Below are 72,089 nucleotides of genomic sequence, written 5' to 3' on the forward strand. Positions count from 1 at the left end.
CGAACATGATGTTCTTCAATATTTTCCATTACCAATAATTATGCATTACCTTGGGGTATCCATGCAGGACGTTTTATGCAAAATATGACACAAAATCCAAGGGAAAAAATTAGAGATCAAATACAACTAGCATGGAAAAATAACCTCACAAGAGTAATCAAATTTACAGAATGTCTAGCAATGTCTGGCAAAAGGAGTAGTGTCTCACAGGGAAGCGTAGCAACTAGGGCTATAGAACACGCTTCCGTTGAATTATTACCAAATAGCGATGACACGAGTCCACAGAGCTATTTGCTACCTTAATTTATTATGCATTCTGAAGTTCTGAGCATATATGAAAGCTATTATCAACAGTAAGGATTATATTTCAGTCCTAAAGTGGGAGGTATTTGATAGGGCTGTAATTACCTGAACTTGACAACAATAGAAGTCACTTAGGATAGATGACTTGCAAGCTATATACGATATATATATATATTATATAACAACTGAGACAATGGTGGATGGGTGGCTTGGTATGTGCTGCTTTGAGGTCTCGATTATAAAAGAGAATGGCATCAAGAATGTACTTTAACTTGAGTGACGAACTTCATCATCTTCTCCCATGCTTCTGCTACTGCTTAATAGTGCAGGACCTTGGCCAGACCGTTGGACGTTAGACGAAGTTATACCAACAGAAGAACTACCGGATGACAGTGTTCTATTTGATTGTAAATCCCTCTGTGACCCTAAAGCATGTTCTGGAAGGAGCTCTGTGGATGATGGTGAAAGAGGCAAGGTAACTAATGGAGGTCCACTCAAATAGGGTGCAACTGGTGTCTCAGCTAGAGATGAAGCTGATGGACTATATTTCATCATACCCACTGGGTGATCAAACTTACACGTGGGCCCAAATTTGCAGTATCCATTTTGCATATAGAAGGTGCAAGGTTGTGTACCCTGTTCAAATAAAAGATAACAAGTCATCCTTTAAATGTATTATATTAAAGAAAAACAAATTAAATAAAAAGCACATAATATATGGTGCATGTCCAAACAGAAGATAGTAAGCCATATAGAGTGCACGTTTGCAGCTTCATTTGAAAATTTGCATTATCTTCAATAATAGAGCTTCAGAAACCCTTTTTTTTTCTTCTTCTTCTTCTTCTTCTCATTTATAGGTCTCCGAGTGTATGGTTGGGACTTGGGTGTGGACTGGGGAAGGGGAAAGATGATAACATTTAGCTGACCAATTGTCTGTACACAAAAGCCTAGGGGTGCTTAAAACAAATGAACATAGAAGTTTTGGAGTAACTCATCATTTAAATGCTCAACATGCATACCAAACATACCAGGGTGATCACACAAGTGACATAACTATATGGCATAATGGCAACATTCAGCAAAACTTGTACAAATAACAGCGACATCTCAGCAACAAACTTTTACATGTTTTTTTCCGTAAACAAGAATCATGTGGGAAGTGAAAGTACATTGGAAGTGAGACTTTTTTAACATAGGTTGATCAATAGGATGAAAGAAAATTGGAGTGACAATTTCCTTCGCTACTTTTACTTCAATGACATACCGTATCTGAACTCCTTTCATGTGGGTAAGTAGGTGATCCATCACTCTTATATCAAATAAATTCTTGTAAGGGTATAAATAAAAATAAAAAATCTTAGATCATGCATTTCCTATATTGCCAACACGTCTTTGATACACATTCTGGTGAGTTAACTTCACAAGGAATATTGCTTCATAGAGGAACTCCCCCATTGAACATATTTTTCAAATGAACAAATTATACATAAGTTCTGCAAAAAATTTATTATTATTTGATCCAAGTTCAACAATTTCCTCAAAAGTCAGTGATAAAGGTCCAGAAATCCTCTAAAAATGCATGATATCCACATCAGAGCCACATTTCAAACATAATGTTGTTTGAATCTCGTTGATAATTACTGCAATCGCCAAGGATTTACAAGATCAAAGAAACATCAAGTGACCACTTATGACATAGATCAATTAGAGATATCACCTGATGCATGCGTCATGCTATAGTAGAGGTTTTTGACAACGAGACTAATTTGAGAATTTTGGAACGAGGTAGGCTAGCCCACATGTTTTCAGACACAAAAAAAAATACATTGGTTTCAGGACTAGCGTAAAGAGCAGAAATTCTATAAGTATAATAGCTATCTATGGTTTGTGCTTGTCTAAGAGGAAAGAATGTCCCTTCAGATATAGAGACACCGATAAAGCTTCTATTGCATGCAGGACTGATATGAATTTATTGACAATACCAATATACTTCATATGGAAAAAAAAAAAATCAAAAAAAAAAAAACTGTGTTGTCAAGCCCTTCAGTTGTCAAGCCCTTATAATAGAATATTATGTGGAAGACACGACTTCTAATGCCAAGCAGTTGTAAAAATGGCAAAATCACAATAAACTCAAGGAGGATGTAAATTATAAATGGACCTTTAAATGATCAAAAGGAGAGGGTTTGACATCCAGCTCAAACTGAGTTCATTAAAATTAAAATAAAATGATCCCAGTCCAGACACATTCTAGTAAGTCATATATATGTTGGGTACACAACAATTTTTATTGAATTTTTTGAAAGGAAAAGAGAAGGGGAAAAAAAAAAAAAAACAATATAGGCTGCATAGTAATTGCTGAGCAATAATTCTAACATTCACAAACTTGGAAAAAGGTTAATATAGCAACCAGAAAGTCTATATCCTTAATTTAAGATGCTCAGTATTTTGATATTTTAACCATCATATCATGCGGCAATAGCAAATAGTTGATTGTGAACTAAACATTATTGTCATGGATCAATATGAATATTTAGTCCTTAAATTTATCATGTGTTAAGCATCAAAATCAACAATGTACATAAAAATAATTATAAAAAATAAAAATAAAAAAGGACTAGACAGAAGCAGTATACTCCCTATAACAAAAATAATTAACAGATATAAAAGTAGCTCAAGATCAAGCTTACCGGACGTAGGGGCAGACCCAGAGGCCCAAGAAAACAGGCTGCAGCAGACGCACCCCGGTCTGGTGGATGATGATATCTACAAGAGGCACCAAATTTACAACTCCCGGTCTTCAAATAGTATTGACACTCAGCTTCACCTGGTCTCTCTGGAAACTTATGTTCTGTGACCGACTTCCCAGCAGAAGATGGAAGAGGAGCATAAGATCCAGCTAAACCAGGTGTAGAAGGTGATAGTGTGGTCACTCCATATACGGAACCTCCTCCAGCAGCAGGTTGACCACCAGGCGATAAAACGGGACTTACAGGCCCCTGCAGCAATTAACCCAATGGATCACCCAAGAGGCCAAGAGTTTATTAACTCCTGCCAGTAAATCATGCTACTAGACAGTATTAGAGACTTACCGAATAAGAACCCCAGCCTGGCATGGGAACAACTCCAGGAGAAAGAAGCACAGGACCATAAGACCCTGGAACATAAGAACCAGGTACAAGAGGAGGCCTAGCTACCCTATAGCTGGGGGATGACCCAGCTGCTGGTTCAAGTATAGGAACTGAAGGCGACTGCACCGTCGGATAAAATGGAGGTGCAGCTGCAGGCATTGACATGCCAGCTGGTTGAGGATGATGGAATTTACAAGTTATCCCAAATTTGCACTGCCCCGTTTTCAAATAATAGGAGCATTCTTTCTCACCCTATCGAGAAAAGAAACACATCATAACCGCTACTTTCAACATTGTAAAAGAAGACTTGAAGAAATAAACACATGAATACACTTTGAATGCAAGCAGAATGGATAAGTACAAACCGGTCTTAGTGGGTAACCATGGATATTTAGTGGCGCATTAGTCAATGATCCACCAGCATTTCGTGGATGATTAAACTTGCAAGTAGTACCAAATTTACAAGTTCCAGTCTTTAGATAATACTGCACGAGGGGAAATAATACTAATATATTATTTGCATAAAGCATTAAGAAATTCCATAACTGAAAACATTGAATATAGAGTAACATACTAACATCTCACCTGGCATATAGGTTCACCAGGACGTTCAGGGTACTCTCCTCCAACTAATCTTGCAGCCGCAACAGCCTGGACAATATTGAACCCAAATTACTAGAAGAAAGAATTAAACGTATGTGTGTCTCTTACACATGTTAATTTAACATCAAAGTTTTCTGGTCATATAATAAACTCAGAAAACAGATCAAAAAGCAAGCTGTGCATTGATCCCACACATTCATTATGCCTCCATGTATAGCAAGGTAAAGGGAGGTCAAATGTGCACAAAACCGCAAATGAAATGACGTCTTTCTTAGCAGTGGTGAATCCACAAATAAAAGGGTGTGTACATGTAAATTCACTTAAATTATTATAACAATTAAAGACTTCATTGAGGTTACATTGATTGCTAGTGGTCTCGTGATTAGTACATGCATTTGAATTTCAAGGTCACAAGTTCAAGTCTTGAGAAGCTCATTATTTCTATCTATTCTTTATCCACAAGTAACATTCAAACAACCCCATTTTCACCCCTCGTATCATTTTAGGTTTTTACTAATTAAATTACTATGCACCCCTTGATTCACCATTGTGTCTTAGCTACACCCTTGACTGGAAAGGAATTGTCTTCCTCAACACAAACAAAAAAAAAAAAAACCTCCAGCATTCAACACAATCTACGCGAAAAAATTCCAATAACAATCTCTTTTGATCCGAACATTTGGTAAACTACATTCTGTCTAAAACCCACAATAAATACATTCAAACATTCGAAAAAGCTCGAATTTCATTATATCACTACAAAAGCAGCCCACAATTCAACACCACATTACTCATTAAACCCCATTTCCCAAATCATAACACATAATGCAGCTCAAATTGAACACAAAATCCAACAAAATATACAATTAAAAACACAAAGGGGGCTCACCGCGGCACGATCACGAGGATGATTGTAACGACAACGGGTACCGAATCCACAGAACCCAGTACGCATGTAATAGACACAATCAGATACACCAGGCCGTTCCGGGTACGTCTCTCGACCCGAAAGACCCAATCTCCACATAGACTCTACATATCCATCAAAAATATACCACAAATCATTCAATTAACCAACAACATTACAAAACCCTAGAAATAAAATCATCCAAAAATTCAAAAAAACCCAAAAACAAAATCAAAATTAAAAATGAGGGGTTTTATTGTATTACCTTCGAATCCAGTTTCCCCCCATTCAGCTGGCGGATCCACCTCGGAACTCTGATTTCTTCCATACAACTCCATTTTTTCCCCTCTTTTTTTCTACTGAAAAATCGAGAATTCTGGGTCTATTTTTTTTTTGGGTTTTTACAAATAATTCTACACAAAAAGAAGAAAATAAAAAAACGTGATAATTTACAATTTTTTTCCCCAAAAATTGAAGAAGAATAGTGTAAAATTAGAGAGGAATTAAGAGAAATAATGGGGGTTTGGCTACTGTCAGAGTGATCATTCACAAAAAAAAAGAGGAGAGAGAAAGAGGAGATGCGGGAAATGGAAATGCTGTCCCTTTTTTTATTTTTTTCTTTTTTTTTTGGATTTTTTTTTTTTTTTTTTTTTTTTTTGATTTTTTAATTTTGGGTTTTCTGAGAAATTTGCAGCAGTTGTTTGTGTTTTCTCTTTCTCTCAGTTGGAGATCAGTAGTTGAGTAGTAGTAGTACGGACTAAAATTGGAGTGAGTGTGGTTTACTTACTCGTAGTGTGTAAGCTCTTTGGTCCCCCCTTTTTTAATTCCTTTTCTTTTTTTGCCTTTTCCCTTTATGACACTCGCTTTATGGCTTCAGTTTGGTAAGGGTAGAGGCCGTAGAGTCGTAGAGGTGTCAATTCGTATAATTATATCGGAATTGGTTGAGTTGGGTTAGATCGGGTTGAGTTTAGCTCGGAATTGAGTCATGTTTAATCATTTTGCCTATACAAGTCGAAATTGAGATCAGGTTACTTTAGGATCGGGTTGGGTCAGTTTCTAACACTTCTAGATATGAGTTGTTCGAATTCGATTTATTATAATTGAAGGTTTGTTTTCTCCTCCTAAAGTCCTAAGCTTATTAAATCTGGTCGGAGTTCATGAATACCATGATTCATGATATCAAATTAGATTTGGTTGAAGTCAACTGGACTTTATTAGATCTTATTGTAACTTTTAACTCGTCTAATGCTATAATAAGAACCAATGACATCTAATAGTTAAGATTTATGATTGACTAGTTTTGAGCCTGTTCGATACCCAGGTTATTTATCGAATTTTAAAATAATATTAGCTTTATATATTAGTTATATGATAGGTAACATGTTCAAAATCTCTCAATCCATTTGCATTGCCCTCATTTGGAATGAGAAAAAAGAAGTTGTTTAATAAATAAAACTCTAATGAAATTAATTTTTGAAAACAAATATGAAATTATATATTCTTTTTCTTATTTGTTTCCTATATTGGATATTAAAATCTAATGAGATTATTTTTGGAAATTATTGTCTATTGCCATGCCTTTAATGCCAGAAAAAATAGAAAGTGATCTCATAGGTAAAATTGATATGCATGTGTGCATGGTTGCACGATCGACTAAGTTGAAAGTGTAAACACTACAATCAATATCTAACTGCTGATTTTACCAAATATATTTGTACACAACCAATAGTCAAACAATTATTATAAATAGCTAATATTAACAGCCAGTCAAACCAACCAAGTTAAACAGCCAACAACCAAACAAGGAACAATTTTTTATCATAAAACTCATAAAATCGATTTAAGATGATATTATTATATACTCTATGATGTATTTATTTTTTATTCAAGCAAGTTTAGTACTTATGCAGTGCTTCTTACAACTATAAATATATTAATTTTCAGTGTAAAAATAAAAAAGTGCTCGTATATTAGTAATTTTAAATTAAATTTTTTTCCTAGACAACAAATATTAAAAATATAAAACGTATAGAGACATAGGATACCTTTACCAAATTTCGAAAATAATAAAAAAGAAATTGACATTACTTGTCATAATAATAAGTTCTTCCATCAAAAAATGAAAATTTTTAAAAGGGCAAAAAAAAATTAAATTCTGGTTTGACTAATGTTATTCATGTCTGAAAAGGACTCAAAAGTTGGCCACCACATAAGCTAGTGTAACTATTCTATATGATTAATTTAATCAAAATCATAGTATGATATTTTATCATAGTATATGATTCTCCTATTACTTGCAAAAAAAGCGTCAACAAACATAAATCAGTCAATCACACAGGCTCAATTAATTAATGTTCCCTTTTTATAAAAACAAATAATTAAATTAAAGGAAGAAACAAAAAAATGAATAAAATCGTTTAGATTGTTTGTTTGTTTGTTGGCAAAATAATAGAATAAGATACCCGCCAAAGCGTGGGAAGAGCGTGAAATTGTGGGAGTTGTTTTGGCATTTAATATAACGCGCACCTGAAAATCAAATTTTTAAAAATAATTATTGGAGATTCGTAGTACCGACGTTTGGGATGTGAATTTACGATTTTACCCCTGTTTTTTTGGGTAGGTGAGGAGTATCAGTGGGGGTAAAGTTGTAAAAATGGTACTTGTAGTACTCCGTATCTTTATGGTGAGAGCATTAAATGTCAGTCTATTGAGCTAGACATGCTATTTTATTTAATTTTTTTACGAGTATTATTTTATGCATGTCATATCATTGTTAAAAAGGACAATTAAGTGATTTGGGTACGAAATAATTCCGACAAAATAATTTACGGGTATTTTGAAGAATATTGTTCTAATATAATGTTTAGTGATTTAGGTTAAATTAAAAAGTTTTAAATCCAATACTAAAATAAAAAACTAATGAGAATGTCTAAGTGTGTAGTTTACATCATTACTCATTAGTTAGTTCCTTATGGCTTAATAATTTTTGGTTAGTCTTAGACTTGTTCAATCAAACTATAATTATCTTAATCAATATAATAAGAACTATATCCTATATCAACAATAGTGTAATATAGATTAGACAATGTATAGAATGGGTAAAATAATTGAAATCCTTCCATGAAGCCTTAAACTTTGATCATTATACTATAAAAGCTGGGAGTGATGTCACTATTCTAACAATAATAGGTTTAATGTAATCTTCTAACGTAATAGGTTTATTTAGAACATGACATACAATTTGCTTAATCATGAATTCATGACACACGATTTGAACCTGTGACTAAGGCCATGTTTAGTTCATCTCATATTAGAAAAAACAAGTTATGATATACTTTATCATTTTATGTACGTTTTTTTTTTTATATCAATATCTTTAATTTTACAGTGAAAAAAATTATAAACAACTACGAATCTAATAAGGCTACACTTAATATTTTTTTTTCCTTATAAATTAGCGTACACATAAGGTCAAAGTTGAGTAAAAGCAAACAATCATATCAGAAAAATAAAGTACATATTAGATCAAGTTAGAAAAATAAATTTATATTAGGTTTGATAAGCAAAAATAAGGTGAAACTAACAATCCATAAAACATACTGGTAGTATTCTCTCCATTTTCATTTAAATGTCATGTTGATTTTTGCGGTGTTCACATAATCTACTATGACTAATGTTATATAAGAAAAATACAATCATGTGGATATTTGTTGAAATCGTCTTAATGTATAATTTTCAAATATTGACTTTTTATAATGTATACTTATTGATATTCAAATTTATATGATCAAGGTTCTACATTGACATATGTGCTCCGCCTAGTCGAATTAAGGCACTTACCAAGTAAAAAAAAAAAAAAAAATGTAAGAAAAAACAGAGGAAGTATTTCTGTTGGCATATCTAACATGCTACATCATCCACTTAGTCATGACACATGTACGATCAATTATAGCAAAATTTATTCCTATTTTTTGTTAGGGAGAATGTAAGTCTAGGTCTTTTAGTCACATCTTTGCTCAAACCATTAAACCCAACTTAGGAGAAAAGTCCCTGCCGCCCTTCCACTTACAAACCTAACAAAAGTTCCATACTAAAATCAATTGTTAATAAAAGCGACTCCTAATTAACTTATAAAATGCTTCCTTTTCTTTTTTCAATGTGGAACTACTCACCAATAAGTACTTTGGTTTTTCAACAAATGCATAATTTTATCATCAAATTAACCAATCAACAGATGGTTACAACATGAAATACTCTTCTGCACTTGCATCACTCACCTCACAAGAAGTAACATTAAAAATGGGGGCAAGGCGAAAACACCAAATTTGCCATAAACATAACATACACGAGCCCAACCACCCATTCAAACACTCAAAATAAGAGCTCGCATATCCAAACCAAAAGCATAATTAACACATATTAAAACACCAGAAATAGAATTACAAAGGTTGCCCCTCTTTGGGTGGCAGCTTCTCTACTGTAATCTGTGAACCTAACCAAGATTTCGCCAAAGAGAAATATCAGAAAACTCTTCTTAAGCAACGCTCAGAAAGATACATAATTTACACCAGAAACTTGGCATGACTAAAACTCACCAAGCCTGTATGTCTTCATAGATAATAATTCTAATTTCCCTTCGAAAGAAGAGCTTGAAGAGAAGCAGGATCAGAGACAGGAGGCTTGCAGGAGAAGTTTTGGCATATGAGACCAACTACTTTATCTTCAGAGAAGCTACCTTTTGCCATATTTGCAATTTTCGCGTTGTTTGCTTCCCAAAATTTTATGTCCTCTGGATCGCTTGGATCAATGTGGATCACCTACAAGTGTTCCGCCATGGAAGAAAGCGTCACATTGTTGAAGAAAATGTAGGAAGGATATAAATGCATGGATTTGAAATTATAAATTAAGCACGTACTGTTTTGTTAAGATCATAAACTGCATGAGCAGCAGCCAACATGCTGTCAAACTCAGTTGAAGATTTATGTCCAACCAAAACCACCTGTTTTCTGGAAGGGACGGCAAGCATGTCAGCTGCACAACACATCAAAGGTACTGCCATTGGCATATCTTTCAATCTTGTTTGAAATGTTGCCTGAAACCATAAAAATTGCAATTTTTTTTTTTTAAAATAAAAAGCTTTAACAACCTCTACAAGACTCAAATAAAGGAAATCTTAGGTTTTTACCAGAAGCAGATCAGCATTCTTCCTGTAGCGATCGGATTGGCGGTCAGAAAAAATTGAGGCCAACCTGGTAAGGTTGATTGCTGCAACAGAATTGCCCGAAGGCTCGGCACCATCATGATCTTCTTTAACACGCAAAAGAACAGAAGGATCCTCCCCTGGGGTGTTGAAATAGCCTCCACCTTCCTTGTCCATGAATAACTCATCCTAAAATATTTCCAGCAATTAGTAAGCAAATACGAAAAATAAATGGGTTGGACATCAGATTCTACATTTAAGATTGAACTGAATAGTCACTTTCCTTCAGTTCCTTCTCTTCCTTCTTGTTACAGATATTAAGATATTTGACATAAGATATACTACTTTAGCTAGTTTGCCTGAAACAAACTTAGTTGAAGAAGCAATGACGCCCCAAAGAATTCAGATTATTTAGAGAGAAACTCGAGCATTAATTTATAGTTGAAGTCAGATTTCCTTAAATATGCGACTTTTTGTTGTGTAAAAATGGCAAGGCTCATGAGCAATTTGAAGTACTTGCCTGGGTAGCTTGCAACTCAGCAGCCCATTCCAGCCACCTGGTTTTCCCACCACACTCATAAAGATCTAGCAGTCCTGAAATAAGAAATGCATAGTCATCTAGAAAACCAGGGGCTTTAGCTGGCCCATTACGGAAGCTGTGTTGCAGTCTCTTAATTTCTTCATCATATAGATTCCTCCTTATGAAAGATGCTGCCTTTTCAGCCACTTCAATGTATTCACTGGGCTGAATAAGATCAATAAATTTTAAATATCTGTAAGGTAACTTCAGAAACTAAAAAATAAAAAATGCACTGAACAATTGATTACTAAACATACAACATTTCAGATAGATTCCAATCTCGAGAGTAATGTAACCATTTAATATCTGAACTAATCCCACTGGGACATACCCATGAGACTGCTCACTACTCCATTCTCATATAATTGAGAGACAAGTAGGCAATCATACTGAGAAGAGTAAGCTAAATTGAACACATGGAAGAGTAAACAACTCAAAACATCCTCTAGTAGCATGTCTCAACTTACACCTGCAAAGTATTTTTTTATTTGATTTATTTTGCTACGGTACATTTATTTTTATTGTACAAATTGACGTATAATGTCTGAAATTCTCACCTGATTAATCAAAACATCGTCTCTTTTAGCACTTTTTGAACTCTAGTGGATCTCTCAGTTGGATATGTAAAGATGAAATTCTGACTACTTGTTAGGAAAGAATAACAAAGTGATTACTTGGGATTTTTAGGTTCTTTAATTTCTTCTAGCAGCAGTGCATGTGATTCTGCAAATCTTCTAGATAGGCATTTTGGTAACGGTCTTTTTTAAATAACCCAAAAATCTGATATTCCTTCGGAGTCTGCAGCACCAATGGGTAGTATACACTGGAAGTATATATTAGGCACAACTTATTTAAATAAACTACTTCAACTGTTTCAAAAAAATTTCCGTTTCTAATTGGCACTTAAATTACCCGGGATTTACTCCTCCCATAAGCAAAATTTCCAAGGTTAATGTGCCAAATCATGAGTGATCTTATTACCATTACGCTCAACAAAAGACCAAACTACATTATCAAAGCTAAAACATAACTTTAAAAAATCATCAATATCATAAAGAAAGCACTAAGACTCTTCAGCTTCTTTTGTAGAGCTTGTATAAACATCAAGCAGTCACTTTCAACCACAATCCAACGCAAACCAGCATCCTTCGCCACTTTTAGGCCCAATGTATCGCCTTAACTTCCGTCACAATCGTCTCCAATTTCTCCAAACACTTAACCACCATGCAAACCAAGACCTCATCCTCATTGCTTTGGATCACAGCACCTACACCCAACAACCCTGTGACAATATTCACCTTGAAGCACCCAATCTCAGGCTGTGGCCTTATGAAAGCCACCATCACCCGCACCCCCTCCTGATACAGTCTTGCAGCTGCAACTCATGCCTCCCCATCAATTTTCATTGCATAGCTCACCAACTTTTCTGGCTCAACCACGACATTCTCAATCACATACATATTACGAGCACCCAAAATCGCCCAGCACATTGTTAGGAAGTTTTCCATATACTCTTCCTCCAGCTCCTTGACGCAATGCCCCAACCAAATGGAACATTTTTTAAAAAGGGAAAAAGGATGTAAATAGGACATCAATTATCAAACTCCCTCCTTTGTTCCCAGCTTAACCACCAAACAGACCATAAGCCCATAACCACCACCAAAACAAGAAAATTATTAGCATTACTAGCCCATTCCTACCACCCATCACCACAACTTTATTCCCATCACCAAGAGAGAGAGAGAGAGTGAGAGAGAGAGAGGTGGAAAGGCACTCCATCTTTTACTCAACAACTCCACCACATCCAAATTTCCAACTCTTCATCACCCAAGCCTATGATTTAGATTTAAGACCTCAAGTCAATTCTGAACACCAAGAGCTATGATATAGCCCATTGGCTGCTAGCCTGCTATTATGAAACAGAGGAAGTATGAAAGAAATGCACAACAAACCATCATTATAGTTAAGCTAGTGGAGAGCAATCAATTCAAATTCAAATGATTAGGGTATTCAGAGGTGTTATAAGAGAAAAGTGATGGGCCGTACCACATATTGGTTGTCAATGTGTTTGCCGGTCCAAATCTTGCTCTGCCCAAATTGAGCTAATCACACCTAGCCCGGCCTGATTTTGGGCAGCATTTTTTGGCCCAGCCCAAAAATGGCCTGAAAAGCCTGCACGGACCGTCCATTTTGGGCATGAAAGGTTTGGCCCGAAGCTAGGCCCGGCCCGACCCAAGAAATGGGCATATTTTTTACGCCTCGGCCCGGTCCGCCCATTGATCAGAGCAAGATAGAGTGATTTTTTGGGATCCCTGATCTATTAGGACGTTGCAATATGAAGATTTTATGCTCCCAAAATGGCTGATATAAGGATAAAAGATTCAAACTATCTGTTATTTACTCTTTCTAGTTAAATATTTTGCTTTCTACACCAATAAAGTTGATGTCAATGGACCTAACACCATATAGTTGTACTGGGGTATGTAACTATAGTGATGAAATAGATTCATATTATGATCAACTAAGTTCCCAAAAATGATACATCAAAGAAAGTTGAAAACTTCTCAACCCCCCTACTTTTATTGGAAGAAAAGAAAGAATAGAAATCCAAAATTTCTTGGTGGTAGTAAAGCCATAATATCAACATTTGTTCTTTATTTAGGGGTGAGTTAAATACAATTAGGTGACATCCAAAAAGCTGCAATTACAGAAATGAACTACTGAAAAAGTTCAGGACAGCTCAAATAATAATGGAGCAGCTCACAGTAGAGTGAGTAGGCGAACAAAACCGAACAAATAAAAGTGCAATCAATTAAAAAGATTTAAAGGCAAGTTTATAATCTATGGAAAGAGTTCTTACATCAGTACCAGCAACAGGGAAGTAATGTTTAAGTCCATCAGGTTCTCCCTTGAGAATTTTAGAAGCTCTTGCAAAGGATGAAATAACGAGTCCATTCCACGACACTATCACCTGCAAGATGTGCCATATTATTCATGCAGACAGGGCGGAAGAATACATGAAGCCACAACTTGTGTTAGGTATGAAACTAAACACACAAAGAAAACAAAACCAAGACACACCAGTTGTATCAGTAATTTATTTTTTTAATTTATTTTTGACACACTGACACAAAGTTATTTCATAATATTTTCATTTGAAGATTGTATCAATATCAATTTTAGCGTGTCAACCACAATACTGGGGTTACAAGAAAATAGAAAAATCAAAATCATACATGCAGAGTCACAAATATGTTGATATGCACTGAATAAAGGGGCAGTAATATTTCAACAAGTCACTAAGCTAGGAGGAGTCAGAGGCTTAGAGCCAAACGTAAATGGTCCTAAAACCTGGCTTCCAGTCAAAGGAATCCATCAGGCACCCTGACTAAAAACACAAAGCAGCAGATTTTGAAGAGCTTTTTTAAAGAAGGTTCAACAGCTTTCAACAGTCAGAGTTACACGAAAAAACAAAAGTACCTTGTCATCCAGATGTGGACGTGGTCTCTTAGATCTCACATCAAAAAGTTTTTTCCTGCACATCCCCAGAATATCAAGATACTGCTCAATAGACATGCCATGTTTCTTTGCCAGTGCTTCTGTGCTGCTCCTCTCAATAAGCACATTCTTGCCTCTGAATTCATTGTGAGGGTCACTTATTCTAGATAGATCACAGTTCCCAGTGGGCTTTATATAGTAATGTTCCTTGAATAGGGTAGCATGCTCTTTAAGGATGTCCTCTATCTGAATATATGTAACCAAAAAAATAGGTAAATCAAACTGAAAACAACCATATAAGTTGTATCAATAAACAAACTCTCAACATGAAATTATTAGAAAATTCAAAGGCTGAGAAATCATATACTTCCTCCGTTATTTAATACATGCAACACTTCCCTAAAATGGAAATGTCACAATACTTGCAACACACTATAAATGGAAAGTTATTTTAGGGAAAAACTATATATCCCTTATTTAAAGCACATGGCCCACTAAATTACACTCCTAGCAACCACTCATCTCATTTTAAAGTGTATTATATCATGTGAACCTCACATTTCTTAAATACCGTGAAAAGTGTGTGTTGCAACTATTAAAAAACGGAGGAAGTAATGAAGTATGCTTTGAAAGTGTAAAATGGACATCGTAAGAGACATAAGCATCTTTTAAGTGGGCAACAGTTTGAAGATGGAAAGGGAAACTGTTAAAACAGAACACCATCAAGGGTTATCGCATCAGTCCATCAATAACATGCCTTTTTTAACAATCCAACTTCACCTCCACCCGCACCCCCCCCCCCCCACCCCCAAATAAAAAAATTAAAAAAAAAAACACTTTTTGATACTTCAGCTACAGCACCTAAGAATGCCACCCATATCCCCAAACCTCACCTATTGTGAAGGCCCTTTAAAGTTTTGGGTACAGTTGATGTTGATATATGTCATGTATCCCTAAATATTATTGCCACACCAAAGCCACCTTGCAAATGTATACACCCCAGAAACTCCAAAAAGGTTATTTGCCAGCAAGTTATAACCTAATTTCATATATACTTAACTAAATGTGACAGGGAGCACATCAAAAGTTCACTTACTTCTGCACTAGACCAAACATAGAAAGCACCTTCTTTTTTCCTAGCTGCACCCTCTGTCTCAGCACTGTCAGCATCCTCTGCAGAGTAAATTTCTCCTTCTTCTCCAATCATGTCTCTCCTTAAGTAGTCGAGAACATCCCTTGCAATATCAGAGTACTGGGAGTCTCTTGTGATTGCAAATGTATCAAGATAAACATTAACTAGCTGCCCTTGGTCGTACAGCATTTTCTCAAAATGAGGAACTGCAAGTGAAAACCATTATCTTACTAATGAACAATATATTAATTGCACTAGGCATGGTCAAGTAAATATATACGAAAAGCAAATCCATAGAATGCATGCTATTTTCAGAACAATGCAATATCAATGAAAGAATTGTTGTCAATCACATTCTCTCACACTTGAGAACACACACACAGAGAAGCGCGCAAGAAGGAAAAATATTATTATAGATCTAACCATGCCAATACTCATCCACGCTATATCTGTGAAAGCCACCTCCAATATGGTCATGTATGCCTCCCCTAGCCATACATTGCAGGATAAAATTTACCATTTGAAAACCTTCATTTGCTTGACCAGGTTTTCCAGTATTTTTCATCTTTCTGGAATGATAAAGCATCAGTTGGATCTCTACAGGTCTTGGGAATTTTGGAGCAGAACCAAACCCACCATTTACTGAATCATAAGTTCCAGAAAGCTACAAAGCACAATAATTCACATGTCACTGGATAGATACTTTTTTTTTAAGTTGTTAAAATGCAGAATAATATTATATATCAAGAGAACTGACAAATAAAAAGTTTTGGGACAAAATTTGTTTTATTCTAAGCTGCAGCATCTTTTTCAAAAAGATTTAATAGTTAAGACTTAAGAGAAAGGTTAAAACACGACTCCAAATTCTTCATGTTTACATAATGTTTCCTAGCTCTTCATTAGTTTAGCCACAAACATGGAACGTGAAAATATATGGAAAAAGCAAGGCCTTAGATGCTCAGGGACTGCAATTAAAAACTTGTGACAACCAAATTTTTTTTTTCTTTATCAGCTTACGAGGACAAGAAAAAAGCGGAAAGACCCTTGTAGAGCAAACCAGATCATTAATATGAGGACAAGAGGTCCATGACACTGAGCTATATTGGGAAGTGTTGAACTCAAACCATCTATTATATAGGATAAACAACGAGAGGGGAATTTAGCCCTTTAAGAAATGTAAATATTTCCATATTATAATTTTTTGAGTATCCTGAGTACCCTGATAAATAAATAAAAACTTCCCCCTTTTGCTAGAAAGGCTTTCCTTTAGCCAAGGTATTCTACCTTCAAGAACAAGTAGTTCGCTACTATTTTGCTATGGACAGGTAGAGAATGGGCAGATCACCAATCAATCTTTAATCAGACAAACTATACCTGGAGATTATGGGATAGATATTGACCAGCACAAAAGCCCTTTTTATCAATTTACGCTTCCAATTTTAACGAAGGAGTTTCACAGTAATCCAATAAACAACAACAATTACTGATAATTGAAACTTTTAGAAATCATATACACAATAAGAGGACTAGATAATTGAATTACAGTTCCAAGCACAACTTGAGCATGTCCATGCCTTCAACCTATAGACATCTATAATCCTTATCTTTTCTAGTGGCTCTTCTTGAGTTTAGTCAAGTTTCATCCTCGAGTCAGATGGATGGCAAGGGCCCATATTTTACTATCATGAAGTCTTTACAGGTAGTTGGTACATTCATAGCTTTTCCCCCGATTTATTCTTTGAAGTTGATAGTAGATGATAAACCATCAACAATTTGATGCACAAAACCATCACTAAAACTTATACCAACTAAATGAACTAAAGCCTTACAAGTTTATCTCTTTAAAACTGAATACAGCCATTAGCAAAACTTTTGTTAAATCATACTTAAAAGTTAAAACTCTTTACCCAAAATAATCCTCCAATCCTTTTTCCTTGTCAAGAATCCATGCTTAAATAATGAGTGCATAAGACGACCCATGAGCTTTCCAATAAAAACATCTCAAAAGTTGTCCATAAGCCCAAAACGTTTTATGTATACCTGGGTGCACAAAGAGGTAGGTGCACCCAAGGGTGGGTTTTTGCTCAGTTAAAATTTTTGAAATGAGCAAGAATATATTAAATGGGCAAAAATACCCTTGGGTGCACCTTGCACCTGGGTGTATATAAAAATTACTCCAAGCTCCACCACTTTGATACCAGATTATAACCTTCATCCAAGCCCACGCTTATATACATTTAAGACCACTCCAAGCTCCAACACCTTAATACCAGCATAATAACCTTTATCCGATTCCAATAAAAAAAATAAAAATAAAAAAAATAAAAAAAAAGAAATGGGCCAGAAAAAGATCAACCATATAAGCCTGGAACACTTCCAGCAGGCAGCAGCATTCCACAACTTAGAGAGGCACAACGTCCTAGCATAGAATTTCAAATTGAGCAATGCTTGAGCTTCACTTCCATAAATTTAATATAAGAACAACTTATATTAAGGAACCAAGAGCCCAAAAAGATTGGAAAATGGTAAAATCAAGATAATTTTCCTTGCACGAGAATAAAAATATCTGAACAACTTTTCAATCATTCCAAACTATACAAACTTGATGTCTGATTTATCCAGTAGATGCTATCAAAATCATCACGACCCTACATACTCACGAATTTCTGTTTTTGGCTAATTGTTCCACTTTCACTTTTGCATGAGTTAAAATGAGTACAATATTCTACTATTATATAGAAACAAAATGTCATCATGTAACACATTTTTGGATTTGTATCAATGTGTAATTTCAAAATACCAACTTTAAATAATTTAAGTTATTGACAACTAAAGATATAAGAGAAAACAGAGAAAGGCCATTGCACATTAATATTTATTTCTCTCTTGCTTATTGCATAATGCCTAAGTGTAGCTCTTTTTTCCAGATATTATATGCTCTCCTTGTCTTCATAGAAGTTGTTCTAAAATATAGCCCAAGAATTAATCAATCAGGAGTTCTATGCTAGGAGGCATTGCCTCTTGAAGTTAGGTTGTAGCTGTGCTTAAAAGGCTAGATAAAAAATAGGCACCTTCTCCTTATATATCTTTCATTATTGGCTTTTTCACTTATATTTAAGTCATTATAATGGTGGCAGAGCTTGAAGTGGTATTAGGCTTCTTCTAATGGAATTTTATGAACCAAATTTCAGGGTATAAAACTTAATTATCTTCTTTACATCCTAAATTAAGGACATGCTTTAGGTGAGAAAAGGATTTACGATAATCAGAATGAAATAGTCACAAAATAGATGTCTAATTTGGTTTAGCATCATAGTGGATAAACTTTCTACTTGTTTTATGAATTCTGAATACTGCCAGCAACACATGTGCACAAGCTAAATAAATTACATACCTGCTCTGCACACAGATCCAAGGCTTCTTGTGGTAGATTATCTGGCAACTTATCCAAAGTAGCTTTGGTAGATAATGCTTCTGATAACTGTTCAATAGCAAAAGATCCACTTTTCACAAGCACATCCCTTTTACTGTCCCAAGCTTCTTTAACTTTTCTGACAGAAGTGAACAACTTGTAAATAATTAGATGAGGAATAACAGAGGTCAACATTTTGGATAAGAGATCTTCTAAGATATACGAAGTACGACATTTCAGAAATCATGTTTATACACTGGCTGCCAGTGTTCCAAAGTTTACCTAAGCACAGTTTTAAACCCAGGTCTCCCATACTTGTCATCTGGTGGGAAATATGTTCCACCCATCAGTGGCTTAAGATCAGGTGAAAGGAATACGGTCAAAGGCCACCCTCCACCACCATATAAAGCTTGAACATATGTCATATATACCTGAAAACAGGATACAATCATTAAGAGCCACATCACAACTCCATACCAATGACACCAGAATAAGTATATGAGATGTTTTAAATAGCTAAAGACAGCCAGTAATTATATCGTATAACTTAACCCTCAGACAGTCTTACATACACCTTGAGAAAGTTATTCATATACCTTGTCAACATCCGGTCGTTCCTCCCTGTCAACCTGTTATGAAGACACTATATCATTAAACAGAAATAGTTGAAGGATGTCAATGCCACCAGAAAAATTAAATAACATTCTACACAAACAAAAGACTCAAATCAACAATTGTACTGACCTTAATACTAACAAACCAATCATTCAGCAGCTTTGCAACTTCTTCACTCTCAAAGGATTCAACTTCCATCACATGACACCTAAGCAGAAAAAGAAACAAATCACCATCGCATGCATAGTAACAGACTCTGCACCTTTTGCACTAAATTAAAAGGTAAACTGGCCGAAGACTCACCAGTGACAGGTGCTGTAACCAACTTCAGTCAACAGAAATGTCATGCCAATGATGAAACATTATCAGAAGAAACATAATATTTCATAATCCAGGTATGAAAGAAAAAAAATATATGAATTAATGATATACATTAGTTGCCATTTGAATTAGTGGATTTACTTGATAAGAATATGGGCACATCCCTTCTTCTAGCTTCCTGAAATGCTTCGTCACCCCAGGGATACCAGTTAACCTATAATCCCTTGTTATAGGTTAAGCAGGAAGAATGGTAGATGTTATAGGTTAAGCAGGAAAAATGATAAATACTTAAACAAGCTTCAAAGAATAATGCGACTATCCCTGCCAGGCTGCTACTTTGGACACAAACTACAACTATAGAGATTTATATGGCACAATGAAAGCTCTCTAACCCATAAATTTTGCACCCAAAACAGGTTAATGGAAAAAGAATCCCAAACCATATGCAATGCTGATTAAAGCAAACGGAAGAATAACAGGTATTTTCGGAACGTAGTTGATTCCGTTCATGCAATCTAAGAAGGTTTCATATCTATCTTAGGGTACATACAGAATGTGCAAGTCTAACCTAGAGGGCTAGGTGATCATCACATAGAGACTTAGTCATTAAGATTTCAATATATGACTTAGCCATATGACTCATATCTATCTTAGCCCGGAGCACAGCTTGCCTGTACCCATCATACCTCAGATTCTAATAATTAAAATCATTCTATGCTGTGTTTCAAAAAAAAAATCATTCTCTGCTGATTTAAAATTTTCTTTTTCGGAAGATTAGAACTTTATCACGCATTCTAGGCTATCTAGCCTTAACGCTTTAGAGTACTAGTCATCAACTATAAGAGGGACATACTTCCAAATATGTCAAACACAAAACTAGATTCATATCACTCTCTTACTGACAGAAAACGTCGAATATCCTAGCTTGTATTATTTTCCCTGGTTTTCTCTTTCCTACTATACTAACTCTAAGCTAATTGAAAATCAGCCTAAAATGCAGTTAGGGAAACAAATTAAAAACCACACATCAATTCCTATTCTCGGTCGAACAAGAAAAGACATTATATAATGACAATTCCCCAAAAACATTCATGGGAAAAAAAAAAAAAAAAAAAAAGAAAGCATAGTTTGTTTTATCATTGTGAGCTAACAGCCATTTGTTTTCAGCTCAAAGTTCCCCATATTTTTGGCTTAAATTCAACTGTCATTCACAGTGCTACACCTCCTAAAATTGGCAAACCTCATAATTAAGCAAAAGATCACCCTATTAATGAGTAATTCGTCACGATAATCGCAATCAAGAGTCCATAAAACTCCATAATACTAAGCTATTGTTTGTTGAACTTAAGCTCGACTTTTTTCAGACAAAATCACACACAATAGAACCTAATGTCTATTTTATTGAAACATATTTCCGACGAAAAGTTCAGATAACATAAGTTCAGATAAAATCGATAATTTTAATTACTCTACTTCAATCCTGAAAACACAAAATAAATTATCTCAACACATATAAAAATGATCAAATCAACATAATCAGAGAGACAGAACATACAGGGTTATGAGCATGCTGAAGAAGATAAGGACTATGCTCCAAACCAAGACGATTAGTATGTTTATGAGAAACCCCAGAAGCAGAACTTGAAGATGAATGATCCACCATTGAAACCACCTTGAAAAACGAAATGGGTCGTCGGAAATTAGCAATGGAGGAGAGAGAAAAGGGGGAATTCCGACCAGAAAAAGGCGGGAAATTGGGGGGTTTTCGAAGGGAAAGAAAGCGGTGGAGAGAGAAAGAGAGGTGTCTTTGCATGGATGTGTTGAGGGTTGAGAGAGAAGGAAGATTGTAGAGAGAAATGGAAGAAGAAGAAGACGATGATGGTAAGAGGTTTGCCATGACTAGAGTTAGCCATGTGGAAGGTTTGTGGTTTGACTCCTGGCTCTATTTTTGCTTGTGGGGGTTCTCTTAAGGTTTATTGTTTTGCCATGTCGTGCTAATTATTTTAGAAAATTTTGTATTTTGGTACCTTGAAAATGGGTCTTGTTGAATTATAGGTTTTGGTATTTCCGTCCATATTTTGTTAACTTTTTCGTTAATAGAGCCCATTTTCTAATTATTTAATAATAATTTGTAAATTACCACCCAAATAGTAGACTTGTTCTGAAATTACCCCCCGTTAATTTTTTTATTTTATTTTACCACCCCTTAAATTTAAAAATTACTCAGATTCCCATCTTTTTCAAAATTGCGGTGGGTTTTCCGTCTGTACGCCCCATCTAACGGCTACTAATCGCTATTTTGACCCTTTTAATTGATTTTTCCCTCGATTTTTCTCTTTTAAACAGCTCTCCCAACTTCAATTCACATTTCCTTCACCAAATTCCACTATAATTGGGGTAAATAGGTAGAATGGGGGGTTTTATGAAATTAGGATTCATGCTTCAATTGAATTGGGGGTTTTCTTAAATTAGGGTTTCTATTTTAATTAAATTGGGGGTTTTCTGAGATAAGGGTTCCTATTTCAATTAAATTGGGGGTTGTTATGAAATAAAGACTCCTTCCTCTTTCCCCTTTGCTTGAAGTGCTTCCGTTGAGTGCGGCTCCTTCCTCTGCCTCCCATGGTGGTTTTAGGTAAGAAGGAGGAGAGAGAAAGTGAAGCAGGAAAATGGAGAAGAGAGGTTTTGCGGTAATGCAGCGGAAAATGAAAATGGAGGTGGGCCCACAGACGGAAAACCCACCAGAATTATGAAAATGGTGGGAATCTAAGTAATTTTTTAATTTAAGGGGTGGTAAAATAAAATTAAAAAAATTAACGGGTAGTAATTTCAAAACAGGTCTACTATGTAGGTGGTAATTTACAAATTTTCCTTTAATTTATTAAAAAAAAAAACTTTTAAAAAAAAACCAACCAACCACTGCCCCCCCTCCCCGTGCCGGCTGCCGGTGCCCAAACTCTCCCTTGGCGCTGGCGAGCCCATCTCCTCCCTTTCCCTCCTCTGATCTCATCGCAATTATTGCAAAACCACTGCACAGCAGCAGCTACCTTCCAAAACAACCACGGTTCGCCGAAAACCATCCCATCCCCTCTTCACCGACCTCTTCCCTCCCTAAAACAACCACCATCCCCCTTTCGCCGCCCCTTGAAACCTAAAACCCACCTGAAACAACTCCAAAACAAAACCCGTTTAGGGTTTTTAAACAACCTAGAAAACCACCTGGGTTGTTTCATGTTGGTTTTGTGGCTATTGCGGGGATGTTTCAGGTGGTTTTGCTAGTGCGTGTTGCAGGGGGGTAATTTTGGTGGTGGTGGTGTCATGGAGCGGCAAATTGGAGGTGCAGTGGTGCGAATTGGAGGTGCGGTTGTGCGAATTAGAGGTGTTGGTGGTGCGAATTGGACGTGGTGCTCAAATTGGCGACTGTTGTGGTGCGAATTGGAAGTGCTGGTGGTTAATTCGGCGGCTAATGGTGGTTGCAATCATGGTGGTGAGGTAAGGTGGTTGCGTGCCTGGTTGCTAGTGGCTTGAAGGTGGCTAAGGGGTCGCTGGAAGGTGGAAAAGGAGTGGCTAGAAGGTGACAGGGCCCACTAACGGAAAAGTTAACTGAACATGAATGGAGGTATCAAAACTTATATTTTTACACTTTGATGGATACCAAAGTAAAAAAAAAGTTTTAAACTGGTGCCAAAATTCAACAGGGTCTATTTTCGAGGTACCAAAATTCAAATTTTCCATTATTTTATAAAGATTTTCGTCCGTTTTTTTTTTTTTTTACTTCTAAGAGATTAAGAGTTACAACTAGTAAATCGCCCAAACGTTGCCTTAGATTTTTTTTTTTTTTTTGAAAAAAACATTTAATAGTTTTCAATAGCTTAGAAGTAGTCTTTGGCTCATTTTAAACAATCCCACCTTTGTGGATTTTGGAAACAATTCCACCTTTATACCTCATATTCTCAAAATGAGCCTTTTACCTGTTAGTGAAATTGGTAACCGGTTTAGAAGATATTTTTCCACGTGTTGTCTTTTAATTGGATATTTTTATATTTTATATTTTAAAACTAGCAATTTCCCAAAATATTGCTAGAATAAAAATAAATTCCCTTTGAGCGTCAATTTGGAAACTAATTCTGTAATACCCCGTATTTTTATTCGTATTTTATTTTAAATAAGTATTTTGTAAAGTATTTAAATAATTCGAAATGAATTATTTATGGTATTTTACTTTATCTTATAATTTTAAAATATATTTTGGGGCATATGATTTTATAAAAGGAAAGTTTTATAATAGGAAACTTTATAAAAGTCAAGTTTATTTAAGAAAGGGATTAGTAAGGATAGAAAGGGAATTCAAGGGTAGGAGGGTTTCTAGAGAAAAAGGGTATAAATATTCAACATATGGACAAATTAAACTTTGCCTAGAGTGGAGAATACCCAAGGTAAATTTTTTCTCCCTTCTCTCTTATTTTTCTTTTCTTTCTTTCTTTTCCCCTTCCCCTTTTGTTTTACACGGCCGGCACCACCACCACGCACCACCGGCCGACCACCACAGCCACGCACCGGCGGGCGCGACAGCAATCCAGCCGCGTGCCGTGGTTGCTGTTGCTGCTGCTTACGGTTGTTCGAAAAAAAAATTATTTTCTTTAATTGTTTTGCTTTAATCTTAAATCTAATTATTGTATTATGGGTTTTGTAATGATTTTCATGATGTTTGATTATGGGTAGTATGTAAATAAATTTTCAGATTTTGATTTTAATTAAAAAGCCCCAAATTGAAAACCCTAGGTTTCTAAATTAATATATAGTGATAAAATTTGATTATGGATGCTTTAAATCTTTGATTTGGGTGTTTTACAACATAATTTCAGCAAGTTTTAATGATTTAATAAAGCTGGAATTTTGGTTAGTAAGTCATAATTGGGTTTCTTGAAGGGATTTTTGATTACCCATTAATTGGGGTTAAAGTAAGGGGTTTTAAATTAATTTTCAGCTTGTTTTAGTTAAGTTATGAGTGATTTAATAAGTATAAATATTGCTGGAAATTTGTGTGGAGTAGATATTAATGCCTTCTTAATTATGATTTTAAATTGTAAGAGATTTCCAATTGAGTAATTTCGCATAGTCGTGGCGATTTTAAGATCGTATTCAAGGTATATTTTAAGTTCGCGTACTTGGTATATTTTTTATGATGTAGTAATATGCTAGGCTTTGATTATTTAATTCCAAGCAGTATCATGCTAGATCGTGATTGGAATTTGTGGTTTGGTTGATATGGTGATTGAATAATGAAGCATGATTTATTGTGATGGATTGATGATTGGAAAATGATTGTTTGACATGTTGGATATGAACCACACTTTTATTCATGGCATGATAGAAGCATGTTTAATTAAACTACATGTTTAATTGAGTTTGGAATATTGAAAAGGAATTTTATTATGGTTCATATAATTTTTATTGATGCTTTAAGCATGAGGAAAGAGCTATTTAAGTGTCTTTGAACACGAGGAATAAATTATATTTTGGTGCCCTAGTGCACTTAAGGTGTTTTCAACACCAAGGGATAGGAATTGTGGCGCATTATGCGTTTAAGGTGTCTTTGACACCAAGGTAGATTTAAAAAAGATTCAACATTAAATATTATGTGGTCACTAATTATTCAAGAATTAAATTGATATGTTTGATTGTTTGAATAATTATTATGTTTGATTATTATGGGTTAAGTGTCATCACCAAGTCTAATAATATGTAAATAACGTAAAGTGAAAGAGGTTACGCACCAAAACTCTTGGAACGTATATACCTTGAGTATGAACATATGGGGGGGACTTATGGGGTTTTATATTTAACCATAACTTCTACTGGGAGTACAGGACACTGTATATTCCTTTTTATTATTATGCACAGGAATTCCGCCACTTACGAGTGGTTCTTTATATTGGCACGGTTAGCTCCCGTGTTAGTACCCCTTTATTGGAGCTGGTTAGGGGGAAAACCCGTTCGATGCGTAATTAAGCTAAATAAATAAATTAGTTATTAATTTAGAAAGTCATGTTACATGTTGTATGCTTGAAACAAAGTGCAACAAGGTAAGTTGTGCGATGATAGGATGAAAGCATGTTAGTGTGATTTAATTATGCTTATGTACTCAGTTTTGCTGATTGTGTGTTTGTTTGGCCTTATCTTTACTTTGCCCCTATGATGACCCATTTTTAATGGAGAGTATTGGAGACAAGTAGAGAGAAGCTTTTTAGGTGATGAAGCATATTCATAATGGGGCATGAGTGAAGAGCGAATCATGCTTAATTTTCATATGTTTATGATGTGGTTTATTGCTTTGAATATTTTATTATTATGTCTGTGAGACTAACGCAAAGATTTTAAGTTGTTTTGGTTTTAATAAGGGCCTACAATGGTTCCAGGTTGTAGTTTGACTTTACTTTCGTTTGGTTGACTTTTTAAGTTGACTCGTTTTGAGTGTTTTTAAAGCTAATCTTCCTGTCTTTGATAGTTACCTTAGTCGTTTTCACGGTGGCGGTAATGTCTTAGATTTTCCTATTTTGAGTTTTAAAAAGAGCAAAATAGGTATTTTAAAGGAAAGGAATTTATAGGGTGTTACAAATTCCCTATATATCGTCCACGTAGGATCGGTGTTGGGTGTAACCAAATAAAAAAAATTACACCCAACACCGCTACTGTTATTAGCGGTTATAGCTTAAAAAGCACTACTGTTATTAGCGATTTTAGAAAAGAGACCGCCTTTTTCAATTAACATGTCTCTTTTCTTCCTTACCTTTTTGTTTTTTGGAAAAAGTAAGGAGGCAAAGAGGCTTGTTGATAAAAAAGGAGGTCTCTTTTCTGAAACCATGCCTTAGCCAACATCACGAAAGAGCGCCCACATTATTACTGTTAAGTTCAAAGAGACCTAATTTCATTAATAACGGGTCTCTTTGCTTTTTTTTTTTTTTTTTTTTTTTTTTTTTTTTTTTTTTTTTTAAAAAAAAAAAAAAACTGCTAATGTTGCTAGCGGTTTTAACATAAAACCGTTAACAATAGTAGCGGTTTTAAGCTAAATCAAATACCAATCCTATATGGATGGTATTTTAGGAATTTGTTTTTAAATGAGTGCATGATGGGAATTTGTTTTTGTTTTAACATTATTGAGGGAAATCGCTCAAATTAAAGGAACAAACAAAAATATGATTACTTCTTTTGTACATGCTTGTACTTTTTTCCATTTTCTCTCTCTACACAAATTAGAAGTGCCCAAAATTTCTGATTTCCTTACTCAACAAGAGTAGTGATAGACCACTACCAGGTATGGGCTCGTTGGGCCCATATCAGGGGAAAAAAAATGTAATTTCATGTATTACTTACCCCATGTTGTAAAAATGCAGTCTCTCTCCTCTCAATAACAGTATTCAACACTATAATAACAGTATACAAATCAAGAATAAAAGTATACAAACTAATAATAATAGTATAGAAATTAATAATAACTGAGCACCGACAAACAATTACCATCATCAATTTCGACCGAACTCAGACGATTTCCAGCATAGAACTCACCGTTTTAATGGCTAGAGCCATAAGTTTGTGTCTCTCGTTTTTGGATTATGTTTTTTGGGTGGTTCCCGGTAATTTTTAATGGAGGTAGAAGATGAAGAGGAAAGGAAAAGAAAAAATAAAAATTTTATATTATGGTATTGGGTAGAAGGACCCATACCTGGTAGTGAGTAATACTTACTCAACAGTGTTATGCCGAAATTACCCTTAAAATTTGTGTTTGCTTTGCTTATCTACAGTACCCAGACAATTTTGCCCCCCAATTAATTTGCATTTGCACATGGCTGGTTCTACTTTTCCCTGTGTTTTCCTTTTACCACATTCAGTCTCTCTCCTTCGCACTTGTCTCTCTCCTCATTCTTGACACAGATGACAAATCTGAAGAAATCCATCGAAATGGAGCCAATTCATGTCCTCTACCTCTTCCTCCGACTCAGGTTTAGAGCTTTCTCTTTCAGCTTTTTAGAGCAAGTTTAGCTCCAAGTCTTAAGACTTGGATGTGACATCATTTTTGGTGGTCCCCATTGAAAATGATGTCATCAAATTCTTGTTAAAACTCAATAACACTTGTCCAAATTTATTACTTTAGCCCTAAGACTCAAATATATGACATATATTTTTTTTATCTCTTTATATTTTCTATATAATAACAATATTAATGAATAAAGTGTAAAAAAAAAGGATAATAAAAATAAAACTAAGGTGAGTCCCAATCTCAAGTCTTAAGTTGAGTCTTGAAATTTCAAGACTCAACTTAAGACTTGCTTGAGATTTAAGAAGAAAAATAAGGAAGTCTTTAATATAAGTCTAAAGATTCAAGAAGACGATGACGATGTCACCTCAGAATTTTCTCAAGGATGTTGCTCATTTCTCTTACCCAGATTCGATTCTTCTTCATCAACATCTTCATCTGCTATTGCTGCTTCTTTTGATAACCAGCTTCTTCCAGTCACGACCAGGTAATTTTCTTCTTTTCTCTCTTTCGTAGATAGGGTTTTAAACTTGTTGATTTAATTGATTGTTGAAATGAACTGATTTATGGTTTTTTTTTTTCTTTTCGGTGTTTTGCTTTGTTGGTGATCTTATTGTTTGTCAAGTGTTCTTTGATACCCTATTAGGGTTATATCTAATACTCAATTTTGCTATTGTTTTTTGTTTGCCGGTTGAGAAGCAAAAAGGTTTAGAATTTTTTCTTGAATGATTTAGCAAATTATGGCTATGAGGTTTGTAAATTTTGCGAATTTTTGATGAGTTTATTTGCAGAATTGAACAGATTACGAGATGCGAGCTTCGTTGGCTCTCAATTAAAACGACCTTTTGGTGCTTCTTGACGAGAATCGTGAGTGCTCTTTCCACAATCGTCAGAACAATGTCCAGGATTTTTTAATAGCAACTTTGGTTTCTCTAGATTTTAAGATCTAAGATTGTTAGAAGCAATACAACACTATTCTAAGCATTATTAGAAGTAAAATTTGATTAAAATGCCTATAATTTGGATTATAATCGACCCTTTAATTATGTAGTTGCTGGTGAAAAAAAATTAATGATGCTTATACGCTAGCATAAACAAGCCTTAACTGAGATGCACTTTAATACAATAACTTTTTAGATGTTAGCTATAGAGATTATTGAGATGTGATGCCTGGGAAAGCTATATAGCCATATCTTGGTTTTAAAAAGCGCGCCTCGGGCGCGCCTTGCTCCCAGGCTTTGGGAAATGGGCTTTAGCTAGGAGAGGCTCATTCACCTACGGAAGGCGCGCGCCTCGTGCGCCTCAAAGCGCCTTTGGTAAGGTGCGCCTTTGCGCCTCAAGGAAAATAACTAAGATTTAAGTTATAAATTGAATAATGGTGGACATTTTTTCAAATTTAGAATACCTTAGCTTTAAATATATCATTATTTAATTTATTATGAATCTTTTTTGGTATTAAGTACAATCAAACTAAAAAATAATTTGAAATAAATATATAAATACATGCGTCTTGCATACAAAAGGCACACGCCGAGGCCTAGGCTGCAAGGACCATTTGCGCCTTGGTGCGCCTTGTACCTTTTAAAACTAAGAGCCATATAGGTTACAGTGTATGCCAGTGGCTCTAAAGCTCTCATCATTGGTCTTGAATGGAAGAACTTGTATGATATTTGGTTTCGTGTGGGGAGCTTGTATGATATTTGTTTGAGCTAACTAATATTCTAGCTTCAATTGTGTTAAGCTTTGATGATATTTGTTGAATTAAGTGATATGTCACTGGAACAATTAGTTGCTGAATTCCCGCCTTGATTTACTGAATTTTTATTCTGAAAATTTGAGAAGATTTGCTCTACTAAGAGAATATCGGCCATAAATTTGATTTATCTGTTTTTTTTTTTTTTTTTTTTTTTTTCCTTTTTAAGATTTTCTGTTCACAGTCATAAATACACCATCTTTGGCTCAATGCAACAACAAACACAATGCAAAAAATAAAAAATAAAAAAATTGTCTTTGAAATTGGTACTTTCTCATTCCCTCTTTTTTCCCCTTTACTGTATAATTACCATTAAGTTTCTGATTTTAGGAAGTCTGTTCGAAAAATGCCGTCGTCATTGGTGGTGAGAGCGAGCGAGAAGATAGAGAATTTAACCAAGCAAAAGTTTGAGTATTAGAGAATATGAAGATGCATTAACATTACAAAAGGCTGAGCCATTGAGGTTTGTGATATTTACTCCGTACAAACTACTAAACATGAAATTGGGTCAACAAAGACTCATTCTTGATATATTTCAATCATTTTATACAATGTTTAATCAACCCCAAATGCATGATAATATAGATATTCTATGGAAAGAATGTCGGTTCAAGAATCATTATTATTGATTCTGATGGTATTATTTTAACTTATGCCCATGTGGTGATTATTCTTCCCTTTCTTGAGGGTTTGTTGAATATGCTTGTCACATTTTTCTAATATCAAGATCAGATTACAAACAAATGATTTTGAGTTGTAATGTGTAGGATTATAAACTGATAGTAGTGTTAATTCATTTCTTTCTTAGGGTCTCAAATATTAATTTTTTTGTATTGTAAGTGATGATGTCAAAGTAAGAAACTAACACATCAATCTATCTTGCTTCTGCCAAGGCATATCAATTTAACACATATATATTCATTGCATCTTCGTGGCTATTTTCATCTACCGCTCCATCAGTCAGATACAGAACCAGGCATAAAGACTGGTGCACCGTTTAGAGCTGAAGCAATAATTGCTAACCCTCCTGCTTATGGTATGTTCATGATTCTTATCCTCCCCCCCCCCCCCCCCCCCCACATACACACGTACAATTCACTATTTCAAAATTTGAACCTTTCCTGGAGCATATGATGAAATTTATCTTTGAATGTCTCATCATTTGCTTGAATTGTTCTCTTCTGCTATCCTTTTTGTTTCCATATAATCCCTCTGCCTCATATTAGTCATCTCATTTAGTAAATGTAAAACATTAGATAAAATCATTTATCACTATTTATCCCACCATTTTTTATTATATTTGTTCAATCACGGAATCACCTATTCACCATTGAGTTTTTTCTACCATAACACAAGTGTCGTCTATTATTATCATTGGAAACTAAACAACTAATTTGGAATAATAAGGAAAAATTGACCATTAAAATGAGACGAAGGGAGTATTGTTTTGGTTTGGGTGCTGAGTGATTTAATGAGCTCATGCTTCAGCATCATATCTTATTTAAATGCCATAATTCCTATGTCTGTGTGTGTGTGTGTGTGTGTGTTTTTTTTTTTGAAACCTCCTATGTCTGTGTTCACTCTGGTCACTAGGATAGCAGAATGTAATCAACTAATGTCTTTATGGGGCAGTTTTTTTTTTTTTTTTTTTTGGACAATTTACCAAACAAAAAAGGTCTTTATGGGACAATTGCACCTCTGTGGTGTATGCTAAAGAGCAAATTCATGTGTCATATAAATGCATTATGAGAGAGTGAGCTTGGAGTTATGTAATTCTTCATTTTTCCTCGTTTATCTAAGAGTGGCACTGCCAATCTGTAAAACCATTCGGGCAACTTTTTTGAGTTTTTTTTACTCTGTTGTAAGGTCATTTTGGCACCTTAGTGAAACAACTAAAAATTACAGTAAAAAAAGGTGACTTAAGATGATATTTTTTATTTTTTATTTTTTTTAATATTAGTTAAGAAGGGTGTTGAGGCATTAAAACGCAAGGCTCATAAGACATTCACTTTGAATTGCTTAGAGCTTTTAAGTCATACCTGCAGTGCAAACTGGAATGAGATACTTAGCTCAGATAGTTGCGATGATGGCTGAAAAATCAAGCAAGCTTGGTGTTGCAGAATTCATGATAGCATTGAGCATATGAATGGAATTCCAGGTATATGTTCATCTGTCAAATCTCAGGTAGAGGACCTTGAAGTTTTGAGGAGGATCATTTTGGGCTGGTTGTACGTATTGAAAATGAGGTACAAACTACTTTCCAGCAGAGATATATGGTAAGGATATAGCTTATAGCCATGATTTAAAAAAAAAAAATGTGAGGTTAAACAACCTGCTTGTTGATTCCAGATTACAATTTTAATAAAACCATATGAAGTATCTAGGAAGAGTAGTTTATTAGTTGTAGAACTGAACGTTGTTGGTAAGAACAATTTTGAATATAATTAGAAGGTTGTAGGCATAATAGTGACTATTCTGATAATGAAAAATTCTTGTCCTTCTAAAAAGGAGTATGAAATATTGATCATTTGATATTTTATTTGTTTATTCCAATTTCAAAATTCTAGAAATGTAATTAACTTTTAATTGTGTTTTTAGAAGAATTGTAGGGAAAAGTTTAGCAAAGAATGAGTCTGAATTTCTGAAGGAGATTGATATCAGCCCATGCAATATTGGTTGTTATGTACTTATGTGAGTTAAAATTGGAAAGCTAATGATCCTACTTCAGGTTCAGGCTGGTATACCTTATTTAACTGTTTAGAAGTTCCTTGCATTCTTTTTTTACAAAAAATAAGAAGCCAATGCTGATGCATATTCTATAATAATCTCTTAATACTTTAGTATATTTCTTATGTTGTATTATGTTATTTAGTGGGTTTTTAATGTCTATTGATCGTGCCTTAGAATAATTATCCCATCATGATGTGTGTGATCTCGTGTATGTGAAGCCTACTAGTTTATTGTCTCGTAATGTACTTGGTCTGATTGGTGTTTGTCCATGAGGTTTGTGTTTTGCCACAATTAGTGCAACAAGGGTGAGAGTATGCTGTGTGTGTGGACTAGATAGACGTTGCTTCTATGTATTCATGTGTCTGCTTTGTGGTGGGCTGTAATGTGCTGGTACTAGCGAGTTGGGCTTGTGTTGTTGGATGACAAAGGGGTGTGAGTGATGGTGCAGAGCAACAAGAGTGGATAGCTAAAGCCATATTTAACTTCATTCTCGATAATTAATTCTATGATATGATGCTTTGACTTCACCTTAGCATTAGGTTTTATTTTTTACTTTTCAAAATTCTGCTATGATTGGGTGTCGTATTATGGTATAATTTATGTTGTGTCCATTAAAGTTTTTGAAAAACCTATTGCCTATTAGCTCAAATGGTAGAGCAATGTGCCATTGCACATGTATGTAGGTTCGAGTCCTACATAGGTTGGAACTATATGTATAGTGATTTAATTAGCTTTAATTATATGTATTAGTGGGTAAATAGCACGGATAAAACAATTAAACAAGTATGTGGATAAAAGTCATAAAGCAGAATAAATCTCAGCAAGTTTGAATATTGTCTGCAGAATGAGATAAGGCGACTCTTAATAAAACAGGGAACGTATTACAAAATAGCACTGCATGACAATTTCTGCCTTATATAGTTATATGATTCATATAGATGTTTGGGTCTATTTGAAATGATGAAAAAAGCATTTTATTAGAACTTTGAAAAAGCAAAGATATAAAAGCAAAAATGAAGTTGACCACAGAGTGGCTGAAGAAGTTTTAAATGGATGGGTCTACCCTTTTGAATGGTTATAATGGTACCATTTTCTCAGTAACCACTAGGTCAATGCTCTATACATTTATCCTACTAGAATATCCTAGAAAAGGTGGGAGCACATGAAATATTCTGAGGTAATGGTTTCATAATAGCAAGACTGGCTGATGGCAATTGTATCTGTTATACTAGGTAGTGAAAAGGTTCCTGATGCCCAAAGAGTTGCTATAGTTAAGACTCAGAAGCAATGTACAGAAAGTGTTTCATAGTTTCATACTTTGTACACTACATGAAGAATATGTTTACTGCATAACATGTACAAGAAAAGAAAAACTATGAAAAGATCACTCAAATGATCAAAATAAGAAGCTCATTAGGCTAAACAAATGTGGCTCAGGACTGGTGCTTAAGAATCACGGGTTGCTTGGACCAAGAACCAAGTGAGACTTGTAACTTAGGATAGGGAATGGGCCAGTAAGGTTGTTGTTTCAAAGAACAGTCTTCTCAATTGAAGGATCAAGCACAAAATTTTAGCAATTTAATACTAAGCTATTATGCTCCAAATAATAAAAGTATTAAATGTAGAACTTACATATGAAAACAAATCCTATTAGGATGATATCGATATTGCTTATAACAATAAGCAAAATCAGAGAATATTGGAACTGAATAAGTGAATGAGGCATATCCTTCCTCATCTCAGATAATTTGCTCAAAAGGAACTTCCAGGCTAGGGACACCCAGTTGGATGAAAAAATTGAACCAGCTACACTGCTTTGTTTCTCCACACGGGCCAAAACCAGCTACAATCCAACCACGCACGAACCGACCGACGATAGTGATAAACTACTTCAGAGAATGGTGATGATAGAGGGAATAGAGGGAATATTGACTGGAAGAGAGAGATTGAGAGACAGGGGGATTGAGGAAAGATAGAGGGGAGACAGATGGAGAAAACTAAGTGGAAGAGAGAGAGGGGGGGTAAAACTAATCTAATTTCATGTGACCCAAATACGAAATACGAAGCCAAAATACAGAGTAGGGGTGTTAATTGAGTTGAGCACTTCGCGAGCAACTCGTACTCGACTCGATCAAAACTCGACTCGAGTTAGCTCGACTCGAATTCGACTCGACTCGAGATGTTAATGAGCACGAGTTGTGCAAGCTTTAACTCGACTCGATAAGCTCGTGAGCAACTCGATAATATATTATTAATATAGAAATTGCAAACAAAGTTACTATCGTTAAACAAATTGGACACTTATTAAGTCTTAATTTATATCATAACAAAAGAAAGAGTAAATTTTTAATAACATCTATATAGAATAAGGAAAACAATATAAATTGAACAAAAAATAAATAAAGGCATATAATAATACAATGACCAAAATTTTTACGAGCAGATCGTGAGCTACTCGACTCGACTCGAAACTTTAACGAGTACGAGTCGAGCAGGTTTTATTTGCTCGAAACTACAGAATTTTGATTATGTGTTGTTTCAAACCCTAGATTTTCATTTTCTGCTCTTATTTTGATGAATTTTGTTCTCAATTATATTTATTGTTCATGTTGATTTCTTATTTGTCTTATTTTGCTTGTGTAATGAATCGATTATATTTATTTTTCATTTGCATGTCTTATTGTATCATTTTCATGTTTGAATTTTAGAGTTCTTACTAGATTAATTACATAGGATTGGAGTTACTTGATTCATTATGTAGGAGTTACTTGTTTTATAATGTAGGAGTTACCTGATTGATTATGTACGAGTTATGTTTTATATTATAGGAGTTACTTAATTCATTATGTAAGAGTTACTTGACTAATATAATAAGGAAAATTTGCAAATTACAGCCATTTAAAGTTTGTATTTTGCAAATTGCAGCCATTTAAAAAAAAATTGCAAATTGCATCCCAAAAGTTCGTATAAATTGTAAATTGAAGCCCGATTCAACTTTTTCATCGGTTTACATGTCGAAAAATCATCGGTTAAGGTTTTAGGGGCCATTTTAGTGCTTAGGGGACCGAATTGAGCTCGAAATTAGCAAAAAAATAACGTTAGTGCCTCGTTTTGCGTAACAAAAATGTATCAATTTATGGAAAACTATAAAAATGAGACACTTAGGTTATTGTTTTGCTAATTCCGAGCTCAATTCGGACCCTAAAGAACCAAAATGGCCCCTAAAACCTTTCCCGAAGATTTTTCGACATGTAAACCGATGAAAAAGTTGAATCAGACTGCAAATTACAATTTACACGAACTTTTGGGCTACAATTTGCAATTTTTTTTTAAATGGCTGCAATTTGCAAAATACGAACTTTAAATGACTGCAATTTACAAATTTTCCATATAATTAACTAGGAGTTACTTGTTTTATAATATAGGAGTTACTTAATTGATTGATTATGTACAACTTAATTGTTTTATATTATAGGAGTTACTTGATTAACTATGGTTGTTATATACAATTGCAAAATCTTCAAGCCCAAAATTTGCTGAAGCTCAAGAATTCCAGCTCCATACTTATCACCTTTCACTTGTTTGCTAGCATAAATGTCAGCTTTGTTCATTGACTTAATATCCTTGATTCTATAGATTGAAGGTTCATTTTTAGAAGATGTTTGGTGCTTGGATGAATATATCTTGCTCCTCTGACCTCTGTCTTAGATGGAATACTAAGTTATTGAGTCCTGACCAATTATGGTGTACTAATTTCTAAGCAATTGTGGTCCAATTAAAAAATTATGAAGCATATATAGGGCAAAGTTACACTTAATTGTAGAGAGGCCTATAATTCTTTCGGAAATTGTAATGGCTGATCATTTTTGCTGTTTCTCAAAATTAATTCTTGAGGGATGACCGGATGATCATAACTCTGATTTTAAGTTATCATGGTGTTGTTTGATTGAATTAACGATATTAAGCTCGAAGAAAAGAGCTGCCTCATGAGGGATGATCATTGTCAATAAGATAACTGTGATTATGATAATAGTGACAGTGAAATCAGAGGTTGCAAGCAGATTTGACTGACTTAAGTACCCTGGCTAACGATTATTGTTCATTAGTATTCTAAATTAATGCATCATACTGAACAATGATATTACATCATTTGATTTCAGCTGTTTTCCTTATTTGTTGGCTGCCCTTAGCATAGATTGGATAAGACATCAAAAATTATATATACTGCCATACTCGTGAGTGCTTGATCCTGTGCTAAAGGAATATATGCGTTGTTTGGGGAGAATGCGGAAAAGTGAAAGCACCAAATCACAATAACCATGCATAAATTGATCATTGTGTTATGTCTAGTTGAAAGTTTGAATCAAATTTGAAGCAATTAACCAGCTATTTACAAGATTGCTGCCTAGTAGAAACTTGAAATGCATAATAAAGACTTAAAACTGATTTTTCCCTGGGATGCATATAGTGAATTCACACATGCTTGAGACCATAGAAACCTTGAATAGCCTTAGCAAGCCGCTCATTTCATCTGCTGCATCTCGATAAACTATGTGAATTTTAGAGTTAGTTGATTGATTAAGTAGTAGTTACTTTGCTTCATTAGTTGTTTTATTATGTACCTTGTAGTGCTTCATTGTTTTGTAAATAGGAGGTACTTGCTTCATTATACGAGTTACTTGTTTCATTATATAGGATTACTTGTTCATTATGTAGATTTTACTTGTACATTATATGATGTTTTTGCTTCGTTGGCTATTTCATTATCTAGGTCTTATATGATGGGGTTTACTTACTAAATTTGCATAATGGAAGTTAAGTGTGTAATATATTGCATATTACTTATTAATTTAATATGGGGTTTTTTAGTTGGTTTTATAAGGGTTACTTAGTGTAATAGGGCTTCCCTGTTGAGAGGGGTTACTTTTATAGTATAATGGGGTTACTTGAATAGTAGTATAATGGAGGTTACTTTTATATTTATATGAAGTGTTACCTGTATTTTATAATAGCTGTTATCTGCATAGTATGTTAGGGACTTTTATATATATGAGGAGTTACCTATATAGTATAAGAGGGTTGCCAGTTAATTTTCATGATTAACGTTCTTTGTCAATATCCGCAGCCACGTCAGCTTGCTGGGTTTGAGGTAGTCCAGTCAGCAACCCAGTCAGCAACCCAGTCAGCATCCTAGTCAACCTAGCTGGATGGAAATGTTAACGACTCCATTACTTGGTTTGTCATTAGTTGCATTTATTGTTGGTAGGTGGTATTATATTGACCATGCAAATATAAGGCTTTGACTCATATTTCTTCCCAACCAAGCAACATTTCTTGATTAAAAAAATTCATTAACAAAAAACTTGAGTGATCGATTGAGAAAGGAAAGACGGTGAGGAAAATCAACATCTCAGGTCCGAACGAATGGTGCAATCGTTTAAATTCATCCTATAAGTTATGATTTAAATTTGTATTATTAAAAAAGGTATTTTTGATTGCATGTAATATGAATAAAAAAACCTATACTAAATGATTATTTGAAATATTTTGTAATCAATTATAATTAAAATGGACAATATTGAGAAATTGAGATCGATGAAGTTTGTTATATGTGAGACAATGGTCATTTATTTTATTGTGGGAAAATGCTAAATTAGATAGAAAATAGATGTGAATGACTTGATTCTCATTGATGGCTTCAACACCAATATATAAAATACAAGATAACCCTAATATGATAGGACTAGATGAAGCCCGTGCGATGCACGGTTTGTTTGATTTTTTTAAAAATATATTTTTTTTTTGTATTAATGTGCTAAAATCTGTTATATATTTGGATAAAATTTCTAATTTCAAAAGATAATATATAATATTTAATTAGTTTAAACTTAAAAATTTCATTCGCTAATTTTGCTTAAGTGACATTTAAATTATTTAATTATAAAAGAAATTAATAATCTATTATTTGATTGGCTACAACAAAAATTTATAATCCTACGCGGCGCTCTAAGAAAATTAAATCCTACGTGGCTCTCTAAAAACTCGGGAAAAAACTCCCCTTTATATATATATTAGATTAGGAAACTAGGAAAATAAGGAAAAGATATTAAAAAGATATTAACTAGCCTTAAAAGATTCTAACAAAATATTTCCTCATATATATCCTCAATAGAAAACAATTCCGAATAATTTTATTTAAATGGGATTAAAAATAATCACAAAAATGGTATATGTAATAGCCCAGATGAAATAATTTCCAGTTAAATTAATAGTTTGTTGAATTTTAATATTAATTATTGTTAATAATTTGTACACATATATGATTGATTTGGTGTTATTATAGCTAAGAATTGGTTAATTCGTTTAAGCAAAAGGGATTATATACTTTCAAATTATTAAATATATATTGCTTGATCTTTTATTGTAATATGCCTTAATTTATATTACTTTGAACCTTGGTTGTAATTTAAGTTTAGTTGGTTTGGTCCAATTTGGCAATTGCCAGCTAAATTTCAAAAATACAACCTGTTATATTTACCCCCTTTTATCTCCTCATTAATTTTTCTAAAGTAAAGTGATGAAAATTGTAACTTCACATTTAATAATCAATCAAACATCATTACTTCTTTCCAATTCAAAATTTTAGAAACGGGTGTTAAAATAAAAACAAATATGAGACAAAGCTTTAGAAAAGAAAAAAAAAACATTAAATCATAGTTACAATATATGACTTTTAGTGAATGAATTAAAATATTACAATGACAAGGGTGAAATGCGAAATGTTGCAATTGAAAAACAAACTTTATAAGTATATAATAAAATATATTTTTTTAAATGATTAGAGAGCCCCAAGGGTGGTGATTTGATGAGAATCGATCATTCCATTGAATCGAGATAGGCGAGAGCTCTAACCAATTGACTAAATTGAGCTATCCCCTCTAGTAATGTTGCTATGGAAAAATGTATTTGCACCTTTGACTTTAGATGTTCTTCCAAGTATATATATAATGTGAATGCATTATGAGAGAGTTAGTGTAATAAAGTGAGTGAATGCACCTTTGTTTTGTTTTATAATTCTTTTATTTCATCAAACTAATAATAATCTAGCAAAAATACAATCTTATAGAGTAATAGACAATGATGGGTACTTGAAAATTAATACTTGTAACACATTGTATAGTTAAAGGCAATTTAACTAAATTCATAAAAAGATAGTACGAAGAAAATCTAATGGAAAGGGATCGGAGAAACGAAAACACTTAAAGGCAATTTAACTAAATTCATAACGCACTTTAGCCAATTTTCAACTTATAGTTTATTCTCAATTCTGCAATCTACAATGAAATATCAATGCAAAATTTTATAGGTCGATTATGCACTACTGATAGTCTGATACAATATGATCAACCACTTTTAACGCAGTATAATTTGAACTTTGAACATTAATTAAATTAATTAAATTAAAATTAAACCCTAAATTTCTAACTACTTAAGTTTTCTTTCCATTTTCTGGGTTTTGCATATATACAAATATTTTGAATGTTTGATTGGTATATTTGGTTAGCGTTGAATTTCTTTTTAATTATGGTCTAATACTTTGAAACATTTCGAGCAGGTGTATGAATTGGTAGTAAGGAGTTGATTTAAAGAATGGGTGATAGTATGATGATGGAAGTGAATATAGGGATGTTCATCACACTGTTATTGATCTTAGCCGTGATGATGATGACCAACTTCTAAATGAATATATGTCTCCCATCAACAAAAACGAGACATTGGAAGAAGGAAGTGAATATGATGATGAGCATGACATTGTTAGTGAAGATGGGTTAGGGGACCGTAATTGTGATCAATTTATGACTCCCATCAACACAATCGAGACATTACAGACAGTTGTTGGTAGTAACGACGTGAGTGTAGTGAATTCTGTTGAACCTCCTAAGGTTGGAATGATTTTTAAGAGTTGGCAAGATGTTGAGTCATATTATAAAGAATATGCCGAGCAGCAGGGATTTGGGGTGACTAGGGCACAAGGTGTGTATTCAAAAGGTGAGGGGAGAGACCGTATTACAACTACATGGAGGTGTAAATGCTGGGGCAGACCAGACATGAGAGCAATAAGGGATGCCAAGAAGAGGGCAAAGGCTATGTATGTATCTGGCTCAAGTGGAGCAGTTGGGGGTGTCGTGTGTGTGGATGAGTTAAAAAAATGTAAGCGAAAGTCTAAAAAATATGAGTGTCCAGCAAAGGTATATGCTAGTCTTAATCGTGATGGGGAGTGGGAGATAAAGAAGGTGCATTTGGGACATACACAAAACCCTACACCACGTAAGGCAAAGTTTGTTAAGGAGTATAGAATAAAGGGCATAACACCGAAAGTTAAGAGGAGGTTGATAGACTTTTTCGAAGAAGGTGTGCCCATTTCACAAATTCATGGCTGCTTTGTAACTGAAGTAAAAGGGCTAGATAACCTCCAATTTACTGTGAAAGATTTGTCGCATGTGTTATACAAGGAAATAAGGTTGAAAATGGTTGGGGGTGATGCAGCAGCATTGATGAGTTACTTTAGAAAAATGCAAGAAGGCAACAACAATTTTTTTCATTCTGAACGCTTAGACCCAGAGGGCCGGTTGAAAGATGTTATTTGGGTTGATGGGCGTATTCGGGCCGCATATGAAGAATTTGGTGATGTTGTATGCTTCGATGCTACTTATTTGACAAATGAGTATGAGTTACCATTTGTTAATTTTGTAGGCGTAAACCACCATGGACAAACTATACTATTATGATGTGCATTGGTTTCCCACGAGAATTGTGATACATTTAGATGGATATTTGAACAGTGGTTGTTATGCATGAACAACCAAGCTCTGGGTGCATTTCTGACTGACTAGGCTGCGGCCATGAGGAAGCCCTTAGAGGAGGTTATGCCTTTGACGCGACATAGATGGTGCATTTGGCACATTATGAGGAAAATTCTAGATAAATTGGGGAAATATCAAAGGTTTGTATTTATATTTTGTTACTTTGTAGTTACCATTTGATTTGACTAGATATTAAAGTATTGGTAAAAGTTATCTTTTTCTTAGGATATTGATTTGTATAAAACATTTGTCGCCAATCATGGAATTATTTGTATAATTTTACCGGGGAGGGTCTTGAGTACATAAGCTTATGTTGATTACATGAATGAATGTGGGCAATGGTCTTGAGTGCGTCCAATTTTATGTTAAGATAGGATCGATTTCCTATTATTTGAATAGTTGGCATAAGATAGGAAACTATAAATATTTGACTTAAATGATTGTATATGATTGAACTTACATGAACTATAGTTTACCTCTTACTTGTTAGATAAATTATAAATTAGTTTGTGGAATAATTAATCTGTGCTCTGTGAATATGTTCAGGTACAAAGATTTCAAGGGAGTTTTGAAGGCGACAATATATGAAAGTTTGACTATTAGTGAGTTCGAGACAAGGTGGGCTTCGCTAATAACTGAATTTAAATTGGAAAACAATGATTGGTTGTCTGGCCTATATGAGGAGCGACATATGTGGGTTCTGGCATTCATGAAGGACTACTTTTGGGCTGGGATGAAGACAACTCAGCGGGTTGAGAGTATAAACAGTTTCTATGACGGTTATGTGAATTGAAAAACCAAACTATTTGAATTTCCTCAAAAGTATGCGAAGGCCATGGATAAGCGTGTGAGAGACGAGACAGCTGCTGATGCAAATTGTGCAAAATATGTAAGGAGGATAGTAACTGGTTTCATTGTTGAGAAGTTTTTTCAAACCAAGTACACAGACAATAAGTTTCAAGAGGTACAAACGGAATGTACTCGAATGATGTACTGTAACTGTAAAGAGAATCAAATGTTGGATGAAAATACAATTGAGTATGCAATTGAAGACCGTCTTTGGATTGTTCCTGAAGGAAAGAGTGAAGAAGTCTTAACCAGTCGAAGAAGGTATTTGACAGCAACATTTAACAAGGTGACCAAAGAGGTCGACTATCAATGCCATAAATTCGTAACAAATGGAATCATGTGCAACCATATGATGCAAATACTAGAGCACAATCATGTGATTGATATACTAGACATATATGTTGTTAGTCAATGGCGCAAGGATATTTTTAGGAAACACACTCGAGTCGGGGTTTCATACCATGACCCAAATAAATCTGCCGCTGTAAAAAGGTACAATAAGTTGATGGCCGAGTTTGAAGAGTTATGTGACGAAGCAACTATGGTGAATGATGATGCTATAGACATTGACAGAAATGCTATGATGCATGTCAGATCTGAAATTGAACAATGCAGGCTTAGGAAAGCAGCAGAGAGTATTTCCATGTCATTTTCCCGATGAATCTGGCTTAAGAAGGCAAAGCACAAATCAGACACAAGAGAATACAATTGATCTTGATATGGATATTGCAGATTTGTTTCCTCCTAGTGATGTGACAATGAAAGATCCCATATTAAACAAAAAACCTCGTGGTAGGCCAAAGGGGTCTAGAAATAAAACTCTCGCAGAGATGTGTTTCAAGAAACCAGGCAACAATAAGAAGAGTGCAGCAACTGAAAGCAGTGACAAAGTCAAAGAGGGAATAGGGAAAACAAAGAACAAAATCAAACTTGACAATAAGAACAGTAGAGGGAAGGTGAGTAATGAATCAATGGTCAAAGGGAAGAAATATGGTAGTAAGGATCAATGTCAAGTGAAGAAAATTAACACTACCAAAGGGACTGCCAAGTGTATGCTCAAAGGAAAGTCAACAGTCAAAGACAAGGATAACACTACCAAAGGGTCTGCCAAGTGTAAGCTGACAGGGAAGTCAACAGTCAAAGACAAGGACAAAAGAGTCAAGGTAACAAAAACAATTTATAATGATAGTTTAACATTATTAATAAATTAATCCATATATTTATATTGACGTTAACATTGATTTTTGAATTGTAGGTGCATAAGGTTAAATTGCTTGAGGATTTGGTGCCGTTAGTAGATCTGACAAAAAAGGTAAGACAAGAAAAAAAAATGTGGGTTACGATTACGACGTTAAGTAAAAGCCATACGTTTAATGTAACTAACTCCGTACAATTTTTGTTTCTATAGAATAAGCGTAAGGGGACAAAAGAGATGAACATTGGTCGTCCTTCAAGTGATGGAGCAAAGAAAAGACGCACTTAAATTCAAATAGTTTGTTGATTGTATGGATCGAATTTTAAATATTGTAACTTCCACTTTATCGCAACTTTATTTTGGTTGTTTATGTAATACCATCAGATTTATGGATTTGGATTTGGTATGCTTTGCTTAATATCAGACTTTGCGGTTACCAAGGAATATATAGCTAGATTGTACGATTAGATTGTATGATTTTCCTTAATTAGCATTACATAAAGCATTACTAAGGAATATATAGCTCATCATAGTGTTGAACATCAATCATTCCTAACTAATAGCCAAATGTTTCGTTTGTAGTCACAAACTCTAATAAATCATGATACAAGCTAAAGTCACATATATAACTCACAAACCAAGAAACAAAGAAGAACAATAAACAAACCAAAACAAGAAAAAAAATGTCCTTTTTAGTCAACTTGAAAAATATGAAGCATAATAAATTTTCCATAATTACTCCAAATGCCCATTTTTACTTAATTTGAAAGAAGGAGTTTTGTCAGACTTTGTCGAAGAGTTTCCCAATCTCTGTCTTAATTTTAATATTTTCCCTTTACAATATTAAAAATTAAAAAAAAAACACCAGCCTCCACGATTTCAAGCTGACAAACTTACTATTTCGACCACACCCACCGCCGTTCGACTTGAAGATTGGCTCTGCAGCTCCGTCAATTACCCATCCACTACAAATCTCAGGTAATTTAATAAACCCTAAATCACTAATCTTTAATTTTTTTTTTTTGGTATTTTTATGAATAATGTTTGTTCTTGCTAAGCAATTCTTTGTTCCCTTATGCTAATTGTTTTAAAGCTTGTTGTTGTTGTTCATTCTGTTGTTCTAATTCAGTTTATAAAGCTAAAAAATCATTATTTGAAGGTATTGCTTTGGATTAATAATTAGTTATATTCACAATCAGGGTTTACATTGATTAGTTATTGTATACATGGTGTAATTGTCTGATTGTGTGGTTGAAAATACAATTGAGAATAGGAAATTAAAGTATCATTGCTATTGAAATTGTTTGTTAATTGTAAATTTGTGAATTGTGAATGGAGTTTTATTTATAGTGATGTGTTAGTTTATATTACATGAATAATTTATACATGTTATAAATTGAATTTATAGTTTTTTTTTTTAAATTTAGTTGATTAGTTAACAGATTAATCAAATATATCATGATTAGATTAGTAAACAAGGCATCAAATGGGCTTCTAGGTTAGTTGTTACAGGTTAGGAAAAAGCTAATCAGTCTATTACACCGTGTCATTATTTTTAGCAGGGGTTTTACTAGGATGTGTTTTGATTCTTTTGAAGCCTTTTAATGAATATACTTGCAAGTGACCATTGCTTCACTAAGAAGGAAAAAAAGATATTCTTGATTTTGGATTGACTTGTGGTTGTTCTTGATCCAAACATATTGAGTTTGGTTGCAAAATTGATGTAGGACATATTTAGATCACAAAGATTGTTATTATTTTAGGCTGTTTCAATGATTGTTTTTGTAATTTTTATAATTAAAACCATAATTTTGATCTTATTAAGTACTATGAAAGTGTGAATCTAAACATTTAATATGCTTGAGATATACAATAATGAGTAAGTTAACACCTTTAACTTTGAAACCCCTCTACTTTATCATTTGTCACCAGATTTTAAGCAAATTCAAAAAATTTTGTTACCAACTTCTTGTGATCATAATTGGTGGGCAGCAAAGTGGAAGTAAAATATGCTTTATATACTCCCTTTGTGATGGACCATTGGTAATACATGAATTTGGAACTGTACTTGACATGGACTATCATGGAATTGAGTTGCTTACTTATGGCTTATAAATGATATTTCAGTCGAATAGAAGTATAAGAAACTTAGATAATTTTGATTGATTGTGTGATGTCCAGAAAATGGCTGAAATATACCCCCTTTGGTTTCAATGCATGGTTGATGAGTCAACTCGATTACGACCGGTGAGTTATTGAATTCTAACCTCACTTGTTTACACTAGTTTTGATTTATTAATAGAATTTACATAAAAGTAGAGTTACTAATTGAATTTTATCAGATTCTACCTGAAAGGATCATGGAGCATATTCAAACAACATCTGGGAAATTTTTCGTAGGTAAAGGTCACCATGGTAGACCTTTTCTAATTATCGTTAGATTGGTACAAATAGAAAAACAATACAAGTGTGTCATTGAGGATGGATGGTCAGATTTCTTGGAAGATAATGACATCAAGACCAGAGATGTCATGGAGATGTACTATTATGGATCTTTTCATTTCAGGGAAAAAATTATCCGTGACGGCTGGGTGGTGATGTCGGACAATGAGGAGGATGTAGATAATGGTGGAGATGACAACTACTTTAAAATTCCCGTTAGTGAGCCACCTGTATTCGATATTCGATTTACAAATGAATACATCAGAGTTGGGAGAATGGTATGAATTTAAGGGTGTATGCAACCTTTCGAATACATCAAAAATACATAACTTGTTTTATTCTCATATTTTTTAATCTCAAACATTATCTCTTACTATTATTATTTTATTAATATTTTATGACAGTATGTCTCGATTGAATTTACAAGAGAGAACTTGAGTGGCTACCCAGAGTCTTCTGAAGTTGATTTTGTTGTTGGTAAATCTAGCAACGCCTATCGTGCAAGTATGAAGATCAAGTATGATCGAAACAAAATCATAAGGGAAAGTGTAATCAAGGAAGGTGTGAATAAGATGGTAACTGTAGAAGGATTTAGGCGTGGTCAGATCATCACAGTGGAGTTCTTTGGTGATGCTAAACCACCAATATTCTACATACCCAACTTAAATTGAAACTTTTGGTACATCTTGAACATCATAGGCAATGGAAATTTATTGTCTAGTACTAACTCAGGCATGCTTTGTTTCAGTTGTGTTTTTGTTGTTGGATTGTAAGAAGATATTCTTAATTTGTCTTATTATTGTATTAAAGGAATTGATTTAGTTTTACTTTGAATTTAAACAAAATTGAATCATTAAGTAATGCATCTAGAGTAGTATGATAGTAAACAGTACATTAGTTGAACTTTATAAATTAAATTATTATATTTAATCAATTTTATAATGTGAATTTTTCAGTAAGTTGTTAAATTAGTATTTTAATAGGGCAAATAATTCAAAGCATGCTAAGGAAGATATTAGACTAAGTAAACGGATAAATGAATTTACAAAATTTTAACACCCATAAGAAGAAAAGGATAAGTTGCTACGGTTTAATTTTCATAGCTTAATTCATTCGTTTACCTAGTTTAATCACCTCAATGATTAGCGTGATAAAAGGTGTGTTGCAACTTGCAAGTATAAAAATAGAGGAAGTATATGATTTAACTTCTTCATAAATAAAAAGTTATATGTAGTATTCAATATGTAATGGATAATTGGATAGACAAACAAAAATATTTTGCCAATACTTGTGCATAATTATTGTCCAAGTTTAGGTTTGCATGTGATTATATACTTAGCTTGATGTCCAAGTTTAGGTTTGCTTGTGATTATTTACTTGATGTCCAAGTGTAGGTTTGCATGTGATTATAAATTGTCCTCACATTTTGTATAGGCATTATTCATTAAAACTTAGATATAAATATGCTATGCTAACCCTTTTTGTATTTTTAATCCTAAGTCAAACAATAAGTACTTGTATATAATTGATCAGATTGTTAATCAATTAAGGGATGCTTTATATACATACCATAAATTAAAGTTTATTCGAATGTATTTTAGTACAGGTGAGTATGAATAGCAGGAGTGTGTGATTTAGGATTAATAATATTATTGATCTTTCTTAAATTTTTAAAGCTTATTGGAATTCATAAGAAGTAATAATGTAGTTGAGTATGAATAGCACAAGCGTGTTATTTAGGATTATTATCATTGAACTTTTTTGAATTTATTTAAATTTATAAAGCTTATTGGAATTCATAAGTAGTAACTGACAATTTTCAGTCTACAATATTCTAAGGCGATTTTTTTTTAACTTGCCATCTTCCCTTTCATGTTGTATTTTTTTTTTTAAAATGTGTTCATTTTATGCAATTAAATACATTATCGCTTAAAAAATTTAATTGGCTTTAATAATTCATTGGCTTTAAAAAAATTTACTCGGTAATTAGAGACCCCATAAAATGCAAGTGAATAGACACTAAAATATATGTTTTATATATTAAAAGGCGTTCTCATTTAATCTAGTTTTTCAATCAATATAATTAAAAATATAGATATCACAATACAATTTCCCGTTCAAAATACAATGGCTCATACAATTAGAGTAAAGATAACCAAATTAGCTAGCTCACTTAATATTTCAAGTATTTTCGTTTATAGTACTTCGTACGTTGTATCACTTGTATCCTACAAGTTAACTACTAATGAACTTGTTATTTAAATGGGTCTCATTCATCAATATTGAATCTTTTTTTTTTCCAACTTTATGTCAAGCTAATTTCTCATTTAATTAAACTGATCAAGCTATTAGCTTAAAATTTCTGAATTTACAAGCTAAGCAATTCAATAGTTACAACTTAACCATTGGAAATGCTCTTAATGCTTAAGTCAAACAATAAGTACTTGTATTGATCAGATTGTTAATTCAATGGTTTGCATGTGATTATATACTTGATGTCCAAGTTTAGGTTAGCTTGTGATTATTTACTTGTACTTGTATTGATCAGATTGTTAATTCAAATCATGTGTTATTAGTTAATAGCACAACCTGTCTTGTACTTCACTATTTTAGTCAAAACTTTTCATGCAAGTAGCCTAAATGGTACTTATATGCATACTTGTTGTCCAAGTTTAGGTTTGCATGTGATTATATACTTGATGTCCAAGTTTAGGTTAGCTTGTGATTATTTACTTGATGTCCAAGTGTAGGTTTGCATGTGATTATAAATTGTATGGACCTTCAATTTCACCAATCATGTGTCATTAGTTAATAGCACAACATTAGTCAAAACTTTTCATGCAAGTAGCCTATATGAACTACTCTATAATCTATTGTCTATGCAAGTGTTCTCCATGCAAAGTAGTCAAAGATTCAAATGTTTATTGTTGTCTAAGAGATAATTTACAATTTTTAATGTAAATGTAATCACATTTTTTTTTGTAATTTTATTATATTAAAAAAATATTTACAGTTACAGTACTAATAACTTAACAACACCTCACGTCCTCACATTTTATTTTATTTTTTGTAATTTTATTATATTAAAAAAATATTTTATTATATCACGTCCTCACGTGTCTTACTTATCTGTCATAGTTTAGCATTGAGAAGTAGTCATTATCATATTGTCATATGGCAAAAAAATCAAAGAAATTTTGTTATTTTTTTTATTTTTTTTATTCCGTATCAAAAATACAAAAATAAAAATATATTTTAGTCCCATGTAAAAATAACATGTAATTATTTTTGAAAATATAATCGTACGTATTAAAAATATATTTGAGGTCGTGTCCCCATATCATGGTCGAAGCATTGTCCTAATGGTCCAGATACTTCATCTCTCAACACACATGCATAATGGTCATGAGATCGATCCCCACCCCCCCCCAAACCCAATTTTTTTGCTGACATAGTATGTTATTTTATTCAAATAATTTTTTTCCCTTATCAAAAATTCAAAATTTAAAATATATTTGACCCCATTTCTAAATTAGGAAAAAGTAAACAAAAAAGAAAAAAGAACCAAGTATGATAATGTACAAGGAACTCTATAACAAGGTTTTATAAATATTTGCATCGTGAACTGCTAAACGTCGCTCCCATTTTACAAGGAAACGCTCCCATTTTTACATGAATGGACAATTTTGCCCTTTTTGCAAGGTGTAGTATAAAATGGTCCATGGCTATTATTATATCATACCGTCCCTTCTATTATGTACCACGTGAGTCCCGAACCCACCACATCGGTCCCCACGACATTCAACCCCACTTTTTTCGATCCACTACCAAAAAATCGTTTTTTTTTAATTAAAAAAATTATAAAGTTTTTTTTTTTTTAATTTTCTGGAAATTTGAGATTCGCCCAAAATAATAGGATGTATGTTTTTCCAGATTTTTTTTTTTTTGGTTGAGTTTTCAATTAATTAAATTTATTAATTTGGTACTCTATATATATATATTAGAAAGATTACGTACTCCTTTATAATTCTTTCTTTCATGTTGTTGTCACTAATAACATAATCAAATATTTGAAACTCTTTTGAATTAAATCATGTTCTATCAGATTTAATTTGTATCGGAATCAAATGGAGGGTGAAAATGGATTGTGTAGGATTAGTGTTGTCAACACTAATCCAGTATCCTATTTTTACGAGTATCCTAGTCATGAGTATTTATATGCTAGGGGTAAAAATGGAAATCTCTTAAAAAAATGCATCCTCCCAAAACAAGGTGACTTCACTATCTAAGTCAATATTGTTAATGCAAGTTTAAGTAAATATTTTGGATATTCAAATTGCCACTCCTTGTCAAATAATCTAATATATAGGATGTAAAGATTAATAACATTACAACATTCCCTTCAAAAAAAAAAAAAAAAAACCAAAAAAAATTACAACATTGCAATAATATAAAAATTTAAAACACAACTAAAAGCTTATTTTTTTTATAAGGTTATATACCTATTTTTAAATTGTTGAAGACCTTGGTTCCTCTTTTTTATTGCTTTCTTGTGGCACACAAGGACTAGTACAACACCTCTTATCACTACGATCTTCGGATGATTCATCGAAACATTTCTTTTCAGTACATATTGAATCTATGTTCTTGCTGCCTCTGCGTATAAAAATTTGAACAGTTATCTTGATCCTTTGAGTACCACCACTACCCTCACCATATTTTTCCCAACCAACTCCTCCGTCTTGCAAACTACCTTTAGATCGAACTTTTCTCTTTCTCCTGGATCTAGTACTTGACTCCGAACCTTCCGAACTACTACTTGAATCACTACTTAGATGGGAAGGTTTTTTCCTCATTATCACTCTCTCTGGTCTCCATCTCTTATAATTGACCAGATTAATACAGGAACTTTTGTAAATGCTAGACCTTTTAAACCCAATTAGCTTGTTCGTGAACATATCTACATGATATTCCTCAAACTTTACATTATGTTGCTTTTTAGCAATCATTCCCATTCTTTCACCAAGTAATTTTTTCATATCACACACTATGCCCTTACAAACATTCGATTCATGTCCAATTCTACCACACACTTTGCATAACATGAATACATGTTCGTAAAGAAGGTACACCCATATAAACTCCCCTGGGATAGCTTCGAAATAAAAACCTGGAAAAAGCGACAATTCTAAAGGGATACGCATTCTTACTCTAAGGAATTCCTTAGTCCCAGGCCCCAATGACTCTCCATCAAAATAGATAACTTTCCATATCTCATTCAAAATCGGCGTTACAAACTTTGGAGATGCAGCAGTAAGAGGTAGTCCTTCAACACGGACCCATAAACATGCATACTTAACCTCGAAAGACTGCACAGATGCTTGAGGATACCATGGTGTCATCACAAACAAGGCACCTTCCAACGAAGCCGACTCCTGATCGACTAGATTATCCCTATCTCTAATATCAGAGCAATGAAGCATGAATTTCAACCTAACCTTTTCAACAACAATCTTTCCAAAAGTTCTCCACCTACGATTAATCCACTCATGTACCCTCCTCCGAGAGAAACTTCTATCATCTACAAACTTTCCCACCACTACCATTGGGAATACGCGGTCAGACGGACGGGAAGGTTAATCCTTTAACCAAACCTTAGGGCCGTGTCGAGACACGCCTCTAGGAGATATTGGGATATTATCGTTGTTTATGTTAGAATCTGAATTTTTCATTATCGATAAAGATATTGATCTATATTATATCTTTATATATAGTTTAGCTAATTTCATTTGGATTTCTAGAATTCCCTGGCATCTCAAAAAAATTATATTTATGAGAATGGGTTTTTATCCTAAAATTATACTAAGGTGTTTGAGGAAGGAAGTCAATAGGACCTCAAAAGAGGAAGGACATTTTTTTAATTGGCTTATGTAATAATATGCATAAAAACTATGTTTATATAGGCAATACGTGGGTATATACTGTTCAAGTTAATAAATTATTATAATAATATTATTTGATTCAAACTTCAATTCATTATTATATTGTTTTTACTAAGTGTCTCAAAAATATTTGGTCAAAATTTATTGAGTGACATTTGTTAGACATGTGATATCTTTTAAAAATTAACCACAATTGAGATGGTTCATTTCCGTGTTAACCAGAATTGGAAATTTAAAAATGTAGTATGCAACACCTGTTAGCTAATATAAACATTTAATCATTTTATGTAAAACTAATCATGTGCATTTTACAAATGGCTACAATAATAAAATTGTGATAATCGTAAATGATTGAATCTTAACCCGCTATTTAACAAAATACATCACATTCATCCATGTAGTTGACTTGAAATACACCTTGTTCAAGTTAATATATATATATATATATATATATATATATATATATATATATATATATATATATATATATATATATATATATATATATATATATATATATATATATATATATACTAGTAAATTTGATTATCGGATGAAAATTTATTTTTGGAGTGACATGCAAAATTAATGGACCTAGCAATATTTATTGTCGCAGAGTACTAGTTCATAATATTATTATTGATGAACTAGCTTTGTTCTATAGAGATGAAATAATCCTATGAATTTGTATATTTCAAGTATGTTCCTCAATGGCAATGTTAACTAATTATTTCACATGCTTTTGAACCCTTTTTATTCATACATTTTTATATTATGTTAGCTAATATCATGGGTTCTCAATGTTGTCATATAAAGTTAGGCATTATTCATTAAAACTTAGATATAAATATGTTATACTAACCCTTTTTGTATTTTTATTTTTGAATGGAACATTATAGAGGCATAATAATATAGATTACCCATCATTTATTGAAAATTAAATTTTCATCCCATGCTAAACTAAAGCTCATGTTGTAGGCTAAAATATCTTCATTAATTTATTTATTTGTAGTTATAATGTTATTTTGAATGGACATTATAGAGGCATAATAAATTATAGTACCCAACATTTATTGTCACCTTTAAATTTTCATCTCATGCTAAACTAAAGCTAACAAGGTCATTAATATATTTATTTGAATTTAGTGTTATTATTAATAAATTAAATATAATCAAAATATATTTATATTTAATTGCTAATTTGCTACAAATGTACAATACATAACTAATTTATTGCCAACTAATTTGTTGTTTTTTTCAATGTCAAAGTATCAGAATTTGATTTAACAATATTAATCCAAATAAATGAAGGGTTGAGAATTGAGATTCACCTTCATTATATTGGCTACATTTTTATTGTGGCTAATTGGCTATTGAATAAACTTCCCTTAATATTATAAGAAAATATATTACATTTATTAGTTTATATGTCTAATAACCCTATATAAGTACACATATTCATTTAACCAACATCTTTATTAGAATCAAGGTCATCTCTTATTTGTATTCAATTAGTTTTTTGTGATACTATTAAACTTAGATACACGATGCTCAAAATTTTAATTACGTAGTATAACTTTTTGTTCTCATGGAAAATATTGAATTGAATTGTGGGCCCCATCATTTATTGCTACAATAACTTAAAGCATAATTTTTTTTTTATTTTTTTTAATCAGAAAGAAACTTTATTTTATTATATCAACAATTTAAAAATTTAATTACAGACACACAAATAAATTTTTAAATTACATACAAAAACAATTATTTTACCTCGATTGTATTTTTATTGTTGATAAATATAACCAAACCTTATAATTAAATCATGAATATTGGGAGAATATAACCAAACCTTATAATTAAACCATGAATATTGGGAGATTTCAATATAAATTTTCAATTTTTTCGTATTCTGCTCTAACGAAATTTAACTCAATTTTTATATCAGAAATACTCATGTTAATGTGAATAAAAAATCAGTTGACTTATTTTGGTTTAATAAAATAAATAAATAAAATCTTATCAACCACACCCATGCAATAGTAACACTAAATACATAGTCATTAGTCATTACATAATCACCCACAAAGACATCATTACAAGAGAAAATAAAGCAAAAGCAACAATAGAAAATACATTTTCATTACATAATCAAAGACTACTAAAATTTAAAGGTACAACCCGCATAGTTCATAATATATTTAATACATCACATTCTTAATAAATTACATAAACAAGATAATAAGGTCTTCATTAACATTCTGAGTTCAAAATTCTTGTAGGTGAGCAGGACTTTCATCTACATGTCAAAAATATGTATATACATTATTGTTAAAAAAAAAATAACCAGAATTATTAAACAAAAATTAAATGATGGACTAAGTTGGGACAATTATCTCAACTTACCTTATTTAAGGAATCACACAACACTTGAAGATAAAGCCGAAATTCCACCATATGCCAATCTTTTTGGGCTTCTCCACCGCACCATCACCATCTACAACTTTCATATCGACCTCAACATCTCCATATGAACGGCTTGGGATCATATACCCTTCATTGAGCTGGTCCAACCGAAGTAACTCACCCAAGGTAAAAAACTCGAGATACTCTGACTCAGATCCACACCTCGAATGAGGAGGTGTTGGGTTTAACTCCCTCAAACCCATGGAATTAAAAACATCAGGAGACAATAAAGGAAATGAAAAGCTTGATCTCCTTTTCCCAAGCAAGTACCAATTTTCGGGCAGGTTCAATTTGTGGTGAAAGAGGGGGTGACTCAATTTCGACTTCATTAAGTTGATGATAAATTTCACTCATTAGCAAGTTATCAAAATTAGCTTCAGTTGGATTTGGACCACCTGCGGGGCCGAATTCACAAGAGGGGATGAGTGGATCACAAAAATCCAATCTCTTAGGCAATAGTAATCGACCTCTAGAACCAAACCTCACAAGTTTTTCCGGTTGATAATTACTGTTTTACCTTTCTTCCATATATTTATTTTTTATTTTTTTATTTTTAGGGGTTGACAAAGGAGGTAGTATATAAGATAGGGTTTAGTTCTCTGTCTTTCTAATATATTCTTTATAAATAGAGGGCGAAATGATAGTTGTCAATCACTATCTGACTTAATTAAAAGATTTCTAGTTTTTTGTGGGGTATATTTTCCAAATATGAATATTTTAAATTTTAAATGTTATATACAAAGCACAACCCTAACCCTCATATCATGATGACGTCACATGCAATGGGTGATGTCAGAAAATATTTTTTTTTTTTAAAAAAAAAAAAAATTATTGCCAATTGTTATTAGTTTTATTGAAAATATAATGTAGCTATGGAAATTTGAATATTGACATATTTCAATTTTTAAATGACATAATACTCAAAATGGTTCAATTACTATTATTTAACACCTTGAATTACAAATGATTTGTTCTATTCAAACTCATGATTTACAATATATTTTTGTTTCTTTATTATAGAGTTACCCCTGAACTTTATATCCAAAAATGTATTAAGTTAATAAAAGGCAGAAGGGATTGTGCACGCATTGTGTGCACCTCTTAGCTTGTTATTATTTAAAGTGAACTCCCATTTTGGTTGGGAATTTTTGTTTTCCAAAACTACCCTTTACAATTATTATGGAAATAAAAAATCCAGTTTTTTTTTTTTTTTTTTTTTTTTTTTTTTTTTTTTTTTCTCATTTACCAAATTTTCTGAAAAAAAAACCTAAGAAAATAAAAGCTTTAATAAATTTAAAAAGGAAAACGAAAAAAAATTGAGGAAAAAGAAACTGTTTCCACTGCCTACTGACATTTTTTTTTATGCAGCCTAAAGTCAGTTAATTAAGTATCAAATAATGCGCATACTTTGCTCCTTTTTTTATGTCTATATCTTCTATATAATGATTGCAACTATCAAAATTGATAAAGAGCGAGAAATCAAAATAGCGATTATCTAATTCCAAGATATCATCCCCTCATCATTTTCTGATTTTTGTATATCAAATATACAAAGTACAAGATTCACATGATGACAATTTGATTTTGCTAATCATGGTGTATTTTTGGTTAAATTTGGCAATGTTTAACGTTGACCTATAAGATTTTCCGACCTTACTGCTAATCATTATGAGAAATTATCTCCTTTGACTATGCTATATACAATATATTTAACAGATTAAGTTCAATAATTATACTTTTTACATATTGAAGGGACTAATTATATTTTTTTACAACAATGACAACATTTCTATAATTTTAATATTGATTTTAACTATGCAATTGCATATATTACCAATTGACATAACAAGAATACTATCATTATAAATTCATATATTACAAACATTACCATATTATAAAATATGACTCACACGGTCATATGAATTACAAATTTTACTAGAAAGCATAACGTTAACCTCACAGTTCTAGACACAGTAATACGTACTCCAATGGAAAGTAAAACAACATCAACACCTTAATGAAAAAGACACATTAACACAAATCTAAACAAATTAAAAACAGCGTAGCTGATAATTTTTTAACCACACACGTCATGAAAATTTGTTGCATTTACCCTTATCTGACATCATCATAACATATTAAATGTTATTCCACAGAAACACGTCATCTTCATTTCTAATTTTTGCATCACCTACGGTGTTGTACTTAGTGAGGAGCTTCTTCTCGCAGAACATAATTAAGTCATTTCGATCCATATATGCATACTCACCCCACATGTCCAGTAACGTACTCAAAGAGCCACCTAGTTCACCACTAAACTTGACAAACGTGGGGCTAGTAGCGTGTTCCATAAGGTAGAAGTGCTTAACTGAGGTGTTCAAGTTAACATGAGCTATCTACACATTAGGGCGAAAAAATTATATTAATATTTTAAATATACAAGGAAAAAAATATAATAAATTATTAAAATGCAATAATTCAACTACCATAATAAAATGTTAATCGATCTCTTCGTGAGTTTAATGAATAGTACCTTGCTAATAACCTCTAGTATATCGGCATTGGACAAGTGAAGACCCATGGGTGAATCCATCATGTCGATGTATGACCCTTTTTTCATGATCATGATTTCAGAAACAAAACGGTCGTTTCTTTTAGCGTAGTCATGGTAGACACGCTGGAATGTTTCATTTCCTCTTACATAATATATGACACCTATGTCACTTTGAACCATGCTTTTCACCCTGAAAGCATACAAAGGCACCACATCACCATCATTTAAATCAGCAACAATAAGCTCTGAGACATTTAAGGGAAAATGTCGGACATGTGGCATGTCTTCGGCCTGAAATACACCCACGATAGAAAACCCACCACGAGGGAGTGGAAGCTGAATCAAGTTTGGTAACAAGATTTGCCCAAAATTCACAGGTTCTTCCTAAGGCGAGCTAGAGCTTTACTAATTAAAGTTGCATTTTTGTTTGACCTTAATTCTTTATGTATGAATTTTTAGAGGTAAATGTTCTACGTCGATTGATACGACGTTCAGTAGAAGCACCAATGACTTTTTTAGGGCTGCTAATGGAAAGGAAAGAAGAAGAAGATGACATGATAATAGGGTTATTTTGAGAAATAGTTAAAAACAAGAGAAAGATGGACTAATGTGTTTATGGCTTCAAGAAATGATAAATCCCACAATGGGAGAGAGTATCATTTATATAATAGTAGAATACCTTGATTTGTGTGTGTGCGTGTTTTTTTTTTTTTTTTTTTTTTTTTTTTTTTTTTTTTTGGGAAGTAGAATACCTTGATTAGGATATATAGTACTGTTGGTCCCTTCATATGTGTTGTGGTTATTAAAATATACAATTATTATTTTTTTTATCTTGGAAATAAATATACATTTGTTCATTAAAGCTAAATCCAAGTAAAATATACAATTCTCATATTACCAAAATATATATACCAAAATATATATACCAAAATTCAAGTAAGTCAGGAATAAAATCTTCCAACTCACAGAATAATGACTGACAAGTGATATACCTATAAAGCCATTAGGGTTTAACTTAAAAAAAAAAACAAAAATAGCTATTAGGGTTATTAAGTTAACATGCAAAATTTAAATGAACAATACTAAACACTGGCATGCAAAAATTCTACTCTAATTTGTTATACAAGGATTTGCGAAGTGTCATATACTCATTAGCTAAAATTGTCGTTGTTCCTTGACAATTAAATTTGACATAAATATGCAAGTCAAACCTATTTTTTTTTTACTTTAGCAGCTGTCAATTTCACGCAAAACCTACTGTGTATAATGCCTACTAATAATCCAAAGTCAACATAACCATTCACGGTGTCAATTCGGATGATCGGATCGGGTAAATTTTTAAAGTTAAGACATATTAAATTGTTATTTCCACGTGAGCCCAAATCTGAATTGAATATTTTTCGGATCGAGTCGGTTCGGGTGTGCTTTTGACACCTCTACAATTTACCACCATATCTTTTATATAAAGACACATTGTTTGGTAATTTTCTCAAATTACAAAAAAAAAGGTGTCATTATAAAATTTATTAGGAATGTATGAAAATGGTTCCTTTGTTTCAATTTTTGTAAAAAGAAATTGGAAATGATATGTTACATAATAAACATATATAATTATATATTATGAGTAAAACATTTACAAAATTAAACAACTAACAAAAATTAAAAGTTTTTCATCATATCAGCTATGGAAAAAAAGAACATTAATAAAAATTAAAAACGTATTACGTACATTAATTTTATGAAAAATTATTTAAAATTAAATTTAATTATCTCAACTTTGACAAATTTTCTTTACCTACCAACTTTTTTTATTATAGAATTATCTCAAATTATAGTTGTTTAACGAATCGAGCTTGATTCGAGATAACTAGAGACGCGTTTTTACCGAATCGAGCTTGATTAGCTGGCCAATACTCTTATGTCATAAGCATCCCTATTTGAGTAAAAATTATAAATTTTAATAGACTAAGTAATTATTTTTTTTAATAAATTACAATTTGGAGTACGAAATTACACATAAGTTCATATTAGAAGGAATCTTTTCAATAAAGTACCTCATTATGAAATGTAAACACATAACTCCCATGAAATGATTATTCTCGTCAAACTGCAAAATAATTATATTGGAGTTTTTACATTTCAGGTTAAAGAGGAATATAAAATGTAAAATGACTATGAAATAAATCAGGCTTAAAAAAATTAATTAAATTAGTCATTGTATAATTTGCCAAATACAAACCTAAGAAACCTTGTGGGACCTTCATGATCTAAAGATAAACAAGAAAAACATTCCCATTTCAAACAACTGTACTAAAACTTTTAGGAATAAAAATCCACAACTTTCAGATTAATGCATGACAAGTATACTTTATAACATGCATGCAAGATTATTCATTGGGGAGGAAGTATTAGAGAAGCTTTGGAAAAGTAAATTCAACCACCTAAAAATGACCAATAGCTTGAATAGCATATATGACCAACGTCATAATATGACGTGAAACAATGTAGAAGTTTCGTGCTCTAGTTTGCTAAATTTTTTGGCTTCATTTTTGGTATAAATTAAATATGATAATTCTACATGTAAATTTTTGTAAAAAAAAAAAAAAAAAAGGTTTTAAAATGTACAAGACATATCCAACGAGTTCTCACATGATTATATTATTATTTATACGTAGTAGATTTAGACTATTAAAGAATTTGATTTTGTACTTTGCCTCATAATTGCCCTAGAGCCTACTATGCTTCAAAGTCAAGGCACTAGCTATAGCCTATTTAAAAAAATATCACTTCTAATAAATACTACCAGATTTATTAGCCACAACTCTTTTTAGGTGAAACATTAATTCCCTCTTTAGGTAAATTTGATAGCAATCAAATATTTTTAGCCATCATTTTTAGTAAAAATTTTTACAATTGTGCTTGCCTTAAAATTATATACTATGGTTGTAATGTTAAATGATGTGAATTTTATTTCACTGACTTAAATTGATTTAGATTGCAATAAAATTATTTATACACTTATAATCACAATTATAATAAATATCTCAATAGCATAACCTATAGGCTATAACTTATAATATTTACATAAAGTTTATAGGTACTTTGTTTTTAGGTACCTTCAAATAAGATTGTAGATGATGCATTTCGAGTTCGAATTTGTGGTAGATCAACTCAATTTTTTAACATATCAAGTTTAGGTTAATCAATTCAAGATTTAAACGGTTGATATGCAATTAACTTACAAAATACATGTTATCCGTAAAATGGCTTAATATACATCAAAATTAATATATTAAAACTTATTCGAAACAACAATTACAAATTGTTATATTTTTTTTAAATACCAATGAATCCAAAACAAATATATATATACATATATATATATATATATATATATATATATAAAAAAGTTTTTATATATACAATTTCATATACAAATTTTTTTTTATACACTACAAACATTATATATATATATATTTTTTCTACAGTTTCAAATACAATAATTCGTGTTTTTTTTAAAAAAAATTAATTTTTATTAAATTAATATACTTATGAAATAAAAATGTTTCACTACCATCCAACTACCTATACTTTGCATTTTTTCTTAAAAAAAAAACCTATATTTGCATTTAATGTGAGCATTAGGAAGTTTCAGTCAATAATAAAGTACTATAGTATCTATTTCTGCAAAGTACTACACAATATATGAATCAATTACTCCAAAGTCCACTAAAACACTCTTCCTCATTTAAGCTATTTCTTTTTTTTAAAAAAAAAAAAAAAAAAAAAGGCTACTTCATTCAACTAGGTCTTGGGAGTGACAGTTGCTATTCATCTTCCACAAGAGGTAAATCTAATTACCTTCATATTTAATGTTTTAACAACCTTTAAACTTTAAAGTCAATCATTACTTAGCTTGGTTTAATAAGCCGTATGCAGTGTAGTCTATAGATTTTTTATTTATAATTTTTAGATAATGTTAATTGTTAAATACCGCACATAATTATGATGGAGGTGGAAATTATAATAATATAATCCATATATGAATTGATTTGCTTATGATATTATTAGCTGGTAAAAGATACAATTAAGTTAGGTTGTGATAAATATTGATATTGTAATAAATATTGATATTTTAATATAAAATTATGATAATATAATCCATGAATTGTAAAAAATATGATTTATTTTTCAATTTACGTGTACTTCAGTTTTTTGTTGTTTTTTTCGACTATTCAATTTAAAAAACAGTTTGTATAAATAAATTTATAACTGAAACTATTTATGAATTCAAACATATTTATTTTATTGAATTTATTAGTTATTAACGACAAAATTATATCTGGATTCTAATTAATGAATCTGTGCTTTATAAAAAATATATATATATTTATATACAGTATTCATTGTTAAAGAATAAAGATATATGTGAATATATTCCAGCGAGTTAATGGAAATCCCTTGAGGAATTATTTCTTTATTCATTTATTAATGATAATATAACACTAAGTGTCTTAAATATCTTGTACCACTATATATATATGTAAAAGTGTTATAGAATTAAATAAACTTTGCCGTTGGGTTGAATTTGGTTTTATTTTTAGTTCATTTAATTACTATTGAATGCAATATATTATTTATTTTTTGAAAAATATTTAATGAAATATATTAATCAACGAGAAATTGTACTAAATGACTCTATGATGAAGTGATGAGTATGATGACTATACATTTTTATGCATATACTTTGTAGTATTTAATTAATTTGTTAGATACTACCTCCGTTAACTTTTAGTTGCAACTTTGGGGTATTATTTGTGAGATATAAAATATTTCAAAGTTGCAAGTAAAAGTTAACGGAGGTAGTATTATAGAATTATTGATAATGTACAATTTGGCATAACAAAAATTGTAAATAAAATCATTACATTTGTGATAAATAATTAAATAATAGATGCTAATTTATGTTTCCTTAATATTATTTTAAAAAACAGGTTATGGATGGATTATCTCCAATTTGGTTTCAATGCTTGGTTGATGAAACCACACGCTTAAGACTGGTGAGCGTTGTAAATTTAAGCCTAGTTCGTGAATACAATTATATAAGTAGTAAAAATCTGAATAAATTCAAATTACTGATTTTCATTGTATTAGTTTGTACATGATAGGGTGAAGGAATTGATGGAGAACACCTCTGGAAAATTTTTTGTTGCTAAAGGCTACCTTGGTACACCCTACCCAATTATCATCAGCTTAGTAAAGATAGGTAAACGTATGCAGTGTGTCATTGAGGATGGCTGGGCAGATTTCATTGAACAAAATGACATCCAAATTGGAGATACCTTGGAGATGTTCTATTTTGGAACTTATTATTTTAGGGTAAGACTTTTTCGTGACAGCTGTCAAGTCTATTCCGATATTGATCAAGAAAGTGAAAATATTGCTGAAGATAACGAAACAATACGCTTTTTGGATGCCGATCCATCTACTTTCAAGTGTCGTTTTACAAAGCATTACATAAAATGCGGGAGAATGGTAAGAAATTAGAGATTTATTAAATCATTTGAATCAAGTGTTTCATACTTAATGTCCTTTTTTTAATTAATTTTTTTTATTATTATATGTTGTTATTACAAACTCAAAAATGTTTTAAGTATTTAATTTTAAATGTGATTATGTGCCAGTACGTTCCCGTTGAGTTTGCAAGAGAGAATATGTATGGGTACCCCCCGTCATGTGATGTGCAAATCCTTGTTGGAAAATCAAACAACACTTGGTAGGCAGTTATAAAGATCAAGTATGATGCCAATAAGAACATAGTAAAATGTGTAATCAATGAAGGTGTGAATTATATAATTACAACAGAATATTTTAAGGCCGGCCAGACCGTGACAATGGAGTTTTATGGTGATGTGCAACCTCCAATTTTCTACATTATTTAACACTAAATGATTTCGTCTGACTACATTTTCAATGATTATGTTTTTTTTATCTTATGTTGGGTTGTAATAAGATAAACAACTAATGGTTTAAGTATCCTAATTGATTAGGTTTTTTGTTTTTTTTTTTTTTTTTTCTTGTCTACCTTAAAAATATTTATCGATGTATTATCTAAGTTTAAAATATTATTTGTCTACCTTAAAAATGTTTTATTGATGTAGTATCTGAGTTCAAAGTATTAAATGACTCTCTTATTGATTTCCATTGAAAACCAACAATTGATTTTAGTTTATTTACCAAAAATGGGGTGGAAAAAATACGAAACTGTTTTTTGACAATTTCGAGTTCGAATTAGATCCATAAAGAGTCAAAATGACCCCTAAAACCTTAACCGAACAATAATTATCACAAAAAAGTAACGGCACGCAAATTGAGACATTTTTTGACACGCATATGAGACATTTGCGTTTTTTTTTTTTGCTAATTTCGAGGTTAATTTGGTTCCTTAAGGTCTAACATGACTCCCAAAACATTAACCGAACAATTTTCGAAAAATGAAATTTGGTTAAGGTTAATTTGGTTCCTTAAGATCTAACATGACTCCCAAAATAATTAAGGAAAAGACTATAATACCCCTTTTAAACTCACGTACGAGTATATTTTTATTTTTGTATTTTTGATACCAGAAAAAAATAAAATTTAAAAAGAATTACATAAAAACAGCGAAAAATGAAAAATTCCTAAACTAATTTCATAAAAGCGAATAAAAAAGAACGGGTTGGGGGGAGGGTCGAACTCTTAACCATTGTGCTTGGTAGGGTGTTGAGATATGTGTAGTATGGGAACCATTTGGGACAATCCTTGACCGTGTTATAATGTTCCAAAAAAATTTATTTATATGCATTTAACTTGAAATACATACGAATATTTTTTTTTTTTTTTGAAACCACGTACAAGTATATTACCTCTCACGTATGAGTGGAAAAAATACAAAACTGATCATAAAACAAATGAGAGATATTACCTCTCACCTAATCATGCCATACGAAAAAATACAATTACTATCATGCCATGAACAAATAAGCAAAAATACAGTTTCTTAAATGAATTAATAATCTGGTATTCTTGTTGTACACGTTTCCGAAGTGGTTTTGCATGTATCAAATATAAACAAATGATATACATTTATTTAGAACCACGTTTTATAATTATTTAATTATTATCAAATAACTTGTCATAGAAGCCAAGATCATCTATTGGTTGGTGGACAAAAAAATCAAAGGGTGCATGATACCATGAGAGTACACTATGCAAGTCTTCATTTGTTACTCAAGTCTTAGGGTTGAAGTCATATTCTAAATGTTTAAGTCAAGAGCCAAAGTCATCATTGAGGTCATAGGCTTGCATGTTGAATTCAAATAAGCCTTGCATGTTGAACACAAACTACTCTTGCATGTTGAATAGAAGTCTTGCATGTCCAATACAAAGTTTTGCATGTTTGAGGTGTAGACTATCATTAAATGACCTACTCTATACTACATTCTAGCTTTTTATGGATCACTAGTTTACTACCTGTAGACACCCATTTGTGTCTCCCCAAAACCAAACCCAGTGATGAATGCCTTGTACGTCGAAACATAATCGAATTAGGTGAAAGTGATTCGAAAGTCAAGTGTCGCGGTTTAGTTTTAATTAATTTCTTTTCTCTCTGTTTTTGAAAATGGCTCTATTTATTTGAAAACGTCCATTTCAGTTTATTTTGGTCCATGATTAAGGTCCAATAATAGTGTAATTGTATGGGGTTTGAAAAGACCTTTCCAACGATATATTATAAGTCCGATTCCGATGAATATTGAGGAAGTTATGGCCAAAATACTAAACTGGGCCCGGAGTTCTATTTTAATGCGGCCCAATGATCTAGAGGAGGGCCCAATGTTAATTGTTATTCCTAAAGTTATTAGGATTAATTATGGTTTTCTAGAAGTTTCTAGAAAGTTCTTCTTAGTTCTAATATTGATAGGATTAATAATTAATTATCTTTAAAGGTTTTTTATTTGGAATAAAATATTATTTTATTATCCTAAAAATGTATTTCATCTTTTGTACTGATTCCGTAGATCAAGTTGATTAAAGATCGGATTCTGTAAAAAGATAAAAACGCGCTTATACAGGCTGTCGCCAGACGACAAGTCTGTCGCCACGCGACAGACTCTGTCGCCGCGCGACAAACCCTGTCGCCTCGCGACAGACACTGTCGCGTCGCGACAGAGTTCAGTCCTGGCGACAGCGTGGAGTTTTATTCCTTATCAAATTTCGTGTTTTTCCGGATTATTTTCATTATAAATAGCGTCCGGATTCCTGTTTTCAGAATCATCAACTCTCATCAACTCTCATCAACTCTCATCAATTCTTTTCTTAATTCTCTTTTTCTAAACTAGCCTTTCTTCAAATACAATATTCCGCATTCACTAGATCTTGAATCTCTTAACCAAGTTCGAAGTTGCCTTCGCCCTAGACGTGCAAGGTTGATATTTTCTGAGGGTTTGGTCCAAAACTAGTCTAAACTTTGTTTAATTTGATTTCAATTTAATTCTTTAATTGTTCTTTATTTATTTTCATTGAAGTTTACTAACTTGTGTATTTTGTTATTAGAAAGAGGTACGAGGCTTCAAAGTATGTAATCTTATTACTCTCTTTCAATGTAGAAAGCATGTTTAGATTTGCTTATTATTGTTTATAATTCCTAGTATCATGTTAGGATGCTTTTAATGCTTTCTAGTATCATGTTAGGATGTTTTTATTGCTTTCTAGAATCATGTTTAGGGTGCCTTTACTCTTTCTAATATCATGTTAGTACCATGTTAGGTTTAAAGCTTTGATCTTTATTGCTTAGTGACATGCTAGGATTTGTTATTAATCTTGTTAGTATCATGCCTAGGATCTTGCTATTATTATCAAGCTTTATTATGCCTTATCATGCTATTATCATCATCGTTATTATTTAATATTGTTTATTCTTATGTTGCTTGATATATTTTTATTGTTATTGCTTGATCACACCTTTTATGCAGGTTTAAAGGGAATTTGTACTTGAAATCACGCTTAATAAGATAATTATTAATTTGGTTTAGGCTAATGTGATTTTAATTCAAGTGATCGCCAATAATAGTATTATTTGTGCATTAATTTCAACCAACATAGATAAACAGGTTAGGTTTAATATAATGTTTGTATGTTATTCGAAAAGCGCGCATGAATACGAGCAGAACAAAGTAGAGGCCTATTTTATAGGGCGGGTCCTTTCTTTTGTAGATTGGATTCGTACCTTCATCCCCGGACCCCGTTTGGTTCAAGACCTTATGGAGTAGTTGATGGTCCTTTTTGGATTGTCTTTTGGGTTTACAAGTTCCTTAAAACTTGTTGGCGACTCTTTTTGCTCTTTGTCTTTCCCTTTGGAACGCCACCGTACTTTAGTGTATGATCACAGTGGGGTTCAAGTTTGGGGTTATCATAATGCTTGAAATATTCCCTACAGTTTGGGGAAATATCTTTCATGACTAGAATCGAAAAGATAATACGAAAACTGGAAAATTCGAAGAACACAGAAATTTGCCAAGGCATGTAGGAACTAGCGTCTAGAAAACAGGGCTTGTCGCCCGTAAAAAGTTTCTGTCGCCTGGCGACAGTTCTGTCGCTTGGCGACAGGGACTTTTTTGCGGCGACAGTCCCTGTAGTCTGGCGCCAAGTTCTTCCAATACCGAGCCAGGGTTCTGTCTTCTTGCTTTGACCTTTTCTAATGTTGTTGGCTCGATTTTGCTTATTGATTGAGTCGTTTTCTCACTTTTCTGAAACCCATATGTGTTCTACATATGGATATAACCCTCTGGGGGTTCCTGCTTCGCCTGCCCAATGGAGTATTCCACTATTTTGTGCAAAGCTCAGATTTGGGGACGTGTAAGTTTTGTGAATCCATCCAACCATGGCGTCGAGTCCGATCTCCTATCGCACTCGCGGAATCTTGTCCATTCGCTCCAACCCTCTCGGCAGGCTTGTGTGCAATGCATGTGGATTCTTAACCATGGACCTTTTTTGACTTAACCCATATCCTCGAACTTTAGAGAACTAGAGCCATGGTTAGGTTGCAAACTCATCTTGTGACTATGTGAACTATGTGTACCTTTTGCTTGTATATATTATATGTGCGCTAACCGTTTGTTTGACTTGTGTTCAAGACTAATAAATTAACCAATGACTAAAGGACTTTGTTTAATTAATTAATTAATTAATTTGAACTAATAAATAAGCCTAAAATCGAGTCATAGTTCCATTAAGTCAACCCGGATTTTTATTCCCGTATACTGCACATGCGTCAACTTGTTTTGGTCATAGACGGAGTTCTAGGAAGAACCACGAGTCGTAAAACCTATGGATCTGTAGCCTCGAGTTTTATCTTTAATTTGGCGTTGGTTTCGTTACAATCAGAGTCACAGATTAAAAGTTATGACTAAAATACCACAGCCTGTCCAGTTTAATGCATATACGTGAAGTCTTAACTTAGTCTTTACTTGAGTCTAGTCACATAGTCTAGCCACATGGTCATGACACAAGTCTTAACATGTCACCTAAACTCACTAGTCTTAGAACACACTTTGTACATGTCACCATGACCATGTCTTAGGTTCATGCATGAGTCGTTCTTCCGTCATTTGAGTTGGGGGTCCATTCTTTTCCTAATTCTTCCATATTTCTTTATCTACATCTTCTTCCTACTCTCCACATTCTTTCTCCCTCACATATTATTCCCCTCATTCTTCCATGATCTTTCTCCGTCTATGCATGTTGAATCGAGTTTGAGTCATGTGATTGACAAAAAAAAAAAAAAAGAGTAATGATGAGACAAAATACAAGGCAAGCTTCTCACTAAGATTTCATGCTTTCTTCTTCTTTTTTCAAACCTTTCCCCAATAAGTCTAGCATAGGCACCCTTTGTCTTCCCTAGATTTATTACATAGGTTTTTTTTTTATTATTTTGTTCCCCTTTAATAAAATGAGCATTTTATTTTCTTGCATATGATCATTGCATTGCATTATTCAAAAAAAAAAAATTAATTAAATTAAAAAAAAATGCCGAATTAAGCACAAGGTATACCAATGATTTGAGGCACCCCTTGTAGCCATGTCATATCATCTTCACCCTTTAAATATATAATCCTTTTCTTGATAAACCACTTTGAGCCTCGTCTAACGATAGACCTTTCATTTTTCAACCCACATCTACTTAACCTTGGAATGGGATGGTGTGTAACTTATGCAAGTTCCAAATATGAAAGCTTGAGTGATCTCAAAAAAATAAAATATAAATAAGCAAAAATTAATAAAAGTGTACAAAAGGGCAAGTGTTCCAATGTCTTGGATATAAAAATGTCTTTGATAAGAACATGTCTCAGATTGCGTCTCTTATCGAGTGCTCGGTACCGTGCCTGAGAAACATGAATGCCAAGTGAGTGATAGACCGCATGATCGAGATTGCCCACACTTATAAAAATAAAAAAATGCAAAAGCAAAAAAGAGAAGAGCAAAAAAAAAAAGAAAAAAAGCTCAAAAATGAGAAAACTCAAGCATAAAAAATACAAAGATTCAAAAGCAAGGTTGCACACCTTGGGGGCTTATCTAGGGTCTTGAGCCTTTATCCCCTTCTTCTCTAACCTTTAGCCTAACCACGTTACAACCCTTAAAAGACCTTTTTGAGGTATACACACACTTGTGCGAGGTTCGGCTAGAGCTACGTTTGGCCTGATTCCTAACGGATACGTAGGCAACCTCACATTGAGGTGCGGCCATAATAAAAATGCATTCATTTTCACATTCACACACTTACACCATGATCATATCAAGGGATTTCCAATGCTCATCCCTATTTACTTAGAGCTAGACTTGGGGGATTGATCCTTACATCATTAGCCTACCTAGCCTAAGAGTCATCATTATTTGACTCTTATCAAATAATACTTCTCCATACAATTAGCCTTTGCAGCCTAACCTTAGTGTCACTTTCACACACATCACAGATACATGACTAAATAGTCCTTCCCATTAGGAACCCTTTGTCATGAAGTCTTAGCATAACGTTGAAGCATGCTTTGTCAAATCATTCATCACTCACCACTTATAATCATCATTGTATCAAAGTATGAAGTACTTAGCCTCCGCGCCTAAGTTACCCAAATACTTTCATAATTGAGTCAACTAAGATAGTTTAGGATGAATTAATCCTTGCACCTTGAGAGGTAGTATCAAATGCATATACTTGATTAAGCTCATTCAACATGCACCATTAAACACTTCGATTCTTTTTCGCGTCTTTCTTTTTCGGGAGAAATTCGGTACCCTCCACAAAAATGACGGAAAATTTTCGTTTTTGAGTCATGTACACATCGAGTCAAGTTCACACACGAGTCATGTACATTGAGTTATGTTGTGTCATATCACATCGAGTTGAGTCTAACACATGTGTTAAACGATTTGAGTCGAGTCATGTCAAATCAATGAGTCAAGCAACACTAAGCCTTAGGTCAAACCTAAGATAATAAAAGATGAGCAAAGTCCTATAGTCTGAAATATAGATGCAGGTACATTCCAGCGAGCAAGAATATTCCCGGATTTTTTCGAAAAACCGCGAATATAGATATATGAGATTCTTCCAAGATGAGAGGAGTTTGAGCAAAAATTATATGGATCAGTAAATCATAAGTGAAGAGCCTTAATTTGCAAAAGAATTGAGCAGATTTGGTTGTAAGGAAACGACTAAATTGAAAGTTCGGAGCGAAACCGAGCAATGAACAGCAGAGCAGCGAAATGAGGAAGAAGAAGAATCGGGTTTTAAAACCCCGATTCTGTTGCCAAACGACAGACTTTGTCGCGCGGCGACAGAGCCAAATGCTGGCGACAGTTGTTTCTAGTCAGCGCTGGAGCGGCGACAGAGTGCTGGGCCTCTCCTTATGGTTTTGTGGGTCCAGTGTAGTAATTTGGGTTCCTTGGTACGCCAGTTAGCCCCTTTAAGAGATTGACATGATTTAGTCAGCTTGATCAAAATGCACTGAGTGATCGACCTGACAAAAGATCGTCTCACTTAACTTAAAGCGCCTAAGTATTGGCTCATCGCAAGCACCAAAATAACGGTTCACAACGATTTCGATTCCTAGGATGGAAGAAGATTTGAAGATTCGAGATCACGGAGCTTTCAACAGGGGGCTTTAAGATTGAAAAGAGTCTATTGCTTGGATTTAAGAAGGACGGTTTGAGATGAAGCGTTCTTTGATAGCTTCCGCTAAGATTGTGGAAGTTGTCATCAAGATTTGAGAAGATAGCACGAGATGGGCAATCTTCGACAACGCCCGCTAAGGTTGTGGAAGTTGTCATCAAGATTTGAGAAGAGCGGCTCGTAATAAGGCACCGAAATAATGGTTCAAGGCACCGGAATAATGGTTCAAGGCACCGAAATATTGGTTCAATAAACGCACCAAAGTAATGGTTCACAAAGGCAAAAAGCACCAAAGTACCGGCACAAATATAAAAGCAATGATAAATAATGATATTAAGGGTCAATAGGTAAAGTGATTCTTTGGCAATGTCTCAACATAAAGGGAGATTGTTTAGCGGCGAAGTACGGTCGAGACGAGGTAGTGTCACAAATGATGGAGATGGCGAAGCAAGGTCACCTTCGGCGATCCCTCAAGGTAAAGAAGAGATTGTCTATAGCGGCGACATACTGCTGTGGCAAAGTATGGCCACACCCAGGAGATGACGACATACAATTATTTTCGATGATGTTCCCGAAGTACTGTGGAGGATCAAGAATATTGGAGACGGCGACATATAGTTATCTTCAAGGATGGCGTTCACGAGGCATAGTGGAGGTTGTCACAAAAAGCAGCAACAAAACGGTTACTTTCAGAGACGTGTGCTCGACGGTGCAAGATACGCGTTTCTTAACTCTTTTATCTGTTTTAACTAATGATTAGTTTTGCAGGTATCGGCGTTATAAGAATGATTTGGAATTGCAGAACATTTTGAATCATTCTCCGTCCCTATCGATACTTTGACTCTCGTTTTTCGAAACATAAGTTTCTTCAAACTCAGTCAAAGTGGGGGCTTCTGTAGACACCCATTTGTGTCTCCCCAAAACCAAACCCAGTGATGAATGCCTTGTACGTCGAAACATAATCGAATTAGGTGAAAGTGATTCGAAAGTCAAGTGTCGCGGTTTAGTTTTAATTAATTTCTTTTCTCTCTGTTTTTGAAAATGGCTCTATTTATTTGAAAACGTCCATTTCAGTTTATTTTGGTCCATGATTAAGGTCCAATAATTGTGTAATTGGATGGGGTTTGAAAAGACCTTTCCAACGATATATTATAAGTCCGATTCCGATGAATATTGAGGAAGTTATGGCCAAAATACTAAACTGGGCCCGGAGTTCTATTTTAATGCGGCCCAATGATCTAGAGGAGGGCCCAATGTTAATTGTTATTCCTAAAGTTATTAGGATTAATTATGGTTTTCTAGAAGTTTCTAGAAAGTTCTTCTTAGTTCTAATATTGATAGGATTAATAATTAATTATCTTTAAAGGTTTTTTATTTGGAATAAAATATTATTTTATTATCCTAAAAATGTATTTCATCTTTTGTACTGATTCCGTAGATCAAGTTGATTAAAGATCGGATTCTGTAAAAAGATAAAAACGCGCTTATACAGGCTGTCGCCAGACGACAAGTCTGTCGCCACGCGACAGACTCTGTCGCCGCGCGACAAACCCTGTCGCCTCGCGACAGACACTGTCGCGTCGCGACAGAGTTCAGTCCTGGCGACAGCGTGGAGTTTTATTCCTTATCAAATTCCGTGTTTTTCCGGATTATTTTCATTATAAATAGCGTCCGGATTCCTGTTTTCAGAATCATCAACTCTCATCAACTCTCATCAACTCTCATCAACTCTCATCAATTCTTTTCTTAATTCTCTTTTTCTAAACTAGCCTTTCTTCAAATACAATATTCCGCATTCACTAGATCTTGAATCTCTTAACCAAGTTCGAAGTTGCCTTCGCCCTAGACGTGCAAGGTTGATATTTTCTGAGGGTTTGGTCCAAAACTAGTCTAAACTTTGTTTAATTTGATTTCAATTTAATTCTTTAATTGTTCTTTATTTATTTTCATTGAAGTTTACTAACTTGTGTATTTTGTTATTAGAAAGAGGTACGAGGCTTCAAAGTATGTAATCTTATTACTCTCTTTCAATGTAGAAAGCATGTTTAGATTTGCTTATTATTGTTTATAATTCCTAGTATCATGTTAGGATGCTTTTAATGCTTTCTAGTATCATGTTAGGATGTTTTTATTGCTTTCTAGAATCATGTTTAGGGTGCCTTTACTCTTTCTAATATCATGTTAGTACCATGTTAGGTTTAAAGCTTTGATCTTTATTGCTTAGTGACATGCTAGGATTTGTTATTAATCTTGTTAGTATCATGCCTAGGATCTTGCTATTATTATCAAGCTTTATTATGCCTTATCATGCTATTATCATCATCGTTATTATTTAATATTGTTTATTCTTATGTTGCTTGAT

The 72,089-nt window shown here is 33.1% G+C and overlaps 3 protein-coding genes across 5 annotated transcripts; 1 reads left to right on the plus strand and 2 right to left on the minus strand.

The window, feature by feature from the left end:
• Positions 1-121: 121 nt before the first annotated feature.
• On the minus strand, positions 122-5,602 carry LOC145570429 (zinc finger CCCH domain-containing protein 58-like). 2 transcript variants are annotated; one of them, XM_081629502.1, is made up of 7 exons: positions 5,210-5,596; positions 4,927-5,069; positions 4,020-4,085; positions 3,800-3,919; positions 3,396-3,686; positions 2,994-3,302; positions 122-939 (listed from the first exon to the last, which is right to left on the minus strand). In XM_081629502.1, exons 1-7 carry the CDS (start codon positions 5,280-5,282, stop codon positions 571-573), a joined length of 1,371 nt encoding a protein of 456 aa, XP_081485628.1. In that variant the 5' UTR covers positions 5,283-5,596; the 3' UTR covers positions 122-570. The 2 variants fall into 2 exon arrangements, with proteins under 2 accessions (XP_081485628.1, XP_081485629.1); XM_081629503.1 differs by lacking the exon at positions 122-939 and adding an exon at positions 963-1,194 and having other exon boundaries at positions 5,210-5,602.
• Positions 5,603-9,333: 3,731 nt separating this feature from the next.
• Positions 9,334-21,648, minus strand: LOC145570430 (uncharacterized). Of its 2 annotated transcripts, none has more exons than XM_081629504.1 (15): positions 21,258-21,648; positions 19,844-19,916; positions 19,685-19,706; positions 19,511-19,589; positions 19,363-19,395; positions 19,049-19,197; positions 18,749-18,905; positions 15,778-16,018; positions 15,319-15,560; positions 14,205-14,468; positions 13,585-13,695; positions 10,665-10,889; positions 10,130-10,333; positions 9,860-10,036; positions 9,334-9,761 (listed from the first exon to the last, which is right to left on the minus strand). In XM_081629504.1, the coding sequence occupies exons 1-15, from the start codon at positions 21,597-21,599 to the stop codon at positions 9,570-9,572; spliced, it is 2,511 nt and encodes an 836-aa protein (XP_081485630.1). In that variant the 5' UTR covers positions 21,600-21,648; the 3' UTR covers positions 9,334-9,569. The 2 variants fall into 2 exon arrangements, with proteins under 2 accessions (XP_081485630.1, XP_081485631.1); XM_081629505.1 differs by having other exon boundaries at positions 19,844-19,925; positions 21,258-21,362.
• A 16,137-nt stretch (positions 21,649-37,785) lies between these two features.
• On the plus strand, positions 37,786-41,874 carry LOC145571000 (protein FAR-RED IMPAIRED RESPONSE 1-like). The gene is made up of 4 exons (XM_081630109.1): positions 37,786-37,839; positions 39,879-40,910; positions 41,112-41,221; positions 41,628-41,874. The coding sequence occupies exons 1-4, from the start codon at positions 37,786-37,788 to the stop codon at positions 41,872-41,874; spliced, it is 1,443 nt and encodes a 480-aa protein (XP_081486235.1).
• Positions 41,875-72,089: the final 30,215 nt, after the last annotated feature.

The sequence above is a fragment of the Chenopodium album genome, chromosome 12, assembly GCF_948465745.1.
Source record: "Chenopodium album chromosome 12, dcCheAlbu1.1, whole genome shotgun sequence".
NCBI classification, from domain to species: Eukaryota; Viridiplantae; Streptophyta; class Magnoliopsida; order Caryophyllales; family Amaranthaceae; genus Chenopodium; species Chenopodium album.

Coding starts and splice junctions, on each gene's coding strand:
- LOC145570429 (XM_081629502.1), bottom strand. CDS start 5,282: ATGGAGTTGTATGGAAGAAATCAGAGTTCCGAGGTGGATCCGCCAGCT. Junction 3,303..3,395: donor CAGGCTGGGGTTCTTATTCG/GTAAGTCTCTAA, acceptor TAATTGCTGCAG/GGGCCTGTAAGTCCCGTTTT. Junction 940..2,993: donor TGGGTCTGCCCCTACGTCCG/GTAAGCTTGATC, acceptor TTATTTGAACAG/GGTACACAACCTTGCACCTT.
- LOC145571000 (XM_081630109.1), top strand. CDS start 37,786: ATGGACAATATTGAGAAATTGAGATCGATGAAGTTTGTTATATGTGAG. Junction 37,840..39,878: donor TTGTTATATGTGAGACAATG/GTCATTTATTTT, acceptor AATGGGTGATAG/TATGATGATGGAAGTGAATA. Junction 41,222..41,627: donor AAATTGGGGAAATATCAAAG/GTTTGTATTTAT, acceptor GAATATGTTCAG/GTACAAAGATTTCAAGGGAG.
- LOC145570430 (XM_081629504.1), bottom strand. CDS start 21,599: ATGGCAAACCTCTTACCATCATCGTCTTCTTCTTCTTCCATTTCTCTC. Junction 16,019..18,748: donor TGGATCTGTGTGCAGAGCAG/GTATGTAATTTA, acceptor TGTGCTTTGTAG/CTTTCTGGAACTTATGATTC. Junction 9,762..9,859: donor TTTATGATCTTAACAAAACA/GTACGTGCTTAA, acceptor GAACACTTGTAG/GTGATCCACATTGATCCAAG.